This window comes from Coenobita brevimanus, chromosome 57 (genome assembly GCF_032717465.1).
Source record: "Coenobita brevimanus isolate Jiangsu-jjx chromosome 57, ASM3271746v2, whole genome shotgun sequence".
NCBI lineage: Eukaryota > Metazoa > Arthropoda > Malacostraca > Decapoda > Coenobitidae > Coenobita > Coenobita brevimanus.
Genome location: NC_137010.1, coordinates 23,948,762 through 24,020,850, shown reverse-complemented (window position 1 = coordinate 24,020,850; position 72,089 = coordinate 23,948,762). Strand labels below are relative to the sequence as shown.

Here is a 72,089-nt window from a genome sequence, read left to right as displayed (position 1 = left end):
GTAAGGTTGGAAATCAGTGTTTTTTCCCCTTGGCTTTTTATGTGATTCGTGCTATTTCTAGCTGCAGTTCTGTTGAAAATGACCGGTTTTGCCCAGTTTTCCCCCCACTCCAAATCCCCGATTCCCACGGATCCTCTATTATGACTAGGACTGGGAGGGCGGATATCTCAAAAGCTGGTAATTTCCCACGGAAATACGGGTTAAAATCGCACGAAGCACATCAGAGTCCAAGAGGAAAATCATGGATTAATCACCATATGGTGTATGAGCGTAAACGAGCAAATTACTGTGCTGTTCACTTAATAAGAAGCAGTCGAACAAAATTCATCCTAAGTGTATACATATATATATATATATATATATATATATATATATATATATATATATATATATATATATATATATATTTATATACAGGATTGTGGCGTCTGGCAATAGATAGATAGATAGATAGATAGATAAAGTTACTCCTTATAACCTACAAGAAAATGTAAATCAAGGAAAACTAATACAGTATGTGGGTAACTGTTTTAAGTCTCAATCATCCCCCCACCCCCCCCAACACCCCTTCCTTTTCTGTAATTACCCCAGCGTGGCTTTTAGCAACAACTTCCTCAGAGTCTGGAGTTTGTACTGAACAGTAATAAAGAATATTAGAAATGAAAAAAATAAAAATCCCACCATCACCATAATCCGGAGGTGCCACTCGTGCGAAGGCGGTGAAGGAGGCTCCCCAGGTAGGGTTGTCGAGATTGTTGCAGGTTCCATCCAACGTCCTGAACTTCTCCTTGGCAGGGGAAACGTTACAGTCGGGCGGTACTCTGTCTTTGGACATTTTTTTGCAAATTTCTTGGGGTCCCAGGAGAGCGAGGTCAGACACTTGCTGTACCTTGAACAAGTTGCTGGAGGAATCAAGGTCAGTGGGTGAGGTGAGGTTATGTTGGGTTAGGTTAGGTTAGGTTGCGCTTGAATGAGTTGGATAGTGTATGTTAATTAAAGGCGGGTTAAGTCAGGTCATCCTAAGGTATCGCTGCCATGAGCGCATTTAGGTATGGTTCAGGCGTTCCAGATTATTTTAACTGGCTCAGGGGTTTTCGTTTTCTAGCAGTACACGTAGTTTCACTTTTTTTGTTACTAGAATTCCTTTCACTTGAATAATATCGCTGTGTGGCAGCTTGAGTAAAATATATCCACAGAAGACTAAGGGAAGTTAGGTCAGTCACGCTAGATTGTGTTGAGAGGTTTTGTGTTCATAGTGACGTAAATAGTTCAGGTGGAATCATTATGCTGTTGAATCTTTACAGTAACTATGCCTGTTTCACTGTGACTTGGCCTACAATTGCCCTGTCTCCATCTAGAATATCAAGTTGTCATACCAGTACGAGATTAATACTAAAATATTATGTTAGTCACGAAAAAGTGCTGTGGAAGAGATATAAAGACAGATTATTGTCATATCCTATCACTGAGCTACGTAAAACAATCTGCAAAGCAACAATAATCTGGGCCAAGTTGAGATAAAACGAGTATAGCATTTATGGTGAAAATACAACAGTGTCGGGCCAACCAGATATGAAAAGAAGGGAAACACTGGTTAGCATGTCGAGAGAGAGGCCTGGGTAGAGAGAGATAGGGAGGAGCAGGAATAGGATGGACGAAACAGAAGCAACGGGGTAAAGAGCTCCAATTACATCAAACAGCCGGCAGAACAGTCACTTGTTCTGGATAGTTTTCGTGGCCGTCCCTGATAAAAAGCCATGAACTGCACGACCCATCACCAGCGTCCAAACACCCTCCTAGAACCCTCCAAACCGCTATCAAAACCTCTCCAATGCCACTGAAACTCACCACAAAAATATTCAGATAGCTTCCAAGTATCATTCAAATAGGTATCCAAACCACTCCAAGCAGCTTTCAAACACCTCTTAGAGTAAAACAAACAGAGCTACAATCATTCTCCATACAGCTTCCCAAATACTCGCTGCACGCCGTGTGTTGTAGTTTCTGTAAAGTACCCGCTCCACAGCCCCAAAAGGCCTCGCTGCAAAAACCTCCAAAACACTCACTTTCCGTCAGTGAAAAACAGCCACTCTCCGTCTCCTCCAAAGAGCCTACAGATGACATCATTACAGCCCAAAACACTCTCCAAGATATGATAAAAAAAAAAAAATACTCCAGTCACTTCAAACACCTCTCTCAATACTCACTCGTTCTGGGCAGAGAGCCACTGCCACAGCTGCTCGGTTCTTCCTCCCTCTCCACAGCCAGCATTAAAACAGCTACTAAAATACCCCCCGAACACACTCAAAACACCTTCCAAACCATTCTATAACAACTCGACAAACACCTCGAAACCACCCCCCAAACATATTCCTAAACTGACATTTTCTAAACAGTCTGGCTTCAACCATCCAGACACCATCCAAGCAGCATCCAGACACCCTCTATACAGCCTCCCAGATACCCACTTGTTCTTTACAGATGTGGTAGCCTCTTCTGCAATGTAACCGCTGTCTTTGCCATAGGAGTATTCAGGCATCTCTCCATGCATCTTTTTGAACAGAAACTGCTTGTAGGCGACATCAGTCTTCTCCAGGGTCAAGTGCTGTTCGTGTAGGGCGTCGTTCGTGCTTATGATTGTAGTTTTGTACACGTTGTCACCCTCCACGAACCCTTCGCTGTGTGGATAGGTGGACAGATAGAGGGGCGGATAGAGAGGGGATCTGATGATAGGTGGACTGGGGGAGTGGTTGAAAAGAGTGGATGGCTGAATAAATAAATGAATTGAGAGTTGATGAAGGAAAGATGGTTTGGTGATGAATGAAATGAAGGTTGGTGAAAAAGTGGATGGATGACTGGAATGTGTGTGGGTGATTGTGGATGGATGGATGGATGGATGGTTAAACAGGCAGGATGATGTGAGTGGAATATGGCCAGTTTATAGAAGGGATCACTGGCGTCGAGGGCCAACTGGCGTTCCTGTCAGGCACGGGTTCCAAACCTTTTTCTGCCGATTCCCCATTTTCCATATCTTCCCTGAACCAATACCTCACATGGCTAGTATTTCCATAGCTGATGGCTAACCATCTGAGATTTACTCTAACAAGAGCTTAACTCCAGGATTCCAGTGTAGGAATGAAAATGTTGGGCCATATAGTAGTAACGAATGAGACTCTAGCGTCCAATATTGATATAATTATAATAATATCCCTGGGAGGTGGAACCCCTCAGTTCTTTGCACTGGCTATAAAGATGTTGCAACCCAACCGCCCAGCTCTTGTATCTCAAGCAGTGTTGCCTCTTGCCTCTTCCGAAATAGGATGATATACATTTAACTTGGAGCCCTCGTCTGATGGATGTCCCTAAAGAAACAAAAAAAAAAAAATGTGCTCCAGGTTTCCTCACCCTGTTTATTTATGGGAAAGTAAGTTAGAGTACTGTACAGGGAAAATGTCGATAATACTAGGATGTTTCCCTCTCTTTATTCCCCCTTTAAAAATGAAAAAATAACCCTACTCTTAGTAGTTTATCCTAGACTGGGAACCGTACATCTAGGGCCTTGCTGGTGCCTCTCATATACCCCATGCCATGTGGGTGGGTGGGCAGATAGATGGATGAGTACCTGTAGGCAGAGGACTGGGTGGATAGATTGGATAGCGGATGGACTGGGAATTGGTGAGAGAGTTTCAGCTTCTGATTCTGGTTGCGTAGCATCAGAGGTCTTTACTGGTGAGGAAGAATGCGTGGACGAATGGACTGTGAGCTTGTGAGGGTAGATGGATTGATGGTTCAATGTGTAAATAATCAAGTGTGCGGATAATTAGGTGTGTGGATAACCAGGTGTGCGGATAATCAGGTGTGTGAGTAACCAGGTGTGTGGATAGTCAAGTACAGTATGTCGATAATCAGGTGTGTGGATAAGTAGTTGTGTGGACAATCAGGTGTGTGGATAATCAAGTGTGTGGATAATTAGTTGTATGGATAATCAAGTGTGTGGAGAAATAAGTGAGTGGAAAATCAGGTATGTGAATAATCAGGTGTGTGGATAATCAAGTGTGTGGATTATCAAGTGTGTGGATTATCAAGTGTGTGGATAATCAGGTGTGTGGATAATCAGGTGTGTGCATAATCAAGTGTGTAGATAATCAAGTGTGTGGATAATGAGGTGTGTGCATAATCAAGTGTGTAGATAATCAGGTGTGTGGATAATCAGGTGTGTGGATAATCAGGTGTGTGGATAATCAAGTGTGTGGATAATCAGGTGTGTGGATAATCAGGCGTGTGGATAATCAGGTGTGTAGATAATTAAGTTTCTTTATGCTAAGGTACGCTTGGATCAAAAACGTTCTTTACACTAACGCCATTGAATATCTACAACCTTATACATCAATATTGTCAAGTGAATATCTCATTGGCACCTGTATATGTCCGTATCTCACTCAGGCATACCAACCATACGAACGAGGATTATATCAAATACATTTCGTTCACACACGTATGTAGAAGCCATCAGTGTAACAATCGTTTTTGATCCGAGTGTACACAGATATATGGTCGGCCAGCAAACAGACAGGCAAACAGACAGACTGGAAAGCAGCTAGATAGACAAACAGACGCACAGACACGAACAGTCTGATTGACTGACTGATCGATTGACAGAAAGACAGACAGATTTACAAACAGAATGATCGATAGGTAATCTGAGAAAAAGTAGATGGACGGATAAATGGTAAGTGGACGGACAGTGGATGGACAGACAGAGAACGACGGACAAACAGACAGAGAGAGACCTACGACAAACAGACAGAGACTGGCAGACAAGCAGACAGATAACCACTGGACTCACTCAATCGCTTCCTGAGGGATTTTTTTCCAGTCAGTTCTTGGGTTGTCAGACGCGTTCAGCAGATTCTGGCTGCCCAAATGACCTGAAGACATACAAATAAAAGGAGAAACTGTCCATGTCCCTTTGCTGAACATTATTAGTGTTTTCATTAACACAGAGAGTAGGCCAGCACACTCTCATCATACCTCTGCCATCAACTGTCCACACACACTACATGCATATTAGATGTCACACCTTTTTCCATCCCCCCTTAGCAGTGGCTCCTGCATTATTATCGGTAAAGTCTGTGGTATCTCGGATTGCCACACCAGCAGGGTAGAACTGGCGGCAAAGGGTCCTGCTTGTCGCAATCAACCAACTGTGCCGCAGTAGTTGTTGCAAACACAGTTCTTCCTCGTCAGCGGAGAAGCGCAGGTTCGGCCTTATATTTCACTAATTTCGGTGGTCTTAGTACCAATATGAATTCCATTCAGTTTTTCCTCTAATCAGTATCCCCTCTAGTCCTGTTCCTCACAGAAACCCAAATCTCTCTCTTGACTGACATATCCCAATTTTGTTTTCCTGGTTACCAACTCCTCACAAACTTCCGTAACAAGGGTGGCATCTGTTGTTATATTAAATCTGAATCTGCAACTGATACTGTTTTCAACTTCACTGTAGATAATTTTGATTATTCACTATACAAATTAAATATCTAAATATTACCAAATATATCTGTATGGTTTATCTCTCTCCCGACGCTTCTTCAGAACCCAGCATCTGACTCCGTAGCCACACACTTGACTAACCTTAACTTCATCCTTACCACTGAAATTACCATTTTGGGTGAGCTTAACGTCCATAACGTAGAATGGTTATTGCTTTCTGCCAGGATTGACGGTACTGGTCTAGCATGGGAGCCGTTTGCAGAACCGTTAAGTCTCACACAATTGGTAAAACAACCAGCCAGACCACAGATAATCCTGACCGTTCGTGACAAATAATCCAGATCAATACAGGATAGAAGTACTGTTACCACTTGTATCCTCCGACAACAGTCTCATCAAAGCCTTATTTGTCAGTTCCCCAGACCTCCCCGTTCTGAACCTGTCAATGACCAGATGGCACTTTGATTGGACAGACTGGGATGGATTTAGATATTATCTTGCTGATATTCCATGGCAGTCTTTCTTCTTCAGTAACTTCAGTTCTACCCAATGCCACATTAATTACTTAATACAAGGTGGTATGAAATTCTTCATACCGTCAACAGTTCACTAAAAGATCGGACTCCCCAAGATTGTTTGACAGCAATTGTGCCAGAGCATTGACCCGAAAGTCCTTAGCATATAACTTTTACTTAAAATCAAAACGTATGAATCGTTCAATGTAAAATTGCTAGAAACCATGCAAAAACAGTAATAAATCTCTCCACATCAAATTTTCTTCACAACCAAGCATCCAAACTATTTAATAATCCTAATGACAACAGAATATTCTGGTCGTCTCTCTGTTCTTTAATTAATAACTTTAACAATTCGTCACCCATTCCCCCACTAAAATCTTCAGATGGTAACACTTTAAATGACCCCCGTGGGAAAGCGAACATCCTTGCCAGTACATTTGCCAGAAATTCTACCTAAGAGGAAGTCAGCCAGAACGTCCATGTACTAGAACTTGACTCTCACAAAATTGTTTCACTTAAGATACAGACTAGATACGTGAAATTCATCCTAGACAATTTACCAACCAACAAAACTCCAGGTCCATATGGAATTCCTCCAGTTGTTTCGAAAAAGTGTTCCTCAGAACTTGCTCCTGCTCTAGCTTATTAAGACTATGCACACGTACTTCTTCATATCCCTAATTCTAATTCCAAAGAAAGGAAATTCCTCTGACCCCACTGATTACAGACCAATAGCCATCACATCTTTTCTTCATAAAGTTTTTGAAATTGTTATTAATAAGCACATAGTTAAACATCTTGAATCCAGCAGCTTAATTAGTGATAGACAGTATGGTTTTTCGCCGCGAAAGATCCATTGTTAATACTCTCAATCTCCTGACTCATATCATCCATCAGTCAGTTGACCAACATAGAGAAACCCAAGCAGTAGCCCTTGATATTCCTAAAGCTTTCGACAGAGTGTGGCCCGGTTCCCTGCTATCCAAACTCCCTTGCTATGGCATAATTATCATCTTTTGTTCCTCTGATTTCCTAGCAACAGAAAGATGAGAGTACAAGTTGATGATGTATATTCCAATTTCCATACGATTAATGCCAGCGTGCCACAAGGATCAGTTCTGGCTCCAACCTTATTCCTAGTTCATATTAATGGTCGCTTATCTGTCACCCATAATCCTATCCATTAATATGCAGGTGATTCAACCTTTCACAGTTCATTCACACTAAATACCTGTTCACAAAGTTTAATATCTCTAACTCACAACTCAGTACTTATTTAAGATCACTGAATGGGGACAAAATAACATTGTCCCATGCAGTGCTAGGAAAACCGAATATATACATTTACTAAGAGAGAGATATTGCCTGACTCCTATAATACCTTCAGTGCTACTAATATTTCTGTTTCTAAAAGTTCTGAAATTCTCTGCGTTTTACTTAACAGTGTCCTCAGCTGGACCTTTCATGTTAGATCACTTGCTAAAACCACTTCATAGAAACTTGGATTATTGTACAGAGTCCGTAACTTCTTGACTGATTAGCAGTTAGCTATAATTTACAAGGGTCATGTGCATTCTCAGCTAGAATATTGTTCACCCTTGTGGAATGGATGTGGAGAGGTTGCTCGTACCATCCAACCAAGCATCCATACGTCCGTCTAAATTACCATGTACCCATCATTTCATCCATCCATCCACTAAAGCAAACATTCATCCAGCATTCCAAAACATTCTCATGTCATCCACCCAACCAGTCATCCCACCAACTACCCAGCCATCCAAGTAATTATCCTTCCAGCCATTTAACCATCCATCCAACCATCCAAAGAAAAATCCAACCATTCAGCCATCCCAACAATCATCCGACCATCCAAACCCCTTTCTAGCCATCCTTCCAAACAACCATCCATCCAGCCTTCCAGTCATCCACCCCTTCTACCATAGATTCACCCATCCTAACAGCCGTCCAACCCTCCAAAGAATCAGCCATCCATCTCTACAGCCTCCTTGCATTCCAAACCACTCTCAAACCATCCAGCCTTTCTATCATAGTTTCATTCATCCAGACAACAATTCAACCACTCAGATAATCATCCAACCATACAGATAACTACCCAACCATCCTTGCAACAATCCAGTCATCTAAACAACCGTCTGACCATCTGTATAAAAATTTTACCTTCTAAACAACCGTATAGTACAGCCATCCAGACAGACATCCATAGCAACCACCCAACCATCCAAACAACGTCCAAAGCAACCATCCAACCATCTAAACAACTATCTAACTACCCAACAATCATCCAAACAACCATCTTGTTATCCAAATAACCATGTAGCTACTCAAGCAACCACCCAAACAACCATCTAGTTACCCAGACAACCACATAGCTATCCAAATCAACCATCCATCCATCCATCCAAAAACCATGCAGCCAACCATACAACCTCACAACCTTCCAAGCTACTGTCAAACCATCCAGCCAGCCATCCATCATACCTGTCCGCAGCAAACTGGTCTTGAAGAGTGCCTCGTGAATAGGTTCCAGAGTAAGGTGAAATACGTGAGTGTGGGGTCTGACGAGGAAGAGGGGGAGGGGGGCCTGGCACTTGTTCCCGTCCCTCAGCACCTCCGGCTGGGGCTGGGGAAGGGATGGGGGCAGAGAGGAGAGGAGGAGGAGGAGAGGAGGAAGCAGCTGGGGGAACAAGATGGCTGCCCTGCGGCGTCTGGACATGGCGACCTGTGGAGGGGAAATATGGGTGTTTGTGAGTTAGGTACAGTACACGTTCGCGGATTTGCTTTTATTATTTGTATACGGCAACATATTTCCCATGGTACCTTTTACCGTGTGCGGGGACCCGAGGTTAGCTACCATAGTCCAAATTCCTAGTCTCGTGAGGTCGAGGACTTTATTTTATTCATGTCACACACCGACAATTTAACTGAGATTATAACAGTCCCTTGATAGTGAGGAGACTAATGAAGATTGTTTCTAACCGCTTCACCATGGCGATCTTTTCTAAGCAAAATCATGTGACAATAAAAAATAAATAAATGAGCTAAAAATGACGTAAGCTTATTGAAGGAGCTAAGGGTAGGTGACTGCCTACATCCATGGCGACATTGATTGATCTTAAATCCTCCAGTCGCCGCTTGGGAATTCGAACCGATGCATACGCCACCTGTCCTTCACCTCGATTGGCGCACTGAACCACTAAACCAACAGACATCGTTTTATTATCATCATCGTCATCCTGACCCACTCTCTCCCCAAAACACACACACACACACACACACACACACATTTTATATATATATATATATATATATATATATATATATATATACGCAGAATGGCAGTTTGCAATATACCATCAGGCCGATTAAACACCTCAAAGAGCGAGGCTTCGCAGCCACCTAGCCGCTGCGGGTCTAAAAGGCGTAAGAGCATCACCTTACGTAACGTTTCTTTCCGGATTCCGACACCCCGACCCATTGCACTGGGGACGCCAGTGAATATAAGTTAAAGCTGCCACGATTGCGGTGCATTAACTTAAATTCACTCCCTTTCATCGCAAGATTCATAGACGTTTGAGTATGACGTACAGGTCTGAGGTGAATATCAACTTCTCTTTGTGGACTAATGTAATCATCTGTGAATCTAACACAGAGAAAGAAGCAAGAGAGGCAAACGAACTTTTGTATTTGAGTTTACACTGTCTTGCATATAAATCTGTTACAACGAGCACTGTCAATCCACTCTCTCCGTAAAGTGTGAATCCTGTATTGACCTGCTTGTTTTCCGAGAGAGCTGTTGGAGCATGTCTAGAACCACAGATGCTGGGTATGAATTGAGAGGGGAGGGAGCGTAACAAATTATGGAGTTCCAAGAATGTAATTGAATAGATGCATAGGAAAAGGTAGGATTCAGCTTCACAGCATTATTAAACATAGCCAACTATATCTTTAATTATGTAAAATAAAAACTATCGAGTACACCATTTTATCACATATTATTTACTAGAAGTTTATGAGAGAACTGCTTAATGCAAAGAGTTTTTCCCGCAAGTTTTCCCGGTGAGTTTTTACCCCCCTTTTTTTGACGAGTTCTTCTCCCCACGATCTTTGCTCGAATTTTTTCCATGTGAGAATTTTTCTATCGCGAATACTTCTCCGTGGGCTTTTTTCTCCGAGTTAATTTCTCCCTTTTCTTCTGCAAGATATTTCCCGTTAAGTTTTTTCCTTTAGTTTTTCTCATCAGTATTTCCTTCAGGTTTCTTCCAGCGAGCTTTTCAGAGTTTTTTTACATGAATATTTTCCCACAAGCTTTTCCGCGAATTTTTCCTGCGAGTTTTCATCCCCGTTATCGTTTTACAGAGAGTTTTCACATGAGTCTCCGAGTTTTTTTCCCTGCACGTTTCTCAAGGGCAAGTTTATTCTTATTTTTTTTCCTGCATGTTTTTCCCAGCGAGCTTTTTTCACTTGATTTTTCCCGCGATTTTTCCCAATAATTTTTTCGTTTGTTTTCCACGCGAGGTTTTTCCAACGAGTTTTTCCCTCGGCGTTTTTCCTGCAAATTGTTGTCCCACACGTTTTACTCCTTCGAAATATTCCTCCCCGTCTGCTAGTTTTCCCCACCGTGTTTTCCGCTTGTTTTTCCTATGATTTCTTCCTGCATGTTTTCCCTGCGAGTTTGTCCGAGTTTTCCCTTGATTTTTTTTCCGCGAATGTTTTCACTGTTAATGTTTCCTCTGCTATTCTTTCTCTGATTGGCTTCCCCTGAATTTTTTTTCCGGTCAGAGTTTTCCTCGTTTTGTAACTTGCAATACTTTGGTGATAGAAACTCCGTGTACAAACAGCTAGTTAAGGAGTTTATTACGAGCTCTGACAAAAATAGTCTGCCCTTCTTGAGTGTCTGCTCAGAACTGACGCAGTAACGCCCTCTGCCCAGGCTTGGACTCTGGGAAAGCGTGCTAGGTCAGCAAGTTTAGCGGGGGCATGTATGCATGGGGGGGGGGGCATATATACATCGGGGGTAGACATATTGTAGGGGGGGTACACTACTCCCCCGGGTGGCTGAGATGGTGTCTCCTGACACCAGGAGTTATATGGTGTTTGATTCTATTACTAAGGCAGGGTCGGGGAGGTGTACAAGGGATAAGTATGATACAGGGGCAGTAGGGGAGACATGGCCATGTTTAGGGGAGGTAATTAGAAGGATATATACTATAAGATATACAAGGAGTAATTGATAGGTATGTGCCCAGTAAGGGTCGAAGGTATACATAGACATAATGGGGATTATACAATAATATCTTAATACATGATAAACAAGGAGTAGATATGAGGGTTTTTGTTTTTCTTCGTTCATTTTTTTTTTTTTTTTTGCTAGTTTCTGTAGGATACACTGTCACTCAATAATGCATTAAAGAAATGCCATCATGTTCTAGTAGGAAGAGTTCCGTTCACAGTTTGGTTAATTGTCAGATGGCATTGGTAGTCACTGAATGTGAGGGCACTAAGTACGGGGAGTTTCTACGTCGTGTGTAGGGCGTACTAAGCCTGTTGCGACTCTGATTTCTTGGAATCGGCTCACTTAATGCAGATTACATGTGAGGGCAGGGTGTGGCAGCGTCGGGGCCGGTGGTGGGGGTGAGGGCAGATGTTGGTACAAGGCAGGTGTAGAGCTGTTGAGTTGCAAATTCAGAGAATGGCGGTGGGCAGACAGTGATAAGTGGCACCGTGGGGGCAGGATTTATGATGAGTGCGGAACAGGTGCTGGGAACAGGTGAAACAGGTGCGTAGGTCGGCGATGGTGACCAGGCTTGGACTCTGGGAAAGCGTGCTAGGTCAGCAAGTTTAGTGGGGGCATGTATGCATTGGGGGGGGGGGATATGTACATCGGGGGTAGACATATTGTAGGGGGGGTACAGTTTCTTTTTTCTCCTTTTGCGAAGTTCTTTCTCTGCATTTTTTTTTTTTTCGCAAATTCTTCTCCACGTGTATTTTTCCTCTTGAGTGTATTTTCGCAATGGGTTGTCTTTTCTTTCTACAACTGGGTATTAAATTGAAGTATCAGGCCATGTAGAGTAATACCTATGGGCTGCGACCATTTATAGTGGGCCCTGCTATGCCTCTGGTCGTGTGGTCTACACACTTACCACTCACATCTGTGAGGGACAGACATAAGAACAAAGTAGCTAATGTCACCCGAGATGGACATAACAGATCTGGTAGTGTAACTAGCAATAACAATCATAACCATTATAAAAGTGATCTGGATAATGACATCTGGCTCCACAGTAGTCAGTGATGTGATGGGCACCTAATTAGTTCCACTGCAAAAGCAAGGGGTGAAGCTAAAATGTAGGATGGCTGATACAAATGCATGCTTACTATGTAACAATTTTCGTTACCCATTACTTTAAATTGCATATCTCGTTCTAGATATAATCATAAGTTTAGTTAAAGCACATAAAAAAATTTAGGCTGATGGAAGGGTGAACTTCCAACACGTAAAAATTTTTCCAACAAAGTGTAGGCGCGAGAAATGCATTGAAATTTTGCATAATTCCTTTCAAAGCAGTTTGTAAACAAAATAAAAGTGGTTTTATCATACAACTAGGACAGATAATGGAACACTTTGAATGTGGTAAGTGGTACCCAGTCTCATTGGGAAAAAGACCCGATGCGGCTAGTCTTGATCAGAATTAGTCTTCTATTGGTGTAATGTATAGGTCTACATTTCTCGTTACCGAATACCTCTCATTGTGATGCAAAAAGACGAAGGAAAAACATAACACTTCAAAATAATGCAGAGAATGAGACTGGCGGGGGAAGGGAGTTCGAAAGGATTTGGACGGCTGAACATAGTATTAACTAAAAGCCCCCTCAAAAGAGGAATCACACCAGCCGCAAGCCAATACATATCTAGCCCGGCTCGGAATGTGACCTTGTCCTTGACCTACTTTCACCATTTTCGAACTCGTAGTAGAATTTCATCCCTACTACACACTTGTAAAATTTTTCGATATCTTGTGCGGTTGCGAAGTTATCGTGCTAAAGACACACACACACACACACACACACACACACACACACACACACACACACACACACACACACACACACACACACACACACACACACACAAACTGAAGATAATACCAGCTTTGCTATCGCTGCTGGTAAAAAAGCAGTTGGCTCTAGTCATTTTATTCTCATATCGCCCTAAACTCTGAAGGTGTTTAACAAGGGTGCTTCCTTTGTCGTATATTACTGTAGCCCAAATAAACACCTGTAAACTTCCATTGTACAGTTCCGACCAAGGAACAGTAATGAGTATTTTCTTCTTCTTCTTCACGGACATGATACAATTTCTGATTGTTATTCCCTGTAATGGTAGCGTGATAAAAAATGATAAAAAATAATCACATCTCCACATATCACGTTCTGAAAATTACCACTAAAGTCAGAAATACAGAATGACCCATAAATAGCGCTCCACTAGACACTCACTTGGCCATATTTTACGTGTTGCGGGAACGGCTCAGTCTGCTGGTGTAGGTGTGGGTGTGGTAATGAGACAAGGAAATGACTAAATGGTTGAGATTAGACATTAATATTGTTACCTTAGCTATCTCCGCAATACACGAGAAATTGCCCGTCAGAGTGGATGATGAGCGCTATATGTAGACCACCCTGTATAGGACTGCATCGAAGGCGGGCACTGACAGCTCTACCTCCTTATAAATCCCCAATCCCCATCTTCCATACGCCTGACATCACATCACCCTGACACACCACCAACTTCCAATCTACCTCAAACAGATTCCATTACCATATAATCTTGTATTTTGCATTAAAACCTTACACGACCATAATAAACTTAATACTGGTGATACTGCTTTCAATAGATTTTTCACCTCCACATGTATGACAAAAAAAATAAATCCGCTCCACTTAGTTTTGATATTTTCAGAGTTATACATCGTACATTGTGATTCTTGAAGGTGTCTGGACAAAAACATATGTTACTCTTTATCATACTCGCTACTCATTCCTACGATAACGTTAAAATTATGACATGCCCTCTCCTTATTTCCAGAGCATATGTGTGTGTGTGTGTGTGTGTGTGTGTGTGTGTGTGTGTGTGTGTGTGTGTGTAAACAGGATGATGTCTTGTTTTAACCAGTTTTCGTAACATGCACGTATATAAACTGTGATGTTAAATTCGATATCATTATTATATAGATTATTTTTTTTTTACCCATTAATGGCCATAGTCCCTATGCGAGTGATTTTGCTGGACGGGTACTAAGCGTAGCGCCCTTCGCCTATCGGCTTATAGTCGCGAAGCTCATAGGTCCCTACCCCTTGGTTCCCTTCTATATTAAATTTTGAAAATGCCCATCTCCGTCCTTGGTATTGGACGCTGGGCGCCAGTGGGTTAATAATAAACCATCCCTGTTCTTTCCAGGTCAAGTGATATTCGTCGGATTACTCTAGTTAACAGATGGCATGATGTGCGTATGTGAGAATATAAACTCCTTTGAAGTGGAATCAAGATTATGGGAACATGAATGGTGTTTGACTGAGGCTGTGCCCCACTTAGTTAGGCAGAGTTTAGTTAGTTCTCCTTCTGTTAGGTTCTTCTTGCTCTCTGGACCTGCTTCACACCATTCTTAGGTGGGAAAAGACGTCTGAATGATGAGCTAAATCCTACCTTTCTTCATACCTCGTCACCCCCACTCATCCCAACCCTCACCTTACCCCAGTGGCCCTCGTCATACCCAAAGTCCTCTCTCTCCCTAACCAGTGGTGTTCAGAAAACGAGTCAATCAGTTAGAGGTTCACACATCACGGAGAGAATTGATTGATATCGCTGACTGTAGCAGGTGGAAATGTTGTAGAGTGTACAGTCTAAAGCAGAAATTCGCTTCACGTTTCTCTGTACATTAAGAGCCTGTGATGTGACAAAACCATAAGGCTAATAGCTGAAGGATGTGCACTAAATTATCTTATACTGTACAGGGTGTCCACAAAATCTTGCTCGATTTACGAAAATTTCTTGCGTGTAGAAGACTTAACATAGTGAGGTGCATTTTTCTTATGTGATTTTTTTTTTTTTACGGTTGACTAAAGGCACCTCTCTCTCTCTCTCTCTCTCTCTCTCTCTCTCTCTCTCTCTCTCTCTCTCTCTCTCTCTCTCTCTCAGTTGGACTTTTGTATTAGTGTTATATGAATACTTATGGAAGCTACTCAAGAGAAATCACAGAATGTGGTCTGGTACCCAGAATCAATACCTTTGACCGCTGTTCAAAGAACCTGCCAGCTTTAATATGGAAAAGGACCTCCACACGTAGACAGTATCAAAAGGCGGCAACAAATGGTCTTGAAGCGGACTCCCAGCTGTTACACAGGAAACACTATCCATAAGGCACTCCAACCCAGTCAACGAAGGTTCATGCTTCGTGTATCTCGTGAATTGAAAGTGCCGAAATTGACTGTTCATGAGGTCTTGCATAAGAGACTACACCTTCATACATACAAAAATATATTATTAGTTGCCACAGGAGCTAGTGACACCTTAGAATTATGACTGTTTGCTCCATCTCCAGGTCGATCGATGAGAACACCATCTACCCACAGAACATAGTCCTGTGACGAATCCAAATTTCAAACCTCAGGAAATATCACTAAAAATAAAATCAAGAGTAACTCTATCATTTGAAAAAAAAAGTGCATCTCAGCGTGTTAATCGTTTACACGCAATATAGATAATACAATAAACTCAGCAGGTCTTTGTGAACACCCTGTATATTCACTATTTACCGATTGCCTTATGCAACAAACTCATTTCATGTAAAAGACAGGCAGCCTCGTATCATTCACAGAATCTTGAAGAGAATTTCTACTGTCGACTGCATATTTCCGTACCACGGGGACATCACACTCCCATCGCCAGCACTAACACTGCATGACACGTTTGGCCATCCACCTTACTTTGCACAGTTGTACCACCATCGTGAAAGCTGGCTGCAGCGTTTAGCAGTTTTCCAGCCACACTGTACACACGTAAAATCATCCATTATCCTTTCCTAAGCAACCTTGTTTAGAGCTATTATTATTATCATTATTATTATTATTATTATTATTATTATTATTATTATTATTATTATTATTATTATTACTACTACTACTACTATTATTATTATTATATTCCTATTTTTAGCATAATCTTTATTATTATCATTAGAACGACCATCATCACTATTATCATTATATTACTATTGTTATTATTATTATTATTATTATTATTATTATTATTATCATTATTATTATTATTTTTTATCATCAACCGTGCCAATTTCTTTCTGTGAAAGAGGAACATTAATTTGGGGGAGAGAGAGAGAGAGAGAGAGAGAGAGAGAGAGAGAGAGAGAGAGAGAGAATGTGTAAAGAGAAAAAAAGTGATAGACTGTGTGTGTGTTTGTTTGTTTGTGCGTGCATTCGTGTGTGTGTGTGTGTGTGTGTGTGTGTGTGTGTGTGTGTGTGTGTGTGTGTGTGTGTGTGTGTGTGTGTGTGAATAATGAACATAGCCTAGTGAAGAAAGAGAGCGAATTTAAGAGATAAGTGTAATAAAATATAATAACAATCACTTGAAAAGAAGTGTGACAAAAGTAACAAACCAGAGAGAGAGAGAGAGAGAGAGAGAGAGAGCATGTGAGGGTGAGATAATAGTGCGAAAGAGTACGTTCACCTCCCCAAAACACCTGTTTGTGATGATGTGTCCCAATCTTTACCTGTACACACCTGAATATTGCACACACACACACACACACACACACACACACACACACACACACACACACACACACACACACACACACACACACACACACACACATACATACATACATACATACATACATATTTGAATTCTGTCCATGCACATGCAAACACACCTGAATATTGCATACACACTCGTGGAACTCATACACACACCTAGATAATACACACACACACACACACACACACACACACACACACACACACACACCCACACACACATGAATGTTGCACCGCCTGAATATTGCATCATATTGACCTGATTATCACAGTGCCTTAATATCGGCCCCTATGAATATTGCCGCTTGTGAGTATAAGATGCAGCTGTTTCAGACATTTATGCAGATAGATAGATAAGATGATATGTAAATGGGCATGTGGTGAGAGATAAGCAGACAGAAGGCCAAACACTAATGTACAGTACTTCGTGATTTACTGCCATGAGGCCCCCAAATGACGCCAGTGTATCGGTTATCAATGAATGGATATCCATAGAACCTCGTACTTACAAATTTCAGTCTATGTCACTCGGATACTGCATTTGGTATCCTATCCAGCTATTGAAATTGTAGTAACGCACAGTGACAGTGAAATGTTATGCTTTCATCAACGCAGTGCTGAGGGGGCGTCAGTTGGACACATATACGATTGCATCAGTGATTATGCCGTACTCCGTAACTGACCGCGTTTTTATTTCTCCTGATTTAACTCCAGCCTTCCTTATCCTGGTTGTGGGGCATCTGAATGTGAAGAAAATTTAATAAGAAACCTGGCACACTTGATTAGCCAAAAGAAAACATCTTGTATGGAGAATGCAGCCATACTAGTGCATAAGTTGCACCGAAACTTGGCTATTTTGGAGTATGGGATTCAACTATGCTTAAACGCTGAAGTAGACAGCTTTCACAACTTGGTGTAACTGTGGTTTAATTGAAGAAAGTATCAAATTTTGCTTAAACTGTTTCGATAATAATGAAAATGTTCAAATTATTTTCATGTCTCAGAGCAGTGAACCACCGGGTATTTCAGGTAATGATGGAGTGGATAAAACAGGGAATTTCCAGCTATGTGAATGCAAAATCGATCATGGTCTTGAGCAGGGAACATTTTGTGGATCAGAACTTCTTTAAAACAGAAGTTACTGATCTTCCAATATCTATCGACATGCCATAAAAATACACCCGCTAATACTATTTGATCAGTCCTAAACGAGGCAGTCCTAACACGTACTGGATATGGATGGGGAGTATTAGCGCCGAAGTGGTGTTAGATGAAAGTTTGAGCCACTACAATACCACAAGTAATTATTGTGATGCCATGACACACTGAGGAATGGTCGCGAGGATAGAAGAACACAAGTACATCTTCCTTTAAGCAGCCTTGGTGGTCTAGTGACTAAGGCTGGTATTCTCGTATGTTAAGGAAGCTCCCGAACACATCTTCCTCGGTGACTTATTTTTGGGTATGGCTGGTCAACATCCTTTTGTACGTTATGTACGCAGCGTGTGGCGATATTGGAATGACTTATGTAACACAGAAGAGGACAGTAAGTTGTAATAAACAGAATAAATCGCATAGGTAAAGGTGTTAGGTAGCTTCCTTAACCGACGAGAATATGGGCCCAGGTCTAAAGGTGTTAGATGGTTTGACTTTGGTACAATCCCAAGGCAGGGTGGCGATCTATGAACACCTGTTGTACCTCAGTGAAGGTCAGAGTCTCAGTCTTATGCCATAAACCTAAATTGCGTAGGAAAAAGGAAGTACACTGATTGTATATTACATTTTTCCTCCCTCAGTTGTTACTAACTGGTCCCTGCATTGTGGGATCCAGGCTGCTCGATAAAATTTAATAACCACAGGCCTTCCATAAATATCCGGGAAAAATTTGTGGTTTGTCTTATTATTTATCTAATCAGCAGTGTGACGTGGTAAAAAAAAAAAAAAAAAAAAAAAGGCGATAGATTACTAACACATTGAACCTCTATGGAATCGCAGACTTATTTGACTCCACAGGGCGATTTTGTTCAACTGAGGGAAACTGTAGTCGTAAAAGGTTGGAAACTGCCTAAATCAACTCCTGGACCTCCGATTTTCCTTTCAGCTGAGTATAATAGTATGGATCTAGCCTGAATAAAACACCTAATTGCCTGAATAAAACACATAAGTCCATCAATGACATCGGAAGGACTAATGTAAAAAAAAATAACTAACAAAATAAATAAATAAAAAGAAAACTGCAGCTTATTGTTGCTGTTTTCCGTCAATCTATTCAGGTAGGTTGGGGGGAAATCTAGGAGCGAAGGGGTTGATGAAGCCTTTATCGAAACCCTCCACCTGATGTACACTCTTGCCCCTACCAATCCTACGTCCGTACTCAAAAAAGGACTTGATCGATTCCCTCATGTAACTCAGATTTGGATTTACAGAAAGAATAAGACTCCTTGAAAGGCTCTGGACTCTCCAAAAGAATAAAGTACTTAATAAGCAATACAACCTCACGATAATGTTTCCTCTCGTAAGAATAATTTCTGCAGGAAGGATAAGGGAGACGGGAATATTCTACATTCTTAGTTTGCTTCCTTTAGGCAAAAAATCAAAATTAATTATATTTTCGTGCCGGGCGACAGGAGGTGTGAGGCTGCTTGTAACATACACGGAGTTTGTATTAAAGTCATATATATTTCCCCCTCTATAAAGCCATGGCCTAGAAATAGTAACTTTGTTTTATATCCCTTCCAACCCCCTGCCGATTTTATTAACGTGAAGAAAATCCACCGCATCCAAAGACTTAATAACAATAACAAATAACTACTTACTTTTGGGTGACAATTTAGAGAGAAAAAACAAGAAAGAAAGGGAGGTCGAGAAAGTGAGAGGAGTCACGAAATGTTGGTACAGATTATGAATAAAATTAATGTATGAAAATTGAGAATATAGTGTAAGAAAACAGAAATGAAATGAAGAAAAACTGAGACAACTAATATAATATTATAGAATAAAAGTGAGTGAGGGAAGTGAACATATGTGAAATAAAGGAATGAGAGCGACTGTGAGACTGAGCGAGAGAGAAAGTGAGGAAGAGAGAGGGAGAGAGAGAACGACTGAACACCATAACACCTGCTACCAGACTGAATGCATTGTTTTGGTTGACGTGGAGGTTAGGGAGACAGACAGACAGACAGAGACAGGTACAGAGACAGACAGAAACAAAGAAATTTCTGAAATAATCCGTGTTTTGTTTTGTGTGTGAGGGCGGATTAAAATTGGGGAGAGAGAGAGAGAGAGAGAGACAGACAGACAGACAGACAGACAGACAGACAGAAAGAAAGAAATTTCTGAAATAATCCGTGTTTTGTTTTGTGTGTGAGGGCGGATTAAAATTGGGGAGAGAGAGAGAGAGAGAGAGAGAGAGAGAGAGAGAGACAGACAGACAGAGACAGAGACAGAGACAGAGACAGACAGACAGACAGACAGAGACAGAGACAGAAACAGACACAGACAGAGACACAGACAGGCAGACAGACAGACAAACAGAGAGAGAGAAAGAGAGAAGATGTAGGGAGGGGGGCCTATAATCCTGGTCACCGAACCCTCTGAATTGTTACATCTCATAACCTACGGTGTCAGATTCGTTTGTCTGTTGTTTGTTTACATTCGTCCACCTATAAACAGTGTGGACACGGGCAGATGAAGCCCGTCAGAGCAGAGCAGAATATACTGGGAGGAAGCTGTTGATAGCTCGACAGAAAAGAAAATTACGGGTTAGTGTCAAATTTATGATATTCCAACACATGTGCGTTTGTGTATGATTGCATGTTTCTCTTTGTGTGTGGGGGGGGACAGTGTTCATATATCACTTCGTCACACCTACGTGTATATATATATATATATATATATATATATATATATATATATATATATATATATATCCTTTGTGTCACACATACGTATGAATACAGTATATATCATCATCATCATCAGCCGTTTGAGTATCCACTGCAGGACCGGCCTATCCCGACCGAAGTGGGGACGATACAGCCAATGTATCTCTACCAAGTGGCTTAGGCTGTCTGATAGAGACTGTATGTAGGGTGAGAAGTGTTTGTAAGTGTAATTGTAGTACTGGAGTGGCTTTGGATGTGTGAGTAGTCTATGAACCAAGAGTAATCGGCCCTTGCAAGCCGACTCGGTGCAAGCATACTTTGTAGTAAGCGACAGTGGTTCAACCACGGCACCCCTTATGTCCGCTAAAGCAGTACGTGGCCGGGTGAACACTCCGAAAGTTTTTTTTTATCTTAGCGGGGTGCGAACCCTGGTTCACCCGTGTGCGAAAATGCACACTCTACCACTGGACCACAGAGGCTTCATTTATACATATATATATATATATATATATATATATATATATATATATATATATATATATATATATATAATTCATTTATATATATATATATATATATATATATATATATATATATATATATATATATATATATATATATATATATATATATAATTAGCATCAACACGGCATCACCTGCATATTCTGGTGGTCAGCACACCTTACCCTTCGCCACTCATTCTCATCCTTCCATCCTCATCACTCTCTCCACCACTCAGGTTTTTACCTCCCTCACAACCGCATGCGTGTTATCTATTGGCAAGCCATAAGGACATCACACACCCTTGGCTTACTAACTTCTTCCAGCAGTGAGGATGAACCACTCGTTTCGACATTCACCTACTTTTATATATGCTTCGCAATCATCATAAAAAATCCTTAGAGCATTTAAAAGCATTCAGACCACACAATACATACGCTAAATCTGCAAACATATGACTGACTTGAGGCCATGACCTTCGACCGATTGTTCTCACAGCCAAGCTACTTCATTCTTGCATGACCCTCAACCCTTCCACCGAGTTTGGTTCGTCAGATCAAAACCGTTTGAGGTGGCCTTGGCCTGTGACTTTGACCTTTGATCTACTGTTCTCAAAAGCAATAAGTCACCGCAATAGCTGACCCCCAGACATTGCAAAGTTTGGTCCAAACCAAATAAAATTTGTGTCGGTTATTTTAACACAAACAAGAACGGGTTAAACTCTGTCTTGTGATCTTGACATAACTCTGATTGTTCTTAAAATAGAATCCCTTCGTCTTTGCCTTACCATCAGTCGTTCCACCAAATTTGGTCAAAATCGGCTCAAAAATCGCTTTGTACAGTACATCACTCTCTCTCTCTCTCTCTCTCTCTCTCTCTCTCTCTCTCTCTCTCTCTCTCTCTCTCTCTCTCTCTCTCTCTCTCTCTCTCTCTCTCTCTCTCTCTCTCTCTCTCTCTCTCTCTCTCTCTCTCTTTCTGTGTGTGTGTGTGTGTGTGTGTGTGTGTGTGTGTGTGTTTTCGGTTTTCAAATTTTCATCTATCTGATTTGAGACAGACAGACAGACAGAGACAGAGACAGAGAAAGACAGAGACAGAGACAGAGACAGAATGATAGAGCTCTAGAAATGATAGGGACAAACCACACCTGCACTACAGTACAGGTGTTTTATACCATACATATTCCTGCACGCTTCTCGCCTCTCTCTCTCTCTCTCTCTCTCTCTCTCTCTCTCTCTCTCTCTCTCTCTCTCTCTCTCTCTCTCTCTCTCTCTCTGTATGTGTGTGTGTGTGTGTGTGTGTGTGTGTGTGTGTGTGTGTGTGTGTGTGTGTGTGTGTGTGTGTGTGTAACGTCTTGCACTTCTTTACCGGTTAACGTTTCGATGACTTAATCAACCACTTCCAGAGCCTAAGAAACAAACAGGGAATAACTGTCGATAATACAATCCTATGACACTTTTAATTTCTAGTGCAGCAGGATAAAATAAAGTCCATTTAATGATATCATATAATATTCCCTCAGTTCGAAGTAAGAAATGGTTAACTTTGAGGAAGCGTAAATACTTGACTGAGGACTTTATATGTACATAGTCACACCCACCGTATTTATGAACAACTAGGACGCCATATAAAACTAAGGTTGCTTTCATGGAACGCGCCTCGTTTTCAAGGCTTTACATCTCGTTATATCCTGCACTGTACTTGGTGTGTGTTGGAAGGAGCGGAGGGACTCATGTAGTGCTGTGTTCTGAGCGGCCTTGCAGATTTCGTTGCACATCCTTATCACTATATTCTGCACATTACACTTCACTGTCCTTTTTTATATTCCTGGTGCAAACTACGAGTATGTCGATATGAAAACGATAGTAATGCATACAATACAACGTTAAATATCAGTATGTAAAATAAATCGCCAAGAAGAATGTGGAACGAATCCTCCTATGCCACCTAAAATACGAAACTACTGACTATAACAGTGAGGACCGTTTCTCCACTCAATTTGTTTGCATCTCAACAAAGGGAAATCCCAGCGTGCTACGTTTCATTGGGGAGGTACACCACTCAGTAAGGGTGACCGTTCTGATTACGTTCGTGTTAGGGCGAGTCCACACGTGTGCTGGAACAAATGTTGGCAACATGTAAACAACACAATAAAGAACAAGCTGCAAACATGCTGGGAACAACAGCGTCCAGATCATGTTGGCAGCATCATGATGAAACCTCAGCTGCCTCGTATGGACACACTTATCCCATCATCTCTGCCGCCAGCAGGTTTAACGTTGCGCTGTAACATGTTTGCATACGTCTGTCCAAACACTGCTGCATACATGTGTCCAAACATGGTGCCAGCTGTATTTTCAACATGTTCGAGCTCACGTGTGGACGCGCCCTTACTGATTCTTGCGCCCACAAACAGGACGGCCAGAGGTGACTGTGGGAATTAAAAATGCTAGATGAAAATGTCGTTGGATAACATCTCAACTCCGACCCAGTGACATCCCAACTCCTTCGGTCCGATGACACTAACCCCTTGCTTGTGGTAATGAGGCGGATGTTAGGTTTTACTTTGTGTGTGTGTGTGTGTGTGTGTGTGTGTGTGTGTGTGTGTGTGTGTGTGTGTGTGTGTGTGTGTGAGCATAATAACTCAAACAGTCAAGTCGATTGTAATCAAACTTGGTGGAAGTGTTAAGGTTTTACCATGGGGCTGACCACTTGTTTTTGAAAAGGATTAGTCAAAAGTCACTGATACATTTCAATATCAATTGAAAATTTTTATTTGATATAAGTCAAGCTTGGTGGAAAGGTTAAGGAAAAGCAAGATCGGACAGATTAGATTTTGAGAACAGTTAAAGGTCAAGGTCATAGGACGTGGTCAGATTTTGACCAGTGTGTGTCCGTGTGTGAACAAAATAGCTGAAGCTATTTCTCTCTGATCTGACCCAGACTTGATGGAAATGTTGAGGGTGAGCCAAGGGGTTTACTTACTCTTTTTATTTATTTAATGATACGCCAGTCACATGACAAGATTAACAAAAGCAGTTTTCATTCGATTCAGACCAAACCTTGTGAAAAAGCTCAGGCTAAAGCAAGGATGATGGGATTTAAGTTTGAGAACAGTCAGTCACTGGTCAAGGTCGCACGGAAAGGTCAAATGTTCGATCCTATAATTCAGACAGTCCTGATTCTGTCTGAGCCAAATTTGTTAGAAGAACTGACAGCAACGGTTGAAGGGATTCGGTTTTGAGATCAATAGGTTCAAGGCCACTGAACAAGGTCAACTTAATCAATTTTTATCTGGCTTCGATCATTTTTAGTGAAAGGGATGGGGGTCAGGCAAAGATGAAATATATCGACCTTGAGAACAATAGGACTGAAATCAAAGTCACAGGGTAAAGGAAAATACTCCTCCCTTCCACCACTAGCTAGCACAGTTAATTCATTCTCTGAATATTCCTTCTTGTTTGTTACCGGTCTCTACAAATTATATAATTCAAAAATAAGGAAAGATTTCATATGCTGAACGGTTTGATGAAGGTTGCATCTTGTGTCTCAAGTTTGAAGTCTGTCTTTAGGTGAATAAAATTATCTAAAAGTAGCAAGGATAAAAGTTAAGAATACGTCATTGGACTGAGTGGTTAACAAAATGCATGAACTGTGGAAGCTGCCTCCAATGATAACACTGTTGATGGTCATTGTTGTGGCAGTGATCCTCACCGAATTCTTAAAATCATAAAGTACAATTCAAATCATTAAATACTCCTCTGTAAAAGTTTAAATTACATTATTAGGGAATACACTACTTTTATTTATCTAATCTAACCTATAAAGCTTAGAACACTGAACATATTCCAAATGACACACTGTTTTCCTTTTCTTAGCATACTAAGTATTTGTAGTCACACTGAGACGCAGAGAAAATTAACAGTCCGACAAGGTGTTCTGATTACCTGCAAACATATCTGAGGGAACCAGCCTTGTTGCATATTTCAGTAGTAGAGTAGCATTTTTCTTGACTCAGAATGCAAATGTCACTATTATTACTACCATTGTATATGACTACTCAAATTCTAAATATATACGCTGTGATATTTACCATACATTTTCAAAATGTGAAGGCAAGACAAACAGCTTTCTTGGTAAATTAACGTCCCACAAATTAATTCCAAATGAAGCTTGATTAAATCTTTTCATCTCCATCACCACCACAATCACCACTCCACAACCACCATCACCACCACCATCACTACCACCATCACTACCACCATCACCACCTCCACCATCACTACCATCACCGTCACCATAACTACTATCACCACAACTATAGCCATCACCACCATCTTCATGACCGCCATCACCACAACCACCACCACCACCATCACAATCAGTGCTGTAACTTAACCCGTCCGTAGTGATGCTCTGTAACCTGAGCCTGAAACCTTGCAAAATTTTCATCTGTGTAGTACTGTATACTGTGCAACACTGAGTTGTTGTTGTTGTTGTTGTTGATCAGTCTCTGTGTCTGGTTGAGCAAAGCCATCGACGGCAGGCAAACCATTGTCTCTGAAGAGCCATCCCGTGCAATGAACCAGAGTTGCCTTGCTGCTGTCAGCGCCTTGCGTTAGGGAGGCGCGGGGAAAGTGCGGAGGCTTGGTTCCTAGATGGAAGCCGTATCTGCGTCTCTTCACCCAGTTAATACGGGCACTATTGTAAGCTCCACATCACCCAGTTATCTGGTTATATGGCTACCACTCAGCACTGTAAATGATTTCTTGAGTTACAAGAAGCCACCAGGCTTGTCACTTAGTGTGAAGAGACGAGAACAAACACAAAGATAGAAAGATAAAGATGAAGGGAGATATAGAAAGCACTACATGCAGTGCGTGGATGATGGTTGCCACCATCTACCACCACCATACTGAGTGAAAACTGAATGAAGGGTGAACGTACTAATCTGTGGAGAGAGAGAGAGAGAGGGTGAGGGGGGGGGGTTGCATGGATAATGTGACGACTGAGTCACGACCTTGTTCGTATTCTGTCTACGTCTCTCTCTCTCTCTCTCTCTCTCTCTCTCTCTCTCTCTCTCTCTCTCTCTCTCTCTCTCTCTCTATTGTCTGATACTCTATGGCGTCTCTTACAGCATCCACGCGATCTTTTTTTTTTACTTCTTTGATCTGATTTCTCAACAAGAAAAACAGACGGAAAGCCAGAGAGAGAGAGAGAGAGAGAATGTGACCTATATACCTTTCGTTTGATCCTTCACTGAATGCCATTTTCTCTTTCTCTTATGTTTTAATCTTACCTATGTCTTTCTCTTCCCCCCTTTGTTATTCTCTCCAGTTTCATTATCTCCGCAAAGGAGGCTATGTTTTACCCAACCTTGGTTTGTTTGTTTGTCTATCTGTCTGTTAGCAGGATAACTCAAAAAGTTATGAACGGATTTGGATGAAATTTTGTGGAAGGATGGGCCATGGATCAAGGAAAAAATGGTTAAATTTGGGGCGGATCCGGATCCTGTATCCAGGGATTCGGATCCGGGGTTACGCAAAAATTTATGAAGGGATTTTGATGAAATTTTGTGGAAGGGTGGGCCATGGGCCAAGGAAGAAGTTATTAAATTTTGGGGCGGATCCGGATCGAAATCCAGATCCTTTTTAATGAAAATGGCATTGGCGGAGGTATGCGCTCTGAGTGCATTCTAGATTCCTTTGTTCCACGCTCAGGAAAGTTCTCTCTCTCTCTCTCTCTCTCTCTCTCTCTCTCTCTCTCTCTCTCTCTCTCTCTCTCTCTCTCTCTCTCCGTAATTCAGTTTTAACCTCTCTTTCTTCAGAGTTGTCTCTATGTCTCTTTCCTCTCTCTAGTTTCACTCTCTCGCTATCTCACTATCTCTAGGAATTTTTCTCTCTCATCTTTCCTCTCTCTGTTCCTCTCGTCCCTGCAGACTCCCTCTTCCTCCCTCCTCCTTTCCTTTCTCCTTCTCTTCTTTCACCCTCTCTTCCTTCTCATTCTCTTTCTTTATCTTCATCTTCTTCCTCTTTATCTTTTCTCCTCATTCCTTCTGATCCTCCTCCCTCGATGTTCTTCCTCTTTTTCTACTACCTCCTCTTCCTTTTTTACTCCTCATCTCGTCCTCCTCCTCTGCTCCCTTTCTCCTCCTGTTCCTCCTTCTTCCAATCCTAAGAAAAGAAATGAAGAAAAGGAAGACGTAGAAGAAGAAAAATAAGAAATAGAAGAAGAAGAAGAAGAAGAAGAGGAGGAGGAAGAAGAAGCAGAGGGAAGAACAGGAATCCTCTTCTTCTTAATTCCTTGTCATTTTCCTTATCTCTGTACTTTACCTTTTTTATTATTCTCCTCTCTAATGTCTTTCTTGTTTCTCATTCTTCATTACTAATTCCTCCAGCTCTCTTTCCTCTGTCTTTTTATTTCCTTTTTCTTGCTTTTCCTTCCGTCTGTCTTCTTTCCCTTTCTCGTTTTTTCTTATGCCTCTTTTCTGCTTCTTTTCCTATTATCTCCTCTCTATCGACTCCTCGTTCCCTATTAATTTTCTATTTTGTTTTCCTTTCATCATTTTCACTGTTATTTTCCTCTCTCTCTCTCTCTCTCTCTCTCTCTCTCTCTCTCTCTCTCTCTCTCTCTCTCTCTCTCTCTCATCTCTATATATAATCGTATGTATGTATCTCTATGTGTATATACATCCATGAAAGAATATTGATGTGACACGGAGGTCTGTGCGTGCATCCATGTCGCATCAATATTCTTTCATGGATGTATGTAGATAGATACATGCATACAAATAAGCATACAGATGTAGGCATAAATATAGCCATGAACAAGTGTTACCCTCGACGAATATGTATGAATGAAAAGGCCACACATATTGAGAGAGAGAGAGAGAGAGAGAGAGAGATAGAGTTATGAAACAAGATATGGAAGGAACAGAGGTGAACAGAAAATGAGAAACGAACGGAGAGAGAATTGTCATCCTATCCGTCTTTCCTACTATTTAGCGGTGTGAAAGGTGTCCAAAACAGGGACTGGAAATCACAAAGTTTGGATTCCCCAGTGAAATGGCCCAAACATCCATTCATTCGTCTTTCAAGTCCCATTTATTTTTGGCTCCATCTCACAGACCAAAAATCCTTGGGGCAGAGATGATTTCGTCGATTCCTAAGTTTTCAAAATAGCAACAGCCCTTGTCGTGTACAGCTCTATAAGTACTATGTTCATCTAACCCTATCTTTCGTCTGTTTCTATCCTCTGTCATCTTCCCTGCCTCGTTTATTTACACTTTTATATACCATGTCTTTGCTTTTGGTTTTCCACACCTCCTTCCCTCAAACCCTCAATTCATATTCTTTTCACAGTCCTGTTTACAGTTATGTTCTCCATGTGATCATACCATCGACGCACTTTTCTACACTATGCTCAGTAAACTTCTTGACTTCACATGTTACACGAACTGTTTACAAATTTAACCCCAGCTAATCTTAGGACACCACATACATTTCTTAACAGTCTCATTTCTACTGCTGTCATTCTTGATTTTCAATATCCGTGCCATTCCAGAGTCTCTCACCAAATACGTTGACGTAGGCAGTAAGACACCTTCATAAAGTCCTCTTGCAACTCCATACTCAGACCTCTACTCTTTATCAGTTTTCATAACACCAACCTCTTTGCTACATTGAACCACTCAATTCTCCACCCGTTCCACACATTTACCTCTTTTTCCTCTCACTGCACCTAGGTATAGTACTTAAAAAACGTCCACTGCCTCCAGTCTCTCTCTCTCCATTCACTGAGTCGCCTAATTCTGTCAACAGTCCTCACTTAGCTTTTGTTTTACATTTAGTTTCATATCTCGCTGCTCATAGGCATTCATAAGCCTACAAATCAGTCCTTAAAGATTGCTTCACAATTGGCATGGAAAACGGCATCATTTGCATTCCTTAGGTCTGATGCATTCCTTCCCTCGCTATTCATCACCCGTCTCCTCAGCTCTCGCTTTGGCCTCTTTTCATCCAGTTACATGTTACAGTCAGTGTTTAAATCGAGACAACTTGTGAAGTGGCTAAAATTCTCGGGCAATTTGTGAAATCAGTGTCAGCTTACTAAACAGCTAGATATAGAGTTTACAAAGTGACTAAACATTCCTTCTGTTTTCTTGGCAAATACACTGAAACGAGTCGTGACTAGTTCATGTCTGGATAGGCCGCCTGTCGACGTCGTTCGATTGTTATCGCCAGGTAATGTTTTTGCTGGTGTGTTTAAAGGACTTTAACAATTAAGTGTGTCATCTGAGTGTGTTGGTAATGAGCCAGTTGATTGGCAGCCTTGTCCCGTCTTAAGTGGACGGGCTGTTAGTCCTGTGTGAAACAGTAGCCCTTTACTGAGGCAGGTTTGTGCTCAGTAGATGGATAGGTTCTGTGGAAGTGTCTCTTTATAGAAAAGTGGCACTATGGAAACTTTTAAATTGATAATTTAACTACAGGTTGAGCGAAGTCAGAATGGTAAAATATACTTAAACTAATTCACTATCTGATTAAGCCGATCCAGAGGTTTCATCCTTAGACTCTGCTGCCAAGATGAACACAATCATCCACATCATGTCCCTGAGTATTCTAGATGTAATGTTACGGCTCAGATTCCATTGGAATGTCAATGTAAAGGTGATCCCCCTTATGTTATGAGTGTTATCACAGATTGTAATGAAAATTGCTTATATCGAATAACAGTCAAAGTTGGAATGCTTAAATGGAGGTACATTAGAACCCGGCTTTAGTCTGTGCAATAAACAGCTATATAGCTTTAGCGAGGAGTGTACACACACACACACACACACACACACACACACACAAAGCAGACGTTTGTCAGGCGGTGTAACATTCATATTGGTTCTATGATCAGGATTATTCTAAATGGAACTGCAGCGCTAGTGAAATGCACCAACACAACACAGCCTTGCAGGTCTATGCACACAGGCGCGAACTATGTTTCAGACATTGTCAATTTCTGTTCTTTCATTCTGAATGCTTTCTTGTGTTTCTTCCATGCTCCTCATGGAAGGTTATCCTCAACTTTCCTGTCTCGACCGTTGATCTAATGACACACCCAAGCCTCCTTCTTTCTACAGGCACATAACTGTAACATACAGTAGCATAACACTTCTCAGTATTCACCATAATCTGTCTACAACATGTGAATTTCTGCATTTCTTAGGGTTCATTCTTTCCTGACACGTGTCTTTCAGCCAATGTCCTTCAAAATTTTCTCCTGGCACACCAAAGCAACCACCACATTTTTCACAGAATCCATACTAACTCTCCCATTCAGATCACCCATCACAACCTCTTCATTCATTCAACCCACTTCATTCCACAACCTCCTTCTTTTCCACATCACAATGAATATGCAGTAATCAGTGCCATTTTCACACTTTCAAACTCGAACTCGATATAACTACACACTGAGTAAGTATCGAGACACAAGGATCTCCCCAAGCAGGGGAAATACATAACGGAAAAATTTAACCGTCTGAAACACGCACGAATAGAGATAAGGTTTTCACTGAATTTCGCCATTTGCTTCAGACAGAACCGGGAAGATTGTTGTTTCTTTGACTGTACATTCACAATCCCTGCATGCTTCACCGACTTTTATCATTAATCAGCAAACCCACCCCCTCTTCACTCAGTCCACGATAGCTCTTACCTGACGTACTACAGGTCACATATTCAGAGTTTTTCCTCCTCACTTCCCATCATCTTTGTCTCACACAGCGTCATCAAATCATACCTTCCTTCTTTAAGGCTTTCACTATTAACCCTTTCCAAATGAGTGAGAAGAAAAAGAGAAGGAAGGTATAGAGAAAGTAATAACTGAAAGGATAAGGAGAAGGAGAGAGATAAACATAATGGGACTGAAGTATGGAAAGCGAGAGACAAGAGCAGAAGCGATGAAAGAAGGAGGGAGGAAGGGAAGGAGAGGTGAGGAGGAGGGAGTAAAGAATGAAATAAGAAAAGGAGGGTGGGAGGGAGAAAAAGAGGGGAGCGATGCGGAGACAGGGAAGAGGTGGAGCAGGGAGGGAAAGAAATCAGAGGAAAAAGGGACGAAAGGAGTGAAAACATAGCGAAAACGAGAGAGAGAGAGAGAGAGAGAGAGAGAAAGGGGGGGGGAAGAAAAAAAATTATGAGATCTTTCAAGAGTATATGCAGTCTCGTTCTCTCCCACCTCTTCTCTTCACCCCTCTCTCCTTCTCTCCTTCCCTCCTCCCCCCCCTCCCTTTCATCTCCCTTCCTCCTTCCCTCACTTCTGTGGCTTCTTCGAGACACCCATGTGATCTTGAGAGGGAGGGAGAAGGGGAGAGAGGGTAGGAAAGGTGAGTTACACTGAGTTACATAGATCACACAGACTTTACGATCCCTCCCAGGTGATCCGATCTTAACTACTTCATTCATAGTGATTTTTTAAAATTATTATTATTCATATTACGTATTCATTTTATTCAGCTTACTGGAGCACTCTGGAAGGGAAGGACTGAATGAATATTGTATTTAACTTCCAGTCTGATGAGTTAAACTGAGATGAATAACATCATATGTAGGTAGCCGAGAAAAGCTTTTTTTCCCATCTTGTCTTATTCTCATAGTTTACTTACATTCTTATAGGAAATACCTAGCATGAGCCAACCTTCCCACTGTAGTTATCTTGTTTTCTTGTGTTCTTCTGTCCTTATTGTATTATTGCTACTTCCACACGATTTATTCCAAGTTAGAGAAAGACTTCTCGTACTCGCTAAGATATTGAATACTGTATATAACTCCCCCAGTTCAAGAAATCTCCCCTAAACTCAATAAAATCATCTGCTGGAAGGACGAATATATTGAAATGAGTAACCGATCAGGAGGGGATAAAAATCTTTTTTTTTTTTTCATTAGATATTTCTCTCCCTCCTATCATATCCTATCCCCCTCCCCTACCTTCCTCTCACCACGCCCCCGCCCTCCTTTCCCACTGCTTTCCCTTCCTCACTCCCTCCCTTCCATACCCCTTCTCTTCCTTTTAATATCCCTCATCCCCAACCTTTCTCCTAACATACCACCCCCTCCTTTTTCCACTCCTCACCTGCTTCCCCTCCCCTTCCCCTTCTTATTCTCCGCCCCTACTTAACCCTCTTCCTTCCCTCTCTCTCCCCTTTCTCCCTCAGTCTACCCTTTCTGGCTTCCTTCCTCTGCCCCACCCCCTTCCACCCTTTCCCCTTATCTACCATCCTCTCTCCCTTCCCTCCCTTCACCAATCCTCTCCCTCCCTCTTCCCTCTCTCCTTACCTACCCCCCTCCCTTCCTCCCTCTTCCCTCCCTCCTGACCAGCCGCAACAATATCTCCCTCTCTCCTTCACTCCCTCCCACTCTCTCCACAGCCACACATCTCCTGCCTCAAGGCCTGTGTGTCTGGCAAGGAGACCACACAGGCTACCACAGACTATGACACGCAACCGTCGCTTTACACTCCAGGTTCCCATTTTCAGTTTTAGATAACGATCAGATTGGACTTTTTATTGAGTTAAAGTTGATGCGCTAAGACTAATAACTTCAAAGGTACAAGTAAGGTCTACATTGCTAGTCAGTTATTCATTTGTGTGTGAAGTGAATTATACGTTTTAAATGGTGGTGCATGTGCTATTATGATATCAGCGTTATAATCAGAGACGTGACAGCTGCTAACAGTGACATCGGAGCTTTGTAAAAGGTACAGCAATTCTGCCGTGTGACATCATTGCTAGAAACAGCAATTATAGCCATTTTGACAGTGGCTTCATAGCTATCAACAGTGACATCGACGCTATAAAAAGTGATACCAACAGTGTGAACACTTGCCTCAAAGGTATAGTCAGTTACTCTTCAGTCAGAGCTCTTCGATCTGGCTGTGAAAAAGTACAGCAAAGCATCTTATGGAACTTGTGGAACTTCTTCAGAACCTGGAAGTGAACCAAAACAGTGAATGAAAAGGAAGTATATGTCATTTCGTTCATTTCTTCCGTGAAAATGTTATGAAAAACTAAGTGAAACTTTTCATAGGCAAATTACCCATCAGAGTATATAAAACTTCTTGAAAAAGAAATTATTTGCTATTCGATTACATTTCACTTATTGGGCATCATAATAAATTTACTCTTAAGAGAAATGAAATATGTAGCACCAATTATCGAATAAGAAAATATGACAAGGAGAAATTAATAACAAAATAATAGCACAACATAATCTTGCAACTCAATGAGGAATGTTGACTTAAAAACCTGATCGCAGAGAAAGCAATTACATCCACTTAAAAACAGATAAGATATAAATAAATAACGAGCAAGTACTATAAAAAAAAAAAAAAAAAAAAAAAAGAGAGAGAAAGAAAAGAAAAGACAGCAGAATTTTTTTTTTACAGGTTAACCAAAACAAAACAGCATAATTTATCGGTAGTCGAATATCTGCGAGACAAGGCGGGTCAAGATGGCGGCCAGCGGGTACAGCGAGATTCCAGGCGTGTACAGCGAGACTCCGAGACCACTGGCTAACCTGAGACGGACCCTGAGGACCTACAAAACATGTATTGGTGCTTCGATGATGTGAGTATGGGACCAGGAATGTAATATTGGGTTTTCATCATCGTCATCATCATCATCATCATCATCATCATTTTCAGGAGTAGCAACATCCTGTGTTATTCCCACAATCATGAGTCTACCATTTATCGTTTGACATATACACATAACATCATCAACAGCAACATCGTCATAATGCCGTTCCCATTACACACTGAGTGGGTAGGATTAAAATGAAAAATATAGGGAAAATTGTCAGTCCCACACAACCCTACCTACTCTCCCTCGAGTTGAAGAATAGATGACCAACCTTGTTCTTCTGGTGGCATTATGTGCTCGGAAAATCGCCCGAACAGGGACGTCCCGACAAACAAACCATCAAATATGAAGTATATCTCGTCAAAAGCAGGTGTAATTTAACTCTTTAGGGGTGGAAAGGAAAAAAGAAATGCGAGTTATACCACACATTATATAGTACCCCTATTTGTGACATTCTTCAGATATGGAGCTCGCTCGTCCTTGTACTAATGTGCATGGGGAAGTACGTCCAGAAACAAGAGAAGAGAACAGAATCATCATTAGGGTACCCGTTGCTCAGTATAGCCTTTCGATTTATGCACAGCCATTCGTCTGATATTCATACCATTCGCTACCATGTGTTTGCATGAGACAGGGACCCCTTTTCTCGTGGGATTAGTGGACACCCTAACACCCTGCCATAGAGATTCATTTTGCACATTGAACCTCATTGTTTTCTTTCATGGTCTTAATTTTTCTTAATACTGACATAATCTGACATTAGTTCCATTCAAGAATCTATTGACGTGACGTATGAGGAAACAAGTTGTCAAGGAACAGTTGCTAGGGAACCTCCTTAGACCACGAGAGTACGACCCAAAATGCTGTATTGATTTCCTTGATATGGGGAAATGAGTTCCATATTTATTCTATCATTTCTGCATCATAACTCGTCTTTCTTTTTTACTATTTACGTATAAGAGTGAGTGAGAAAGAGATGGGGGAGGGGGGGGAGAAGCGAAGAATTAAACGAACTGGCAAATAATAGCACTCCACGCAGTATGCATGGAGATGCTCATGATAAGGATTACACTGGCTTTCAGCTCGAGGACGTCTTTTATCTTTTACTTTTGCTATCTCCAGACGATGTTACTCAAGGACAGACTTCAAATAGGCAGGTTAGATATTGCCTCCACCAACCCTTTCAGTACGAGGGGTCTTTCCTGATTTGGTTAAAATTGCTTACAGTAGAGGCTGCAAGAACAAAGAGATGTCATCGTAGAGAAGGGATTAAACTGGTAGTCGACGGAATGGCTCTACTTCACGGATGCAGCGAGAGTGACTTAATCAAAATGAGCACTTTAATGTGTATGGTATCGCCTGTGGGATGGAGAGGAGAATTTCGAAGGCGTGTGTGATGAATGAATGAAGGTGTAATCACTTTTCTCCAAGCACCCTTTACATAGTTTCTTAGGGTGATGTGTTTTACTGTTCTTGCCTCATTTATCATTCTATGTGTTCATCTGTCTTGTGTTTATCTTTCTGTCTGTTTATCCAACTGTCTGTCCGTCTGCACACACACACACACACACACACACACACACACACACACACACACACACACACACACACACACACACACACTGAACAATACCCACACCCTCACCCTGAACAACACCCACACCCTCACCCTGAACAACACCCACACCCTCACCCTGAACAACACCCACACCCTCACCCTGAACAACACACACACACTCACCCTGAACAACACCCACACCCTCACCCTGAACAACACACACACCCTCACCCCGAACAACATACACACCCTCACCCTGAACAACATCCACACCCTCACCCTGAACAACACCCACACCCTCACCCTGAACAACACCCACACCCTCACCCTGAACAACACCCACACCCTCACCCTGAACAACACCCACACCCTCACCCTGAACAACACCCACACCCTCACCCTGAACAACACCCACACCCTCACCCTGAACAACACCCACACCCTCACCCTGAACAACACACACACACTCACCCTGAACAACACCCACACCCTCACCCCGAACAACACACACACCCTCACCCCGAACAACATACACACCCTCACCCTGAACAACATCCACACCCTCACCCTGTACAACATCCACACCCTCACCCTGAACAACATCCACACCCTCACCGTGAACAACACCCACACCCTCACCGTGAACAACACCCACACCCTCACCCTGAACAACACACACACCCTCACCCTGAACAACACACACACCCTCACCCTGAACAACACACACACCCTCACCCTGAACAACACACACACACCTTTACTGTTACCTTCACCTTCACCCTTAACCACACCCACACCTTCACCCATTCCCACACCCACACCCACACCCTCACTTCCCACCCTGACTCTCACCCTCACGTGCATCTATTGGAACTCCGGACACCAGTAACAGGAGACAAGCCTTAACCACTAAGCCACGCCTACCCTCTCTACCCTTTCACGTCTCTCTCTCTCTCTCTCTCTCTCTCTCTCTCTCTCTCTCTCTCTCTCTCTCTCTCTCTCTCTCGACAGGTAGATAGACAGATACGAGACAGATAGACAGATGTTGAGTCACTCTGTCAACTTCCAAGTTAAACAAAAACAAAACGGATGGCATTAAGTGCATCTCCTTACATACCTCATCCATCCATATCTACTCTTCGTCAGTTCTTTTGCTTCGTCAATTTCCATACTTCTCTCATCCACACATTCGTTGATCATAGTCATTTAGTCCCACTTTGGCCTGTCACACCACCTCCAGCCCTCACATCCATTCACATATTACCTCTTCGTTACCCTATTCGCCTCCTTCCTTCCTATATCATCACTCGCTTGCATTATAGTAGTGTGTAATTGTGTCATGTTTTCATTACTTTTGTTTATTTGTCATTACCTTTATCTGTGTAGTAATCTTTATCTGTCTGCTTATTTATATGCCTATCTATTTGTCTGTCTGTCTGTGTCAATCTCTTTGCCTATATGTTCATTCATCGAGCTATCAGTCCATCATTCTAACTGTATATCTAATTTCCTAGCTATCTGTTTTGATCTGTCTCTATGTCTGTCTGTCTATCTATCTTTCTCTCAATCTATTGCCAGACGCTCAATCACGGAGTGTAATCATGTGGCCACAACAAGAACGCCTCCAAGCCTCTCCATCACAGCTTCTCTCTCATTCTTGTCCTCCTCTCATCACTTTCCTAAATGCATGTGTTATAAATGATTCTTTATCTTCTGATTTAAGTTGGAGGGAGTTGCCAGTATGTACACACACACACACACACACACACACACACACACACATACAACATAAACACAAATACATGCTTAAGCACGGGAGCACTCACGTACAAGCGCACACAAGCTCATCAGAAACTATTGTACATGCTGAAATACAGGAACACATATGCAGACACATACATTGACATACACGCACATACCACAACTGCCCGTTGTTGTTGCGGAACCCCGGTGTGTCTGGTCACGCTGATCCATCGAAAACAAGCAGGCAGCCGCCTTCCTGTGGCAGCTGCGTCTCGCCAGGGTCGGAATAGGATCCCTCCACATGGCGAGGTGTAAGGAAAATGGAGGTGGCATAGTCCCAGACAAGATGAGCCGTGTATATCAGATAACTGTATGAGTAATAGTCCCAGCCCCTTTGTCACAGGCACCAAGTTCGTGCATCCACAGAGTACATACGGGCACCTCCTTCAGGGATTGCCCCTTCCCCCCCCCCCTCCATTTCTTATTTTTTTTTTTTTTACCAGCATCTCCCTATCTGGATTGTTTTGATGGTAGTCGGTAGCGTGGTTTCCGTGGTTTTACAACTAAACTAACCTAATCTATCCCTGCACATGATAGATTTTGAAGGACAAAACTTTGGTTTTGAACGAGGCGTTTTCCTGTTGCGGATGGCGAAGTAGTGTGTTGTGTACAGTACGCTTAATATCTCTTCATTAGGTTAGATGAGGTAAGTTGTTTTCCAGAAATACATTTCAGACGACCTGTAACACAAAACCGAGCAAAACAATTCAGACACGGAAAAAGAGAACCCGTGGGAACTTTGTGCATGCACGAACTTGGAGCACGTGACTCCTGAGTTGACTACTTGGTAGCCCAGATGTGGCAGAGTTCCCACCCTGGGAGTGTTGTGCAAGGCCAGATATCGGACCATGATCTCATGTCACTCCCATGGTAGTACCTTTCAGGAAGATGGGAATTAATCATCCACTGCCTTTCACATACTGAACCTTGTTTGCTTGAACAGACTAAGAAACACACACACACACACACACACACACACACACACACACACGTAAAACTTAAATACATACATACATACAAACATACATACATCCATCATCCAATCCTTCATTGCCCCATGAGGAGCGCAGGACCCCGGGGCTAGGCAGTTGGTCCTGACATTTAAGATGAGAGTGACCAGCCTCACTCATCCCTGAGTGACATTACATGAACAATGAACCCCAACCACCCCTTGGATACAAACCTTAACCGGCTCAATCCTATTGGAGCGCAATAATTACCCACTAAACCAACAGGCGCCAAAATTTGGTTATTTGGTTACCTCCCAGTGCAGTAAATGGTTTCCTGGTGTACAGGAGACCATTTGGTTTGTTACTCAGTGTAGAGTCACCCATAGGCAGAAAGAAGAGGAAAGAATGAAAGAAAGACAGAAGAGGGAGTGTGAAGTTACCCGTAGGCAGAAGGACAGGGAAAGAATGAAGGAAAGGAAGACTGAAGAGGATGGAAGGAAAGAAAGATGGAGGAGAGGAAAGGGCAGACACCCGACAGCAGCACAACATCGAGTGAGTGGATGGTGAGCACCCCCACCAACCATAACATACATACATACAAAGATAATACACAGAGAAGCACATGCATACGCACTGACTAACAAAGCTACATACCCATGTACGCACACAGGCGCACGTACACATTTATTCACTTTTCCGGCTTCATTGTCTAGCCTCTCTGCTCACACAGGTGCACACACACACACACACACACACATACATGCAAGCATAAGTATAACTTATATGTCTGCGTGCATTTGGTCGTGCGAGTGTACATGCGTGTGTGTATATGTGTGCTTGTGTGTGTGTGTGTGTGTGTGTGTGTGTGTGTGTGTGTGTGTGTGTGTGTGTGTGTGTGTGTGTGTGTGTGTGTGTGTGTGTGTAGGGGCTCTCCACACATGTGTGTGTGTGTGTGTGTGTGTGTGTGTGTGTGTGTGTGTGTGAGTAGGGGCTCTCCACACACAGCTTTCTTCAACCGCACGAAATCAAAAGTTTCGTCATGACAGCTTTCCCCCTGCCATTGATTCCCTTCTGTGTGTCTGCTGGTGTTGTGTCTGTGCCTTGTTGTTTTTCTCCATGTGTATATCCGTCTCTCTGTCTGTTATTCTACTTCTTCCCTGCATCTTTTCTCCCATATATATGATCACTGTTCCCCATTTTGTCCTGTTTCCCATACAATTTTGCAGGAGATGGGCACCATCGCGTGGTGGCACCTATATAACTGGGCGGCGGAGCTCACCGGTTGTGCAAATGTTTGTCAACTCCCACCCTGCCCCATGAAAAGAGGATGGTGGACTGCAGGGAGAGGGCAACCTGTGGTCCATCAGATTTACCTTCGGATGAGCTTGGGTTTGCAAATGCAACTACACTCACACGATCCATGTTCAAGTTCTCTCTCATAACACTCTTCACACACTCCCTCCATCTTCTCCTCCCCTGCACCTTCATCTCAGTAACCCTTCTCATCTCTGTAACCCTCCCACCTCAGTAACGTCCATTTTCTCCAAGTTCTCTCCTCTTTCCAGCATTTATATTCATTTCAAGCCAGAAGGAGTTAAATCACAGTAATATCTCCACTGGCTACACCCAGATTCGAACACGGGATACCTCTGTAGTATTAACCAGCTTAGGACTGTTGACCGCTCCAGGTGGAGTAGGAAACATCGTGGTACCTTTTGCCCAGCTACTAATTATGCTCAGTATGCCTTGATATCCAATTTTCGGCTATTTAATCATTTCTAGCACCGAAATAGTATACCTCATGAACTTACAAGAGGATAAAAAGATGTAAAATACAAAACAAATCTTCAAGGAAAGGACCTTGTTCAAATGTAGCCAGATGTGACTACTTGTGAGTTTTAGGTTACAAGGGAGTTCGAAATATCGACCAGGACAATTTTCATGGTAGTGGCATAATAATTCATGTTGATATATATATATATATATATATATATATATATATATATATATATATATATATATATAGATCATGGCCATGTGGAGAGGATGGAGAACTGGAGACTAAGGAGGAGAGTGTATGTGAGTGAGGTGGAGGGGGGGAGAGGGAGGGGGAGGCCAAGGATGAGATGGAGGGATGAGGGATGGAGTGCAGAGGTATATGAGAGAGAGGGGTGTGAGCTGGGAGCAGGGCAGTGAGATGGCGGTGGACCTGGTGACATGGAGATGATTTGCCTGTAGCCACCCCTTACGGAATTAAGGCGTCTTACAATAGATAGATAGATAATGAGAATAGATTTAACGTAAAGCAAGTACCTGCTGAGCGATGTTATCCTTCGATTTAGCCGTAAATAAAGAAAGTACGATATCGAAGACCGTCTAGCTTTACATTACATGAGAAACAGGTTATTATTTTCCTTATTCATGGCTAAATCGAAGGATGACAATGCTAAGTAAGTACTTGATATTATATCAATGCTATTTTCACACGATATTCATCTATTTAAAGCGCTCTTTACCCTAATACTACCAAGATTGTCAGTGTCGGTCATTTGAACTTCCTTGTAGCCCAGAACTTTCATGTGGTCAAATACTGCCATTGACCACTATGCCTCTCTGAGCTATAAGACTTTTGTATGCATGTCTATTTGCATTCACGTGTGAATGAGTGTGTATGCTTTTTTATGTGTAAGCTAGAAGATCTTGCATGTATTGTAGCGCGTATTTATATGTATACAGAAATAAAAAAGTAGTCACCGTAAAGAGAAAAATCAATAAGTATGATAACAGGTACGCATGTGCATTGCTGTGTGTATGGATGTGGAGCGGTTATATTGGTGCCCTTTTTATATGGAAGAGTGAATGCCTTTTTTATGCAAGAAAGAAGGAACCAAAGGCCAAGGTCTCGCAAACTGCTCCCTCCAAGACAAAACAAAAACAAGATAACAGAGAGCTAAATTCAAGATCCATTCATTTTGAGATGCCTGGACACACTGCGAGTGAAAGACTGAAGATCGTAGGCAGCAGGAAAATAGACAGAGGTAGACGGTTCCAGAGCTGACCTTTTGCATACATGAAGGACTGGGAGTAGCAGTTAATTCTTGCATTAGAGGGTTGGACAAAAAGGGATGAGAGTTTGTTGCAGACGGGTGCCACGTGCCCGCCGTAGTGGTGGAGGGATACATGCAAGCAGACAGTTAAGAGGAACAGTGACCATTGGCGCAGCGACAGAAAAGTGATAGATGCAACAGTGAAGCGAAGAGACAGAGGTTGAAGGGAACCAGTAAGAGGAGGAGAGTTATTGAGACGAAAAACCTAGTCCCCACCTTGTTGAGAAGAGCTGTATGTGGGGAGCCTCCCTACACATGAGGATTGTATTCTACACTGGGGTGAATAAAACCCTTGTATAAAGTCAGCAACTGTGCAGGGGTAAAGAAGGTACAGAGTCGGCATGCGCGCGCGCGCGAGTGTGTATGTGTGTGTGTGTGTGTGTGTGTGTGTGTGTGTGTGTGTGTGTGTGTGTGTGTGTGTGTGTGTGTGTGTTAGGTGGATGGGTGGGTGTGTTTTATCATTCATGCATCTGTGTGTGTGTGTGTGTGTGTGTGTGTGTGTGTGTGTGTGTGTGTGTGTGTGTGTGTGTGTGTGTGTGTGTGTGTTTGTGAGAGTGTGTTTTACCAGTCATCCATATGTCGTGTGTGTGTGTGTGTGTGTGTGTGTGTGTGTGTGTGTGTGTGTGTGTGTGTGTTTTACCATTCATGCATGTGTGTGTGTGTGTGTGTGTGTGTGTGTGTGTGTGTGTGGGTAGGTGGGCGGGTGGGCTGGTGGGTGGGCGGGTAGGTGGGCGGGTGGGCTGGTGGGTGGGCGGGTGGGTGGGTAGGTGGGCTGGTGAGTGGGTGGGTGTGTGTGCACGTGTCTACCACCAGATGCAGGTGTTCATGGCCCGTATTCATAAGCCTTGTAGAGCCTAAGCAACGTGTTAGAAACTTTGTGTATACCAGTCTTCGTTTCTACCTCTGCCAAACCTTTCTTAGCCAGACTGGAATAAGAAATAACATGAGGTGTACGGGGAAGTAAAATAATCCATTTAGATATTTAACACTGAGGCTCGTATGACTCGTAGCTCCATAAAACTGTCTACGGTTACTTGCAATGAAATGCCAGAATTGCCCCGGCCTTGAGGGGGATAATTGTAGACTCTCAGAGTTTTAGGCTCACTCTCAGATTAATAAAATCGTCCGACATGATGAGGGTTAATGGTTAGGTCTTATGACTCGCTCTCACTTTAATAGTACCGTCTGGAGCTAGTTAAATAAAATACTAGGGTTATCCTCACCATGAGAGAGTTAATGAAGACAGTCTTAACACGTTGTATGCCTCCCCACTCATTCACCTGAAAGGAAAAAAAAAAATCTTCTGATGTTAGCTGGAAAGAATATTAGAGATGTCACGACCATTAGTGAGATAATGTGCTGTATGAGGCAAAGTCAAATGGTTTATGGTTATATTTAGCCACTCCGTAACGGAAAAAATCGTTAAAATTGACTAAGAACCTTTATGAATAAGACCACAGATCCTATGTGATCTCCCTCAACATATTCCACACCTATTCGTACCCTACACCTGTATTCTCATATCTCACTAGGCAGTCACTTTCCTGAGGCCCAACAGTCATCTTACGTGCCACACACCTTCACGTCCAATCATTGTTTTCCATCAGCAGCCCACGGTTCAATCCATCCCAAACATTTGCACGTCACAGCCTCCGTACCTGTCACTGTTCTCCACATCTGTCTCTTTACACTCCACACCTTTCCCTTTGTACTACACACCTGTCATACTGTATTCCACACATACCTGTCCCTTTCTACTCGATAACGTTTACTGTTTTTCACACCTGTCTTAATGTACTCCACACTTGTCTCGCTCTACTGTACACCTGTCATATTGTACTTCCACGCTTGCCGTGCTGTGCGCCACACCTGTTGTATCGTACTCCAAGTCTGTCATATTGCACTACACTCATACCTTTTAGTACTCCACGTCTGTCACATTGAACTTCACTCCATTCCCTCGTACTCCACATCTATATTACACTCCATTCTTTTTGCACTGTTCATGTATCCAGGTCTGGTCGTAGAGTAGCGTGTCTTTTCCTTAAGGCCCAGCAGTTGTCTAAGGTGCATTACGGCTTCTCACACCACCACTTTGATACTGATACCCCACCGTCCGTAATGAATACATGTTAGGGCTACCTCATTCAGGGCTAGTGTAATAATGTATTGGTGGAGGTGTTTTTGTGACATGCCTGTAAGTTTTAGGAAAATGAGTTGGGACATTTAGCAAAATTCAAATCCACAGGCTGTTCCTCGATTCAACATGGGATTGATGGTGGTAGGTGGTGGCGACCACTATCCACTCACCTAATGTGGTGCTTCCTATTTTTTCCTTCACCTCTATTCTTGTTTTTATGTGTCTGCCCTGCTCTCATCTTATTTCTTCCATCCTTCATGTTACCTTTGATTACTCGTCTTTCTACTTCACTTATCGACAAGCTTAAAGTTTTCCTGTAACCCAGGAGCCCATTTACAACTCTGAGTGGTAACCATATAACCTAATAACGGGATAATGTGGAGCCTACCATTGTGCCCCTGTTAACTGGGTGGTGAGACGCAAATGCGGCGTCCATCGGGAACCAAACCTCCCCACTCTCTCCCTCGCCTTGCTTTGGTGAGGAGCTGTCTGGTGAGTTCACTGCATGGGGTTTCCCAGAATAGGTGGTTGCTTTCCTATGGCTGATGGGTTTGCACGGCCAGACAGACCGGAGTTGCTTATCAGCAACAACAACATGGGACTGAACTCGCGCCCTTTCGGGCTGCAGGCCCATGGACAAACTCAAGGCCTCGCAGGCCCAAAGCACTATATAACGTGGGACCTCAGCTATGCTCATGAACCTTATCTTCGTGCGTAGTATATATGCCAGCTCCGTGTGTGCCGTCAACTGTGAGAAACTCTGCAAAATAATAAATGCTGAAACGGGCTAACGGGCCACTAAGGAAACCTGTAAAACTTTATAACCCATACCACAGTAAAAGAAAAAAAAACGGTATCCGTTTCCCAAATTCGTCGACCCATAAGACTTTTTCAGGTCCTGGCCACACTTCCCATTTGCGCCTTACTGGATAATCCAGCAGCCCATTGCTCCGTCCTGTTTTGTACCCCACACCCAGTTGCACTCCATACCTGCTGTCTTGCACTCCACGCGTATTAAACTGCATTTCGTGATTTTGTTCTCCGCTACCTATAACAAATATCAAATTTTACGCCTATCATTCCCACACCTGTCATTTCCATACCTGTCATGTCACACAGCTCTCAGTGACTTACCATACCCACCCGTCAGTTTAATTCCGGTTCGTTCCACAAACCTTTCTCTGACATTCACCTCAACTGTCGTTCACCCCACCTTCATTCACCACACTTGTCATTTGCTACACGTGTCGTTCACCCAACCCGTGATTCACCACACCTGTCCTCTTGTTCCTCACACTTGCCAGTCGTTTTTTATCCCACGCATCTGTCTAAACATTCTGCCACCATTTCTTTTCGCGTTTCTGTTCTATCCATCGTATCTGTTTGATTTCCTGCCCGTCTCTTCTTTCCAATGATCGATTTAAAAACTCATGTATTTATCCATCTATTGTAATCTGTCCACCTGCAGTATGTTTTAGCTTATATTTGCCAACTGATTTGTTTTTTGAATATCGAGTAAACCATCTGTCAACCTACCTCTCGATCCATGTACTAATTAAATTATCAATATACCTGTCCACACACACACACACACACACACACACACACACACACACACACACACACACACACACACAGTAGGTCTGCGCAAAGGACAGTCTATCGATTTTCATTAATCAATCCCCTCATCCCCAAGCCCATCCTCTTGCGTCCTATTTTGTGAATGCTGTATCTCAGTAGCCGGACTCTTCTGGATTCATGATACTGTACACATATCAAGCCTATGGCAAAGACGAAGCCTATCAGTTTTCAGGGTTCTTGGTTCATGCTCCCTTTCTTCGCTCATCCTCAACGGCACATCATTGTTTATGGACGTCGTATTAGGACCAATATTTGTTCTGCAAATTCACATACACCATAGGTCCATGATAAAGGCAAAGCTTAAAGATTTTCAAGGCTATAGATCATCCATGCTACCCCTCCCTCACATCCCTAACACATAGTGTGGATGCCATATATCAGTGACAGAGCCACCTTTGTTTGTTCTACTTCACACAGATGACTGGTCTGTGGCGAGGGTCATGCGCACTTTCCTTTAAGGTTCTAGGTCCGCCCTCACCTGTGCAGCCCTCCCTTTCCAGTGTTCCAATATTTGCGGGTGTGAACCTCATTAACCAGGCTAGCTTTTTTTATGTAACCTTGCACACATATTATGCTTACGGTATATCTCGAAAATTATGCATCAGAGAAGAAAATAGCTGAAAGCCACCCCCTCTTTGCTAACACTGTATATTCTTGAGCCACTACCAATCAGTCCCATTAATCAAAACTCATGCGTTAGAAGAAATCCTGACCCTCCTCTGTCTTCCCTTTCACCCTTGGCCGCAACGCATCACAGCATGTGGATAGGCCTATGAAATCTCAGTTACCAAACTGCTTGTAGACATATCCATGCTCATCTGTCTCTTCAGCTATCAGGTATTCAGTATCTGTTCATCTACCTACCTGTCTGTCCAACTATCGAACCATCTGCTTAACCACTTCTCTACTTATCTGCCTATCTACCTACCTATCCACCTTCCACTTATCCATTCATCTGCTAATTTATCCATCTGTAACCAATCATCCATCCATTCACCTATCCACCCTTTATTTATGCACTAACCTCCGCCAACGGTAATAATTATCAGTCTGTCAATATGTCTACTATCTAGTCATCCAACTATCCATTTAACCATCTACCCCTATCTATTTTCCACCATCTAGCCATCCAAGTATCTATCTGTCTACCTATCTTTTTATCTATTCACCTGTCAGTTATCCACATATCCGTTCCTCTGTCATCTGACTCTCTAAATGTCCATCCATTCCTCAGCTTATCCACTTACCTCTCCGTTTACCCATTATTATTATCCATATACTGTGTTTGTTCATACCAGCCATTCGTGAGTCCAACTTTCCATCCACTTATCCATATCAATACACATGCACTTTCCCAGACATCCATCAATTATACTTTTATTTCTCCATCTATTTATTTGACTGTTTATCCACCCATTCCCATGTCCATCCACTTTTCCATATGTGTCTATCTTTTTATTTACTGTGCACATGAATACAGTATCTAGTACTCATCTATAAACTATCTATTCATTTCTTCGTCAGTTTACCAGTCTGTTTATCCAGCCTTCTATTCATCCATCTACCCAACCATCCATTCATCCATCCATCCACCCACACCAACCATCCATCCATCCATCCACCTCTCACCTATCCCTCTGTCGGCAGGGTGGTGCTTGTGTTGGTGCTGGCCAGTACATTGTCTGTTCTCATCAGCCAAGGGTTGGACGAGGATGGACCCGTGGACCCTCAGTCTGTCCCAGCTAACCTCAGCCTTGTCACCCTCATGGCGGTGCCGTGGCCCAGGAGAGGTGAGTTAACAGGGGATAGGAGGATAGGGGAGGGCTGGAGGTAGAGGACAGCAAAGGAAGGACAGATGAGTGAGGCAGGGAAGGGGGAGGGAGGGCTGAGGACTGGGGATAGGAGGGGAAGGTGGGGGAGTAGAACAGAGGATAGGATATGGTGGAGGTGCAAGACTTAATAGAGAGTAGAATGGGAGAGAATGAGACAGAAGAATGGAAAATACTGGAGACTGGGGAGAGAGGATGGGATGGGAATGAATGTGCGGGTAGGGGATAGGAGGGGAGGCCTGTGAGTGGAACAGAAAATAAGGAAATGAGAGGTGTGGGAAAAGGGGCTCTAAGTAGAAAACATTGGGAGTAAGGTATGGGATAGTGGTAACAATAGCCCTAATAAGAGTAATAATAATAATAATAATAATAACAATAATGACGATGAGAATAATAATAATAATAATAATAATAATAATAATAATAATAATAATAATAATAATGACAATAATGATGATGAACATTCTACCAACTCTACAGACGAGAACTGGTACATAAATCGGTGGAAACGCTCGTGCACCCGACTTCCCGACGACCCAAGACGCCACCAATACCAGCCCGACCCGAATAATCCCGACGACCCCGAGGCGCCCGAATGGACCCGACCCGACAACTCCACCTATCCCGAAGGCGACACTTGGAACTGGAACCGACACCCCGACCAGCTGCCCGATTGGTCCAGCCAGGATGTGAGGTGTGTGTGTGTGTGTGTGTGTGTGTGTGTGTGTGTGTGTGTGTGTGTGTGTGTGTGTGTGTGTGTGTGTGTGTGTGTGTGTGTGTGTGTGTGTGTGTGTGTGTGTGTGTGTGTGTGTGTGTACCTTTGATCCTGCCATGCAGTTGGCTACTGATCGAAGTCATTCAGATTCAGTTAGTAGGGATGAACCACTTCTCCATTTCTTTTTTTTTGTCTAAAAGTCAAGGGAGAAGCAGAACGAAAGGAGTTTGTGCCGACGGAACCTAACTTTTCATACCCATATTTTCACTTTTTTTACTTTCCTCATTTTTGCCTATATCCACCCAGCTCATCACTATCGGAGGGGTCGAAGGAAGAGGAGCAGAAGACCATGACCGAGAGTGAGTTGGATCGCCGGAACCTGAGTATCCCCGTGGGCAGTGCGGCGTACAGGCACCAGCACGCCTTCAGGAAGACCCACCCGCTGGCCACCAACATGTCAAGGCTGGGCTACTCCATGGATAGGGCCAGCTGCGTCATGAGGGATAGGTGGGTGACACACACACACACACACACACACACACACACACACACACACACACAATTCTATTTTCACATGCACTGTGTTGTTCGTACCAAAGACACCTCTTGCCGGTTCGTACTTAACTAACAAAAGGTTTTACATATATTTTGCATTTCCATCACTATCTCGCGAAAGGGGCATGATGGACTAAAGTGAAAGGTTAGTTGCAACCTGCAGTGCACCGATTTCACGTCCAAATGAGACCAGAGCCACAAGAGCTATAACAGCAACATACGTAGTCTTCCATAATCTTTCCCTGTGCACTTTGTCTCCAGTCCAAAAATGGCATACGGTATACTCGCATGCATTCTCCACTATGTCCTACTGTAAATATGTGATCCACGCATCCCCTATCGCTGCTAAAAGAAACCCTTGTTCATCACTGATAAAAACTTTCCGATACAATCCTTATCTTATCTTCATCTATAGGCATACGTGACCATTATTGTGTTTTCCCTATCATCAGAAGTTTTAATGCCTAACTCAGTTTAACTACCGCATTCTCTTCCAAACTCATTCTAATCCCTCTTTGTTCCTCCTGACCCATAAAATCAACACATTCTAACCCCTCCTAGCTCCTAACCCATTAATTAATCCACCATAACCCCCCATAGTCCCTCCTAACTCATTAATTAATTCACCATAACCGCTCAATGTCCGTCCTAACCCACATATCATCCATCCCAACCTCTTCATGCTCCTTCTAACCCATTATTTAACCCATCCTAATCCCTCCTTACCCATTCTGCCACACTCCAGAATGAACCTATCCTTCGAGACCACCTCCCTTGACACACAGTGGACTGGAGAACTGACCTAAACCATCTTAACATCTTAACTCCTCTTCACTTAACTTCTGTCCTAACTCTTTTTCACGATTCTCTCCCTATCATAGATTCCCTTAACCCATTCTATCCCAATCCTAGGTCCTCCTAACGAACCTCAGCTCCTCCTAACCTATTCTATCCCTATTCTAGATTCTCCTAGCCCTTTCTTTCCCAAACATAGCTCCACAACTCCTCTTGACCCATTTTATCCCTATCCTAGATTCTCATAACCCATTCTAACCCAATCCAAAGCCCTCCTAACGAACTTCAACTCCTCCTAACCCACTCCATTCCTGTCCAGGCTTCTCCTAACCTCATCCATCCCCCCACCAGAATGAACCTATCCCGCGAGACCTCCTCCTTCGATGCCCGTTGGATCGGCGACCTAACTCCCTCCCCGTACTGCGACCGGTCCAAGCTACGACCCCGCCCTGCACCCTGCACCGCTGGGGCACGGTACAGGAGTGTGGACGGTACCTGCAACAACCTGAAGAACCCTTCTTGGGGCGCTTCCTTCACCGCCTTCAGGAGAGCTATGCCCCCGGATTATGGCGATGGTTAGTAGTAGTAGAAGTAGTAGTAGTAGTAAAAGTAGTAGTAGTAGTTTTGTTATCATTTCATCCCTTTCCACAACATGTATCATACCAACTCTCTTTCCCGTTAATACGTGAAATGGCAGGAATACGGAAGAGGTTATTCAAATCCTCTAAATTCCCGCCTCTACCTCACGGGTCTAATGTTCCACACAGAATACTATCGAGTTAAAAAAAAATGGGGCGTAACCGTTGCCGTGCGCATCTCCACACACTTCATTCACCCACTTTGTTCATTGGTCAGTTCTGTTGCTTCCTTAACATCCATACCTCACCTAGTCAGTTATTCACTTCACATATCTATCCACCTTCCTCTTTTCCTTCCAATTCACTTCCTGCCCCAAAACACACTCATATATACTCATTTTCACCCTGCAGTTCATAATCACTTCCTCCGCCAACGAAGCTGGAGAAGGTTATGTATTCACCCGTGTCTGGCTCTCTGCCTGTCTCTATGTCTGCTTGTGGACATGATATATATATAAAGCTGTAATTGGATTTCAATAAGATCTGGTGGCTAAGTGGGCGCTAGATCAAGGAAGAGTTTATTAGATTTTGAGGTGTATCTGGATGCGGATGCAGAAATAAATTAGTTTTCATTGACGTCTTCGAGATTCAGTAACATGACACTTTTTTTTATATGTCTGACTCTGGGTATAGGCTTCACAGCCAGTTCCCAAGGCCCAGTATTCCTTCTGTATACCATACACTTCCACATGTCACCACTTCAGCGCTAACACCCACCGACCATATTGAATACATGCTAGGGGTCTCAAACTGGACTGGTGTACGGATATCAGCGAGGGCGTTTTTACTACACGTCGGCAAGTCTTCTGGTAGATCAGCAAAGTCAGCTTTGGGGAAATTAAAATCCATAAACTAAGACCATACTGTAGAATGAATTGATTGAACATGTTAACCCATTAAGGTATTAGTCTGGTAGGGAAGAGGAATGACGGCAGTAAATTTTATATTTCACTTGTGTTGACAAAGTATACGCTTTGTGACTGCCTTCTGTAAATGTGACTACACCATCACAACACGCTCTCTTCTGCTCTTTCATCAACAAGCTTCTTTACTCCATATCTATTATGGATCTCTACATTGCGTAAGCTTTTCCATCTTATGCAAATTACATACATGCTTAGGAAGGTCTCATTTCTACGTTTATTACTGTTAACCATAGAAATTTCAGCGACTTGGTATGAGAGAGAGAGAGAGAGAGAGAGAGAGAGAGAGAGAGAGAAGCCACAGTCTGCCTCACCACGCGTCACCTGACACCATGTCACGTAGACACACCGCAAGCCTCTCCCCCTCTCCCTTCCATTCTCTCACTTCCTCAGTCCTGCTCACTCACTCTCCCTCCTGCTCCCTCTTAGAGTGTTTGTCCCTTTCTCATGCTTTGACTCTCTCTCTCTCTCTCTCTCTCTCTCTCTCTCTCTCTCTCTCTCTCTCTCTCTCTCTCTCTCTCTTTCAGATTGCAGATTACTTTCTTCTAAATTTCGCATCTCACAACACTAATGCATATCGCTGGTATGTGGATACATACTAAATTACATTACAATACCTCTACAACTTTAGAAAAATATATCGCAAAGATTATAGAGGTACTTAAATATTTATGTGGGGTAGTCCTTAAATATCCATTTTCTTATATTCTTAAATCAAAGAAAACTTACTATTACAAACATTTTAGACAACCTGTAGTATAATAGTCGAATTTTTCATTGCACACAAGCTTTCATAAGTTGTGTTAGTATATCTTTAAGCAAAGCTTAATTCAGTACTCACATAGTATTTTAAAGGTGAACTGTCACCATGGCCAGAAATGGTCAGTGTTTAAAAACAAACGTACTTAAATACTTATTTAAATAGGCTACATTTGTACTCAGGTACTTGAGTTTATATATTCTTTTTCTCTGTGTATTTAAACACGGTGTACAGAAAGTTATGGCATGGTTTAAAACACATCATGTATATTTTACTTTGCTCTTTCCAGACAACTGCAGGCCTGTTCGGCTTAGGATAGACTTCTCAAATAGTTGGGGGTGGGGGGTAGATACCCCCCTCATTAGTCCCTTCGTTTCAGGGCATCTCTCCTGAATTGAATAATATGGACTAATGGCGAGAATAAAAAGTGAATTATAGCATCGAAATGAAGGGTAAACAGTCGTAATGATCTAGCACGCACCGGGACAGGTGGACGAAACTAAGGTCCGACGTTCGCTACCAGTCTAGGACAACAATAAACTTTTCGGTCATGACATAGTTTTCTCTTGTCCATCTGTCAACAGGTATCTCAGCCCTCCGAAGAGCGAAGGACGGAGGGGAGCTGCCTGGAGCGAGGACAATAAGCAACGTTGTGCATATTAATAGGATGGAAGACTCTCAGTCCTACTCCGTCCTGACCATGAGCTGGGGACAGTTTGTGGATCACGATATCACTCTGACAGCGCTGAGTAAAGGTATGAGAGAGAGAGAGACAGAGACAGAGACAGAGACAGAGAGACAGACAGACAGACAGAGAAATCACTAAGTGCAGTCTAATTCAATTCACTCCCCAGACAAACCTAACCCAACCTGACCAACGTAACCGAACGTAGCCTAACCCAGCCCAGCCTAACCAATCGCAAGGTAATCTACCCAACCTGACCTGATCTAATCCAGCCCAAAATCTGACCTATGTAAACTATCCAACCTGAATCCGACATAATCCACCCCGGCATAACCCAGCTCAACCTAACGTACCCTAACCCAAGCTAACCCAACTCAGCCCGACCTAACCCAACCAGACCTAACTTAATCCAGCCAGTCCCAGGTCAAACTAACTTACCCTAACGCGACCTGACTTGGCCTAACGTTACCTGACTTGGCCTAACGTTACTGACTTGGTCTCCTTCTCTCCACCAGGTAAGAGAGGTGAGAGTATCCCGTGTTGCTTGTCAGAGGTGAGGAACAACCCTACCCTCCGCCACCCTGAGTGTGCACCCATCGCCCTGCCCCGCGACGACCCCTTCTACGCCGCCTTCAACCAGTCCTGTCTGGAGTTCGTACGATCAGCGCCGGCGCCCAAATGTCATTTTGGTGAGAGTCTGGGATTGCCTCATTATTATTATTATTACTGTTGTTGTTGTTGTTGTTGTTGTTGCTATTGTTGTTGTTCTTGTTGTTCTTGTTCTTGTTCTTGTTCTTGTTAGTAGTAGTAGTAGTAGTAGTAGTAATAATAATAATAATAATAATAATAATAATTAATAAGCTAAGGCTTCAGTGCGTGTGGATGGTGAACTAAGTGAATTTTTCTCTTTGGAGGTTGGGTTGAAACAGGGATGTGTCATGTCTCCATGGTTGTTCAATCTGTTCATGGATGGGGTAATAAAAGAGGTACAAGGTAGGGTAGTGGATGTTGGAGTGGCCCTGGTGAGAGAGGACAGTGTTTGGAAACTCCCTGTACTGTTGTTTGCAGATGATACTGTGTTGTTGAGTGAAGACGAAGGTGAGCTGCAAGGCTTGGTGGATGAGTTTGGGAGAGTGTGTAAGAACCGGAATCTAAAGGTGAATGTAGGGAAGAATAAAGTGATGGTCTTTGAGAGAGGTGAAGTCAGTGAATGTACAGCGAGGTTGGATGGTGAGGAATTGGAAAATGTGAGTACGTTTAGGTACCTGGGTAGTGTGATGAGTAAGGATGGAGGTTTGGAGGGTGAAGTGCTTGAAAGGGTATGGCAGGGAAGAAAGGTTGCTGGTTCTTTGAAAGCAGTGATAAGAAACAGGGAAGTGAGCATGGAAGTGAAAAAGTTACTACATGACAGTATTGTGATACCAACTCTAACGTATGGAAGTGAAGCTTGGACGTTGCTGGAAGGACACAAGTCAAGAGTGAGAGCAGTGGAAATGAGTTATTTAAGAGGAGCCTGTGGAGTCACATGGAGAGACAGGCTGACGAATGAGGATATAAAGGAGCGTTGTGATGTGGATGTGGATGTGATAGGAAGTGATATGAGGAACACAATGAGTTGGTTTGGCCATGTGGAGAGGTTGGAGGGTGAAAGACTGACGAACAGAGTGTATGTGAGTGAGGTGGAGGGGGGAAGAGGGAGGGGCAAGCCGAGGATGAGATGGAGGGATGGGGTGGAGAGGTATATGAGAGAGGGGGGTGTGAGTTGGGAGCAGGGCAGTGAAATGGCGGGGGACAGGGCGACGTGGAGGCGATTTGTTTGTGGCCACCCCAAACGGGATTGAGGCGTCTGGCAATAGATAGATAGATAGATAGATAGAATAATAATAATAATAGTAGTAGTAGCAGTGGTAGTAGTAGTAGTAGTAATAATAATAATAGTAGCAGTGGTAGTAGTAGTAGTAGCAGTAGTAGTAGTAGTAGTAGTAGTAAGAGTAGTAGTAGTAGTAGTAATAGTAGTAGTAGCAGCAGCAGCAGCAGCAGCAGCAGTAGTAATAGTTGTAGTAGTAGTAGTAGTAGTAGCAGCAGCAGCAACAGTAGTAGTAGTAGTAGTAGCAGTAGTAGTGGTAATCTCGTTTTAATTCAGGAAATGTTATTTGAAAGTAAATATAGCAAAAAATGCATAGTGAGGCTAAATAGTCAGGAATCAGACAACGTAATCGCCTTTAAGTAACTACGTAGTGTGATGAGCAAGGATGGGAAATGTGAGCATAACGTGCGAGAATGTGTACAGCAAGGAGGGAGATGATGGTGCTGAACATCTGGGGTCGTGACAAGGACTAGGAAAGAAGTATGGAAGTAAAGAACTCGTTGTATGCAGTGGACGTGACTTTCCTATTATTATTTCTGAGTGTCCATAAGAATATAGACAGAACACTTCAAAGCGGAGCAAGGAAAATACCTTTCCACCTCTCCACAGCCCCACGCTGGTCAGACTGACTGTTGAGCACAGATTGTTTTCCTCTTGCCCCTGTATACCTAATAGAATCACCGAAGACGTGGATGTAACATTAATTGTTGCTGGTTGTGATTCAGGGGAACTTTGAACCTAAGCAAAAACTGATTGTATTCCTTTATCCCCTCATCTCGAGGACACATTTCTATATTTTGTTCTTGTTGCTACCAGTATGATATTATTGAGGGTGGGAGAGCACCCCAGAAGTGAAGGAATTAATAAAGCCTGTATCTAGCCCCTTCAACTCGTAAAGTTTCTCCTTAACTGAGTGATATCTCTGTAGAATCCAAGAATATTAACAGGAATGACGTAACGTTGCTCGGGCTGAAGTGTTATTTGACGTGCAGTCGATTGGCATAATTTTCACCCTTTCGTGTTTGCCAGGGCATCGAGACCAGCTGAACCAACAGACAGCCTTCCTGGACGGCTCGGCGCTGTACGGTACCTCAACAAAGCAACTGGCCTCTCTCAGGGCGTTCAAGGACGGATTGCTCAAGTCACAGGTGGGTGGGTGGCCTGTGGGATTTTGTGTGGGTGTTGGTTTATATGTTGGGATGATCTGTGCGGCTGACGATTGTGGGGTTAAGTCATAGGTGGATGGTTATGAGGGCTAGTGTGGGTGGTGGGTTAGATGGGTGGGTGGTTTGTCTGACTGGAGCTTGTGGGCCCAAGTTACAGGTGGATGGGTGTCTATGGGGCTATTGTGACTGGTGGGTTGTGTGTGATGGAGGTGTGATGGTTCGGTGGTTTGTGTGATGCTGGTGGAGGTGGATGGAGTCTTTGTGTGTTGAGTGTGGGGATTGAGGTGGTGGTGCTGGTTGGTGTGTGTGTGTGTGTGTGTGTGTGTGTGTGTGTGTGTGTGTGTGTGTGTGTGTTTGTGTGTGTGCTTCCTTACTGTGTGGCTTTGCTTTTTGTAATTCTGTCAGAATATTTTTAAATAAAAATTGAAGATTTTAGCTACTGAATTGCTTAATCACAAATATAACTAAAAGCTGTTATGCTCAATCCACGACAAAATAATCATAACCCTCGGTGTGCTTTTCATTTTGCAACATAGTGCCAACAGATATTGAAATGTGTACTGTAACTCAGCTTTCAGGAGCCGCAGTTTTCTCCTCATTCGCTCATTGAAGTAAAATAACATAACATTAACCTCAATTTCCAGTTACTCCTCATTCGCTCACTGAAGTAAAATAACATAATATCAATCTCAATTTGCTGTTACTCATGATTGCCAGAGCTTCCCAGTAATCGGAAAACATCACTTAGGTATTTCGCCACTATGCATATTTGATAATCATTTGCTCAGTGAAATAATGTGGCATGAACATCAATATTTACAGTAATTAGCCGAATTATCAGGCATATATATATGGATAATGATTCTCTCTCTCTCTCTCTCTCTCTCTCTCTCTCTCTCTCGTACGTGTAGATAATGTATAGTATAATCATTACAGCTAGTGTTAAATCCAAACCTCCTTGTTGGGACTAGAATTTTCGTGACCTTTTGTATACGCAACTCTCTTTCACACACAGTTGACCCTAGACGGCCGGCAGCTGCTCCCCCCTTCTAAGGACCCCAAGGACGGCTGCAACACGGACGAGCAATATAAGTACGACCGATTCTGCTTCCTCGCTGGTAAGTTACTTCACGCCCCTTTAACCCCTTCATTCCGAGGACGTATTTTGATGTTCTTTAGCTGATTTCACTCACCTTGGGTCTGACGTCTCGTAGTGAAGGGGGTAATGAAGGCCGTATCTGACTTCACCAGTGGGAAAAGTATCTCCCCAAGGAATAAAATCGTCTGCAAGCAACAATGACGCCTTTTCTTGGCACTGCTAGATGATTTATTCTGCTTGGGTAGATATTATGTGATGAAAGAGAATAATGGAGATGGGTACTAATGCGATCACTACGAGGTATCACCTAAGGTGGCTACAGCCATCTGGTGGTAACAAGGTTAAGATAAAGAAGTCGTCGTGTTGAAATGGTTAACCCTTTCAGTACTATTATATTTCTTTGTTATATTTAGACGATTTATTTAGCTTAGGAGAGACTTTTCGAACTTGGTAGGCGCAAAAACAGCCTTAATGATCCTATTCACTGTGAGTGTCCTTCCTAATTCGAATAAAATCATCAGGTGATTGCACGAGTAATGTACACACACACACACACACACACACACACACATATATATATATATATATATATATATATATATATATATATATATATATATATATGCATTTAAAACACCATCTTTAAGCAGAAATAATTTGTCTGATGCAAGAAGGAAAAATGCACCAGTTCTCTGCGATGACACCTTTTCATGTTATTCTTGCTACCCCCAGACTATTTTATTTAGATGTGGGAGACATCTTGTAGTGGATGGAACTAATGCAGATGGTTTTTCATCCCACCACTACCAGGTATCTGTCTTTAAAATAATAAAACCGACTGCCGGTGCTGTGACTGAAAGATAAAGGACCTTCTCACTACCAAACCTTAACTTTATATTTTATTCTGGCTACCTCAGAGCCAGACCTAAGAGAGAACTATCAAACTCGGAAGCTATATATTGCTTTTAGTAACCCTATCACCAAGAAAGATCTCCTCTTAACTAAGTGAAATCATGTAGTCAACTATTGCTAATTCTACAGTCTCACTCACCCAACTTCCAATCATTACACATTCCAGTATAAGTTCATTTTACTCATGCAATCGTAAATCTTTGTTCATCCAGTTCCCTGTCAGGACTTGCTTCAGATTTTCTTTGTCACCCCTGTTCCTTATCCTCATTCATCCAATCCATAATAATCATTCATCTGATACCCAGTCTTTATTTTTCTAATCCCTAATCATTATTCAGTTAATCGCTTGTATTAAATAGTCTAACCCTTAATTTTTCCCCATTCACTCTGCCCGTCCCCAATTTCCAACCAACTCAGTGTCTAATCACTATCCCCCCCTTCCAAGGCTATCCGAAGACAACCAAAAAAATCCTCCAGACACTCCCCCAAAACACCTTCACCTGGCACACTCCCTGGCCCCACTCCTAACTCATCCTGTTCCCCACTCACTTCACTCCACTCACCCAGTCCTCACAATTTGTTCATCCAGTCCCTCAAATTTACTATTCCAATTTTTACTCCCCCGTCTTTTTGTCCCGACTTGTAATCTTTATTCTCTCAATCCCTAATCTTTTTTCACCCATTGCCTCATCTATATTCACCCACTCCATCGATTAATTCACCCAGCCATAACTCACCCCACTTTCATTTTGTCCAAATCCATATTATTTACTTATTCAATACCCAGTCATTAATCCTGTGCCTATAATCTTTGCTCATTCACTCCCTGATTTTCACTCATCGAAATCCCTAATATGTGCACATCCAATCCCTAAACTTTACTTATCCAAACCCTAATCTTTACTTATACAAATCCCTATCCTTACTGATCTAATCTTAAATCTTTATCCATCCCAGTCCCAAACCTTCAATCATTTAATCCCAAATCCTTCCTCCTCCCACTCCCTAATCTTCACTCATCCAGTCCCAGATTCTTCTTCCTCTCACTCCTTGATCTTCACTCATCCAGCCCCAAATCTTTCCACCTCCCACTCCCTAATCTTCATTCATCCAATCCCTAATCCCCAGGTGATCCCCGGGCCAACGAACAGATCCTCCTAACCATCTTCCACACTATCTGGGCGCGGCAACACAACCAGCTGGCCATCATCCTCAAGGACCTGAACCCGGACTGGGAGGACGAGAGGTTGTTCCAGGAGAGCAGAAGGATTGTGATAGCACAGATCCAGCACATCACCTACCATGAATATGTACCTAGCGTGCTAGGTGAGGCAGGATTGGGAGTACTAGGACTATTGGGGAGGCTGGGGCTCGCGAGTATTGGGAAGGTTAGGGACTGGAATTATTGGTGTATTCAGGGATGGAACTTCAATGGTTGAAGTTTAGCACTGGCTTGACCGGGAAATGTTATAAGAATGGAAATGAATGAGGCCTAGAGATCAGAAGGACTGGAAAGATTAGGAATGGAAAGACTGGAGGTTGGGTAGACTGGGGACTAGTGAGACTGTATATGTGAAGGGTTGAAATGTGAAGAATTGAGATGAGTTAGGAATGCAGAATGAAGGGATCAGTGAAAGTGATCATTGGGAGGACAAGTGACTGTTGGAAGAGAGGGAATATTGTGATAGTGCATATCCAGCACATCAACCGCCGTAAGTATGTGGCCAGCGTGCAGACTGGATATTAGAGGATTGAGATCAGTAGAATTTTGAGACTGGAAGTGTAAGGAATGAATGAGGAATGAGTACCGAAAGCTTGAAGACGTGAAGACACAAGGCTGAAAGGATAAGAGACAGGGAAGACTGAATGTTGGTGGGGCTAGAGACTGGACAGAACTAATACTAGTGTTACGGTACTCCTGCTGTTGCTATTATTACCTTTAATATTTACTGGTTGTGGTATTAATCATAGCATGTGGGAGTACTGTTGTAACTATTACTTTAAAGAAATTCCTCTGGTCACTATCAGGGCCAGCTAGTTGGGGGTCCTAGGCTAAGCTAGATGTGGGGGCTTCCACCCAGGATTGGGGTCCCCATAAAAGGATTTTGATGACCATCACTGGATCATGTATGGTGGCAGCTGCATTAATGTTTATCATTTATCTGTTAATTTCGTTAAGTTTTTATTTCTAAAATCTTTTTCTAATAAACGGGGATCCCTTCAAGGGTGGGACCTTGTATGATGCCATCTCTTGTAATATTCATCGTTTATCCATTTATTTCTTGAAATTTAATTATCTACTGATTTTTCAAAAAACGGGGCCCTTGCAATGGTGGGGACCTTTGGCTCGTGTCTACTGTGCCTGGTGTAATACAGTACGACACTCTGACGAAATATTCATAATCACCAACACAGTCAAATAACCACGAGTTCAATTCAACCAATCATTTCACTCCTAGAGGCGTAGATAGTCTTGAGTCGGGTACTTTACTGAAAGCTAGATACATACATACATACATGTGTAAATAGATATTTATGTCTATATTTATATTTATTATATATATTACATGTTATATAGATAGATAGATATGTGTGTGTGTGTGTGTGTGTGTGTGTGTGTGTGTGTGTGTGTGTGTGTGTGTGTGTGTGCGTGTGTGTGTGGTCTGCAATTCACCCAAAACTGTAACTTCTTTTACAGTAGGCTACTAGATTCCAGTTTCTGTGTTTCACCGATAATTTTCTTTATTTTCTATTTTTCTGTATTTCAGACACAGATCTTGTGTATCATATTCCTTGTCTTATATTCCACTGATAAAATATTTCATTATCACTATATTCTGTATATTATCCATTCATAATTATTACTCCATCTTACCATACTCCATATTCTACATTTCAGCCATAACCATATAATATCATGTTCATCCCAAGTCTAATTTCACAGACAAATAAAATTATACCAACATTCTGAATTTATGTTTATTTTAAGGATGTAACAATTCGGCCGTAAGTTTTGTTTTCATCCCTTGATCTCTACAGGCCCAAAATTTATGCGGCACTTAGGCCTCAGCCCCCAGGGAGACGGGATATATACTACAGACTATAATCCCGAGTTTCACCCGGGCATAGCCAACGAATTCGCAGCCGCTGCCTTCAGATTCGGACACAGCCAGATACAGGTATGTTTCGGACGGTGTCTGGAGAACTGCTTTGTTATTTTGGGTTTTGTGAGAATTTTTGCTTTATGTTTTTGGACATAAATTTAATGTGGGTGTATTTTAGCTTACATATTGATCAGCAAGTTTATGTTTATTTGGCTTTCTGTATTACCTGTTGTGTAGAAATATTTGCTGGTATTTATGTATTATTTAATGATATACATCCGTCTGTGGCTGGTATTGTCGATGGCTTAGCAGCCTCCTCAGCCTTTCTTCCTTAGCAGATTATTTCCGCATATGGCACATTAGTAACAATTTTTATACATTCTGTAATCTACGTCGTTACTAAGAGGATATAAATAATATACAAGAGAATATCAGAGTTTGATATGCAAAACAAGACACTGAAGAAAGACAGTATCCTCATGAGTTTAGGATATTGTCGAACGCCCCTTCCTTGGCAGTTTATTTCTGTTTATAGCATGTGAAGAATCATTACCTATGATTTGGGTTCTCTCTTTGACCGGTTCTGTCATGGGCACGATAATATCCTCCAGGTGATGAAAGAGCAAACAGAGAGCAAGCAGCCAGCAAACGAAGTCTACCTACTTCCTACAAAAATCTTCCCCCGACTTAAAGTTTGTGGAGTTGTCACACCTTACTGAGCTGCCGCAGCCTGTCTGAGTTGGCGTAACCCAACGGATCATTTACTCTGTCTTATTGGCTGCAGCTTACTGGACTGCAACAGTCGACCCGACTGTGGTTATTCACCAGCCCATGAGGGCAATGAGAGACGAGTTTTGCCTCGTTTACCTCGCCGACAGTCAGTAGTGGGAGCCATCTCCTAGCCAAATACTGAAACCTGAGTCATAACTAATGCCATGGAGACTGATATCTCCACAGAAACAGTTGGATCTAAGTTCCTCTTTCTGTGAGCCCTGATGACAAGAAGGGCTGGAAGACAAAACTCTTACTCAAAACTATTGTGGCCACCCTTACGATGACGATCCCTTTAGAGGGAACTTAGCGTCATTTTAATCTACAAGTATGTGTATATATATATATATATATATATATATATATATATATATATATATATATATATATATATATATACATATATATATATATATATATATATATATATATATATATATATATATATATATATATATATATATATATATATATATATATATATATACTGTATATAATTTATTTACATGATATATATATATATATATATATATATATATATATATATATATATATATATATATATATATATATATACACTTTATTTCTATTCTTTACACTTTATTTTGAGTTCCACGTGGATTCCTCTCATTATTTTATTTATTTACCATTTGACATTAACTTAGACACTTCTTTGTTAGCTAGTGTACACTTTTTATTAGTATCGTGGTCACCCACAATTCATACTATTATATAATTTTATTATCCATTCATATTGTCAGTATTATTCTAGTATTCTAACTGTCTTTTAATAATCTCTGCTTCTCTCACATGTTGAGAGACACTTCCTCTAAGCGGAGGAGAATTGTTACTGTATATCTTTTGATGTATATGTAGTTGTATGATGATGTATATGCTTTGATGTATAGCTGTTGTCTGATACAGTGGTGGGAATGCATAGCTAGCTGTTGAGAGCCTGTTGTGACCAGATCAATGTTTGCAAGTTAGTCACACGTCAGTGAAACGTGATCAGGCCTTTTTCGCCCTATGGCCTGCTCCCACGATCTCGCTCAAAAGATAAACAGATCACTTAAACCAGTAACAGAGAAAGCGCCCTGGCAGTATGTCGTCTTCAGCTGTGTTGTAGATGAAAACTTCAATAAACTGTTAAGGCATCGTAGCGCAGTTTCTCAACCTGCATCCCCTGTTATTGCCGTCATTCCTGTCACCCCCCCCCCCACACCCACACACACACTCTTGTCCCAGAGTCTAAGTCCCAAGAACTGTTATATTCGTTAATCAGTCTACCTATGTATTTATCCTTCTAACCATCCATTCATCTCTCCAACAGGGGCTGGTCCAGAAGATAGACGCTCCCGAGAAGAACGTAGACTTCCAGCAACTGAGCACCATCGTGTTCAACCCGTTCTCCCTGTACGACACGGGTACCATGGCGGAGTATGTGCGAGGCCAGGTATCCCAGCATACCGGGGCTGTCGACACTTACTTCACGTCACAGGTAGGTGGACGTGGGTGCGAGGGGAGGGTGGAAGGAGATATGTGGGTGCCGGTGGGGTTGGAGGAGGTGAATGGAACCGGGGGGAGTGAAAGGGTGTGTGTTTGCAAGAGAGCGTGGGATCAAGTAGGTGGATGTGAGAGATTGTAGGCTGAATGTGGGTGGGTGCATGGAAGTGGGAAAGGGTGGGTGGCTTTGGATCTAGGTAAGTGGTGTGAATATATGTAAGAGGGTGTAGGTGAGTGTGGTTAGACAAGTAGATGTAGAAAAGTGTAGTAAGTCATGGGTGGGCGTAGGTGGGTTTAGATGGATACTGGGAGGTGTGGATGGACGTGGAAATGTGCGATAGGGTCTGGGAAGCCTTAGGTTGTTGTGGGGGTGGGTGGGTATGTGGGTGTGAGAGATTAGGAAGATGTTGGGACTGAGGAAAATTTGAAGGTGGGTGTTGGAGGGTTTGCGTGGGTGTGAGAAGATGTAGGTGGATGTGGAGGATGTATGTGGGTGTGGGAGAGGGTGTGTATAATTAATTAAATGAGAGCTAATGATTGTGTAGTATCTAGGTGGGTGTAAATGGTGTGGGAGGGTGTAGAAGTGTGTTTGGGGAAAGAAAACAAAAATTACCCTTCATTAACGTCTTCATTATCAGGTATTCGCCAACCTGAAAAAAATCGTGAGGTGGTACCAAGAATTATATACAAAAAACATAACGGCATTGAAAGAGTTGATGGAGAGCGTGTCTTACTCCCTTGGTGCAAGAGACCATAGTAAGCGTATTATAATCATTGGGTAGAAGCAACAGTCAAGTTATACAAAGCGTCATCGTAGTGAAAGGGTTTTTTGAAAGTAACGCCACCGTTCTCGGCTTCTTTTATGTCGGGGGTAAACTTTAGGGATTTCTAAAGCATCATAAAAATATTCTGTTCTGCTAAACCAACCTCACATAGACAACCTAAAAACACGGAGGGATTAAAAAAAAAAAACACACACACACATACACAGTTAAGCCCCTCACAGATATACAGTGAGCCCCTCAGGTACAAACAGCAGTTAGCAATTTCCGTCTTCTTTCAGGTCTCGGGTAAACTGTTTCGCGGTGATGAAAAGTTCGGACTGGACCTGGTGTCGATCAACATCCAGCGGGGCCGCGACCACGGGATAGCGGGCTACGTGAGGGCCAGGATGCACTGTGGCCTTGCACCTCCATCTAACTTCTCCGATTTGGCCAACGACATGGATGCGGGGGCCTTGGAGAGTATCAAAAAGGTCTATAAGTAAGTTTTAGATTTATAGTTATCACTGTCATCGAAATGTAGGTTATATTCTAACTAATCTGTGTTTGTCTGTTTGTCTGTCCTCCGGAGTGCTGAAAGACCACAGTGAAAATCATTATGAAATGCACGAGGATGTTGCTGTTGACTCATGATTTCACTAACTGAATTTTAGCGACACTGAATGATAAAGTCGAACTTCCACTAAATAAAAAATCACAGAATGTTTCAAGTCTATCCCAGAAGGCTAGCAACTTGAAACTTAGCTTCCTTAATTTCTTATACAATAAATTTATAAGAATGCGGGCTACCTAGTACGCAGTGTGTCGCCTGACGGCAAGTTACTTGACACCAAAAGTTCCAAGTGTTGAGATGCTCCGACCACCTGATCTGTGATTACGTGATGGCGAACGTAATGAATCGAATGAATAAATGAATACAAAGGAGCAGGTGTAGTTGGTGAAGAAGGCAGAGGCGAGGTATAAAGTACTGCAGGAGATTTGTGCCCAGTGGCAAACTGTTGGTAACGTGCATTAAGTTGCTCCACTTAACTAAGGAAATATATTGTTATAAAATCCGAGAGTAGCCTGTCTTAACAGTATGGTGTAAAAGATTATACAGATTAGTCATGACATCTGCAAACCATAATTATTGTATACTACTACTACTACTACAACTATAGTTATTGTTAATGTTGCTATTGTGGCTGCTGCTGCTGTTGTTGTGGCTGCTGCTGCTGTTGTTGTGGCAGCCCAGGAAAAAGATAAGAATCAGGAGCAAACATGGAAATTGCTAGAGGCACTATTGTCACATTTTATTAAGACTATCCTCAACATGGTCGAGTCGAGGTCGCTTTCCTTGATACTAAACGAGGGGAAGGACTGAGACGAGGATAGCGGATCTGGCTTCACGCCGGGTCATATCCACTCGCTTCAATTATTCTGACTCAGAGGACAACATTTCAGTTGAGTCTGCAGCCTCCTACAAATTGATGACACTCGGAGCAACGCGGAAAGACATGATACAGCAAGAACATGCGGGAATGAAAATGGGCTCAGACTACTGTTCAGCCTTTCACTGTCCATCGTGGAGATAGCGTCGTGTCCCTCCAGTTCTGCCTTAAGACATCAGTTAAACTCACCTATACTTGTACTTGAGGCAGTCCTGCAAGTGTCAGACTTCTGAGGCAGCAGTTATAATGTCTGTTCAACCACATATCAGTGACAGCCACATCATAGCGTCAGTCCGTCACAAGAAACCAGAAAAGACAACAAAACTTGTTCTGTTTCATCACAAGAGCTGGCATATCATGCTATCAGCCTATTGCAGGACACCATCACTCACCAGCAAGCTTCTCTGTAGATGTGCAATATGCCACCTAAGGATGGTCGTTGGCACTGTATGCAACTGTCTTCTCCGTCACTGGGACCTGCAGCCGAAGAACCGCTGTTGGAGTATCCTGCCATCCGAAGAAGTTCCTGCAAAAGTCATCACATCGGACACCTGACACTAACACTGTACACCCACACACCCTCCCCCCCTTCCTTTCTTTGGCTCATTTCGACCCCCACACCCTCCAACTCCTGCTATACACTACGCATCTGCATTACACCCCTCACACATGTACCTTTGACAATATCCATTTTGCCATATTGAATACATATCATCTGATTTTTTTTTTAAATCATCGTCATCATCGTCGTTGTCGTCGTAGTCATCAATATCAGCAATCGCAGTACTAGTAGTAACACCAGCAATAGTATCGTAAAACCACCACCACCAACCACCATCATCATCAAATTAATCATTACTATCACCTCCACAGTTCGGTAGAAGATATTGACCTATACACCGGGGGTCTGGCAGAGAGACCCATCAAGGACGGTCTGGTCGGTCCCACCTTCGCCTGCATCCTCGCTGACCAGTTCCTCAGGCTCAAGCGAGGGGACCGATACTGGTATGAGACCGACGAGAAACCCCAGGCGTTTACTGAAGGTGGGTAGAAGTGGTCTGAAGGGTCTGTGTAGTCTGTGAGATTGGCCTGAGTCATCTAGGAGGTTTGAGGGCATGATTGTACTGATTGGAGCTGTGTGGTTGACATTTTTGCCAGACATTTTAAGTCTGATTTAATTTATTATGTCAGAGTTTTATATTACCTGATCAAACTCAGGGAAAAGTTAAACATTCATGATATCGTGAAAATGAAGAGAGAGAGAGAGAGAGAGAGAGAGAGAGATTCTATTGTGTGTACATTATTAAGTCGAATCTACAGATTACGGTTTTAGAAATGTTACCGCGAAAAGGGAGAATACATAAATAGACATAAGTAAAAGGGTACAAAAGAACAGCAAACAGCAACATACCTAATGATCCTTTCGTGGTTGATACAGAGATGAGTAAGATTATGATATCTAATTCTATGAGGACAGCAAAGCAAGATGTTGATAAATAGACATACATGCATGCATATATATATATAGAGAGAGAGAGACAGAGACAGGTAAAGAGTCAGTCACACACACAGTCTATCCATCAACCCATCCCTCTCTCCACAGCGCAACTACATGAGCTGCACCGCACGTCCCTTGCACGCATCATCTGCAACAACGTGCCAGAGCTGGGCAGCATACAGCGGTGGCCCCTCAGGATGTACGAAACAGGCAACCCACGCCTTCCCTGCTCCTCCACGTCTATACCAAGGGTCGATCTCGGCGCATGGGAGGAGGGCGACATCTGAGAGGGGAAATCTGGGGGCACATTAGAAGAATGATTTTTTTTTTTTTTTTTTTACATATAAAATGGGCAGCGTTGCGAACTATCGAGGCAGCTTAGAAGAGTGGGTAATTTTTTTTTTCTACATTTTATTCCTGCTGTCTCCAAACGCTTCATTCAATGTATGAGAGAACGGTCATTCATACTGAACAGGTTAATGAGGGGAATATCTATGCCCTTTAGTTTGGAAAGTCCATCCTGAAGTGAATAAAAGCGCCTGGAAATGGCAAAAATTGAATCAAATATGTCATCGAACAGAATGGATTAAAGTATTCTGGTGATAATATGCTCAGTGTTCTCGGAAGCTTAACAAGGTTTCTAGAATTCCTTCCTTAACTGTTAACTTATTACTCCTTATTACCTTCTATATTATTTACCGTCTTTTATGTCGACATCTGTTGCATAAGTAACATACTAGACCATATTCAAGAATCAGATGCAGAAACAAACTGGTAAGGAAGAGATGCTTGGGAGTCTTCTTACCTGCTGAGAACACAGGTCTGGGACACCTAAATGAGTAAGAGCGTGCAGGGAGTATTGATTTTATCCACACATTCCTTTAGTGCCGTACGAGATGATTAAAACGGTTGGTACAGTACAAGACGATTGAAACGGTTGGCATTGTGAGCAGCGGTTAGTAATAAATTCCCTCCCTGTTGGACTCTACAAGAAATGAAGATGGAAAGCATCTTTTGAACGTTACGTGTACAGTACATAAGGCAAAAATGTAACATCCACCATACCTAAAAATCATGCAATGTAAAAAATAGCTGAAAATTTAACATTATATATGCACTACGTTGTACTTGGTTTAAATGAGTTGTTTTACCTTTCAAGTTTGTAGGGTAGTCTATACATTACCTTGGAAGTGCATACAACTCCAAACTTAATATTTTCCATTGTGTGTGTGTGTGTGTGTGTGTGTGTGTGTGTGTGTGTGTGTGTGTGTGTGTGTGTGTATTTAATATGCAAACGATTAAACATCATGAATCCTTGAAAACAGGTACACTCCTCATCAGGAATAAAGGAAAGAGGAAACTGTAATGACAAAGGTACTGAGATGGTGTGCATATAGAGGATGTTATTCATTTTTAGTTTTGGAAGTCATTTTCCTCAATAGACTGCGGATGGGATATGTGGCTGATAAAAATCTTAAGTTATTCGAAAATTCCTTGTGCAGTAGTAGACTAGAGGAGCGGCAGTGTGAGGTGGCTGAGAGGTGTGAGTGTGAGGTGTGGTGTGACTGTACCGTGTGATGTGACAAGGTGAGGTATGGTGCGGTAGTGTAAGATGTAATATGAGTGTGAAATGAGGTGTGTGTGTGTGTGTGTGTGTGTGTGTGTGTGTGTGTGTGTGTGTGTGTGTGTGTGTGTGTGTGTGTGTGTGTGTGTGATGTGGCATTAGGAGATCTGACTGAGGGTGGTGTGGCAGTGTGAACTGTTCACTGTAAGATATGGCTGTGTCTTATACTGTACTTTTTTATAGGGTCTGTAAAAATAAAAGAAAAAATAATAATGACGGCGTCTTGGGTGAAGTAAACATTAGAGAACTGATAGGTGACGAAGGGAAACAAAATATAAAAACATATTTGAAATTAAAGACAGCTTGTGGTTGTTTAATCCTGATCTGTCTGGTCAAGCAGACCCGGCGACCACAGGTAACTAAGTGCTTCTGTGGAACCGTCCTACAGGTACAGTACAGAACATACACCGTGCAGGGATCTGGCATCCCCTTGTGGTAGACAGCTCCTCACCAGGGCCGTTCCCGTGGCGAGATGCAGGGAAATAAGAAAACGGTTGGCTCCGGGATGGACGCCGCAGCTGCTTCATCCAGAGTGCACAGCGCCACTAGGTGTAGGCTCCTCATCAGCGCCATTAAAGACAAGTATATAAAGTAAATGCTTATTTAATAAATGTATTATATACTTCAGTATCAGTGTAAACAATAAAGTATGATTGTTAGTTTTAAGAATTAGCTGTAGCAATAAATGTTAACCCCTTAAATTCTTTACTTGTTATAAGGCTGCTTTGTTATATTAATTTCGCTGTTATATAACCTGTTCAAATCAAATATTTTAGATTACGAAATTGGACAGTCATGCCGTCCGTACATGCATTTTATTTCAGTGTGTATATAAGAAATTGTATATACTAATAAAATGTATGGTAAGTTTTCTGTTGACGTTTGAATGTGTTTTACTTGTTGAAAGGATTATAGTACTATTTCAATTTTACTCTTACTCGGCCTAAAATTGCAGTCTCTCCAGCCTGAATGATGCTAAGTTGTTGCAATATATTAACTCTGGAATATGATACTTGTCAAGAAGAAGTGTTGTGGAAATGATGCAGAACTGTAATTTTTTGTTTTCTGCCACTTGGCCAGAAGTAACCTGCAAAACGACGCAAATCTGAGCCATGTTAGAGTAAAATCAGTGTAACAGAATTTTTTTTTTGCCTTGCCAAGACAAATCGGTCTCTAGCTACACCCCCCATGTGCCAACCCCCACTCACGTCTTTTCATCCGAGGACCTGTTCCCTCACTGACTAATTTCTCTCTTGGAACTATAGCCCCCTTGGCCCTACTTTAACTATGAGCCTATTTTCCCCGATGGACCTATATTGTCCAGTGAATTTCTTTTCCTCATGGACCTATTTCCAAACCTTTCCATAGACCTATTTTCTCACATGGAGATAATTTCCCCTCAGATCTATTTTATCCTATGGACCTATTTCCCACATGGATCTACTTCCTCTTGGACCAATCGCCCTTCTCACTACATCTCCCCAGTAACCCTGCTCGCCCCTCCCAACCCATCCCCCTCACCCACCCAGCCGAACCCACTCACCTACCCAACCCACTCGCCCGCCCACCCCATCCCACCCAGCCCGCTAACCCGTCCACCCCACCCCATCCACTCACTCACTCTGGCCTCTCCGTCCGCCCACCCACCAACCCTTACCAGCAGGATGATATACAAGTTTACTCACACACACACACACATGCAAGCACGCGCGCACGCGCGGGGGGCTCAGCTGCTTTTATAATGCAGATATACTGTATACAAGACTGCAGATGTGTGTGTGTGTGTGTGTGTGTGTGTGAAGTTCTCATACATGTAGTTTATGCTACAGTGTTGTAGAAGAATTTACTCGTGTAAGAAAAGATTCTTGTTTCATTCTCTAAATCGTTGTTGTTTATGTGTGTTTGTTATCGCCATCTTTCGCAGTTACGAATTCTTTAGTCAGTAGAACCTAAGGATTTATAGCTGAAATTATTCTTTACCAGCCAGAATAGCTCTCCACATTCCGTCCCGTTTTCGTTAGAGCCATAACTGTTCCTTCCTTGTCAAATGAAAATTAAGATCCCAACTGAAAGTTCAAACAGCCAATCAAAACCCAGATATATATCAAACGTCATCTTTCCTCCCGCAAGCCCTGCTCCTTCCTGCACTCCTACTGGCTGGTGCCGAGTCGTCGAACAGAAGGTAAACAAGGAGGTACTCGGTGATTTCTTCTGCTTTAATTGACATATTATTAGTTTATTTGGCTAGTGCAAGTGGTTATGGATCATGCTGGAGCTCGGAATAGTGTGCTGAATTAGAAAATACGCCAGAAGATAAAGCAAAGTGTAAACTACGATAAAAAGTGACGAAAATTGGACACCGAGAAGTCTGTGACTTGTTTACATTGTGTGAAGTGTTATGTATTTTGACAAGTGCTGAGTCAGAGTTGCATTCACTAGATGCAGTAAGTTGAATGAAGAATTGACATTGAGCTTTGACCCCTTCACTGCAATGATGTCTTATTCTAGTGTATTCTTGCTACCTACTGACGAGTTAATTCAGCTCAGGACAGACCTTTCATGTTGATGAGCATAATGAAAGCTTAGTCTAATCTGTCCTGTTCGAAATGCCTCTCTCAAGGATGCGGCCATACTTTTCCGCAACACATGAACGAGAAGATGAAGCGAAGCACCGGGTTAGAGCCACTGCAATATCCGAGTCTGAACATTAGACAGACCCCTGAGCCACGTTCTCTCTCTCCTCGATCACATGTCTAGAGCAAGTGTGGCCGCATTCTACAGTAGCCTAGACTGAGTAAAATTGCCTGGATATAGTGAGAACAAAATAAAAGACGCCTTCGTAGTTTAAGGTAAAAAAAAAAAAAAAAGCGCATTTCAAAGAAATTACGAACATTTATGATAATACTTTGTGTAAGGAAAGCAGAAAATCACCCAGAGCCTGTATAGAAAGTATGAACCTTTTCATTCCGATGGCGTTTTTTTGTTTATTCTTGTATCAGCCCATAATCGCAGCAGTTATTGTGAGACGGGTTGTATAGTTTGCTGTCACCTGTACAGACACGTATTCTTCTATAACTTCCATTGGAAATCACTAATAACTGAGATACAGCACCTGTAAATAACATGGTTTCTCTTCTGGACTTGATTCCGCCTTCGCCTTTATCCATGCATGACACCAATATTTGCAGTGGAAAGTACGATTTATATATTAAATTTTTACTGGCTGTGTTATGCATGGTGGGCGGTGATTATAACCTTTATTGGGGGGTAGTCTGTGGCAAGGGCAGATGCAAATGCACGAGAGGAACAATGTGCAGTTTATGGCTGCTATATTTCAGTTGTCTCCCCTTGGGGCTAAGATACGGATGTGTAGCCTGTGTGTGATGAGTACAGTAAATTGGGAGTGTCATCCTGTCTCGGTTACCACCATTTTCTTTGGGAGAAGCAGCCTAGGTATGTAGATAAATAGATATTTCAGTTATTAATTTTCAATGTAGTGTCATAATAGATGTTTGTCAAGTACAGGTGAGAGATAATAATAGAACACTCCTAAAATTACCGCAGCGATTATGAGCAGAAACAACAGTTTAACCTTATAAGCTATTGTGTTCAGGAGAGACTTTTTCAGCTTGAGTTGTTAGTTATTGCTCTAAATAACCGCGTCATGGTAAGTTGACGAAGAATTAATCTTACCCCCCCCCTCACTCCAGTTCGAAAATGATATCCTGAGGAATAAAATCGTTTGACAAACAAGCATAAAATAGAAAATATTTCACTTTGCACGACAAGTTTTGTGTGTGTGTGTGTGTGTGTGTGTGTGTGTGTGTGTGTGCTAACTACAGGAAAGGCTTCTCGCAGTGAAGGGGTTAATCAATTAGATCCCCAAGTTTTTTCGCCAGAAAAAAATTCTCATCCTCAGTAACGTTATCTAATTTTCCCCTATTGATCAGTATAAATTAATTTATTTGACTGCACAGCAGGTGCTGGAAATTTGGGGCATCTTTAGTTTAGTTAGTAACCAAGTTAATAGCGGTAAAACGAAAAACATGGGAGTATATCCGAATATGACGATCTGGCGAGGCTGCAAGAGGGGCAAAACCAATGGAAAAAGACCAAACGAGGAGTGGGACATTCCATGCTGCCACGGCCACCTTCAACCAAAACTAGGGCCGCTTTGATGTTGGTGAGTAAATAAGTTAGTTTTGTGACTTGAGTAAATGTATGTAAAGTAATGTTTAGGTAGGGTGTAAGCTGATGGTCATTTTCCATAAGTACAATTATTATGTACTTTTGATTCTTTTATTATATGCATGAGTTTGTTTACGAACAGCACTTATGCTGAATAGCTAGATTTCCCGTTCA

At 42.4% G+C, this 72,089-nt stretch overlaps 2 protein-coding genes across 2 annotated transcripts in view; one reads left to right on the top strand and one right to left on the bottom strand.

Annotated features, from left to right (window-relative positions):
* Window positions 1-778, bottom strand: part of LOC145401932 (chorion peroxidase-like) — a 16,613-nt gene extending 15,835 nt beyond the window's left edge. The window contains exon 1 of the mRNA XM_080274038.1: window positions 682-778. The gene's annotated coding sequence lies outside the window, so the exon portion shown is untranslated. The remainder of the gene's footprint in view (window positions 1-681) is intronic.
* Window positions 779-33,703: 32,925 nt separating this feature from the next.
* LOC145402311 (salivary peroxidase/catechol oxidase-like) lies at window positions 33,704-66,440 on the top strand. The gene is made up of 15 exons (XM_080274450.1): window positions 33,704-33,857; window positions 46,719-46,861; window positions 47,381-47,594; window positions 47,922-48,122; window positions 49,317-49,540; window positions 51,871-52,041; window positions 52,487-52,660; window positions 54,868-54,986; window positions 56,020-56,122; window positions 58,144-58,341; window positions 60,055-60,194; window positions 62,221-62,388; window positions 63,457-63,656; window positions 65,479-65,648; window positions 66,209-66,440. Exons 1-15 carry the CDS (start codon window positions 33,742-33,744, stop codon window positions 66,388-66,390), a joined length of 2,523 nt encoding a protein of 840 aa, XP_080130576.1. The 5' UTR covers window positions 33,704-33,741; the 3' UTR covers window positions 66,391-66,440.
* The last annotated feature ends 5,649 nt before the right edge of the window (window positions 66,441-72,089 follow it).

What these genes read in the sequence shown, in the direction of transcription:
- LOC145402311 (XM_080274450.1), top strand. Translation starts at nt 33,742, where the DNA reads ATGGCGGCCAGCGGGTACAGCGAGATTCCAGGCGTGTACAGCGAGACT. An exon ending in TGGTCCAGCCAGGATGTGAG is followed by an intron (nt 47,595 to 47,921) that starts GTGTGTGTGTGT and finishes ATATCCACCCAG; the next exon opens with CTCATCACTATCGGAGGGGT. An exon ending in ATATGTACCTAGCGTGCTAG is followed by an intron (nt 58,342 to 60,054) that starts GTGAGGCAGGAT and finishes TGATCTCTACAG; the next exon opens with GCCCAAAATTTATGCGGCAC.